This window comes from Rutidosis leptorrhynchoides, chromosome 2 (assembly GCF_046630445.1).
Source record: "Rutidosis leptorrhynchoides isolate AG116_Rl617_1_P2 chromosome 2, CSIRO_AGI_Rlap_v1, whole genome shotgun sequence".
Taxonomy (NCBI): domain Eukaryota; kingdom Viridiplantae; phylum Streptophyta; class Magnoliopsida; order Asterales; family Asteraceae; genus Rutidosis; species Rutidosis leptorrhynchoides.
The window spans coordinates 329,881,824-329,953,912 of NC_092334.1; the positions used below are offsets into that span (position 1 = coordinate 329,881,824).

Genomic DNA, 72,089 nt, shown 5'->3' on the forward strand with positions numbered 1-72,089 from the left:
TATGTTCTAACACTATTGTGATGGGGTTCTATGGAAGGAATGTTAAGCATTGATAATTGGGTGCTCGCGAACCAACTTTTGGAATGCAACTTTTGGATGATCAATTTATGGAAATACTAAATCTTGTGGTTCAAAATATAACTTTTATTAATACACCTATAATTTCACCAACGTTTTTCGTTGACAGTTTTCTATATGTTTCTCAGGTTCATACATGGCTATTTGATACATGCTTCCGCGTACTTTCATACTTGCTTGGGGTCAAGCATACATACATACTTACGCTATTTATAGCAACTGTGATTTTCAATTAATTATGTCGCAAGTTATTTCATTTATACATTACTATTTTGTAATCTTAAACTTGTTGTCGATCTTTTTGGTAAACTGAACTTTACGAGTCTTGTACTTTTCAAATGAATGCGACGTAATTTTGGTCAAACGAGTCTCATATAGGGACTACGACCACGTAACGGGACCTAAGTTAGCGGCGCCGTCAATGACGATTTTGTCGGGTCGCTACAGCTGGTATCAGAGCGTTGGTTGTAGGGAACTAGGATATGCATTAGTGTGTCTGACAGAGTCGTTAGGACGCATTAGTGAATCTAGACTACAACCGGATAGTTAGCCATTGCATTCTGACATACATTTGCTATAGATAGCACTTACTTGAATACTTGTGCATTATACTTGAATCATTCTTAGGCAAACTCTTTAATGGTACCCAACCTTCATCATACGAACTCGTATTCCGCCACTTTTTGGTAACACACGTGAATTCAAGGTTTATACGCGTACGGATGACCACTACTTCGTTAGTCACTCTAGTTCGGGAATTCTGACTCCTTGGTTGTTATCCACCCCGTCTCAGCTTACTATCCACAAGTGTTGTAAAGTTACCACCACCACTCTAGATGAGTATCGTCATCACTATTTATCACTACGGTTGCGTACTACTCGTTATCATGACTCGTTACTCTTTTCATACCTAAATACATTTTTGTCTGACTCGAACCGCATTGACGTGAACAATCATTTATACACTTCCCTCGGGGAACGCTTCCTTAGAGTTGCAGAAATTCTTTCGATTTAATAAGAGTCACGTTTGAGACGTCGTTACATTTTGTTCATTTTAGGTCTTCACGATGACACGAACTTGAATCTATGGAGTGATGTGGGAATGGAGGTATGAGTTAGCGTAATATAACGACACTCGATCAACGTGGTTATATTACGGTAAGACATACCAAAGTTCTAATGACTCGTGATGGTGATTGGACTATTTCAACCTAATCACCACCATGTGCCATGTACATGACTTCATCTATTCATGTTTGGACATCTGAAAACTCCGAAAGTACTGACAACAACCATACCGGGGACACACCTTCGAATATTGTCGAACCATATTTATGCTTCCGAATGAATGACGAATTCTTTCAACTTCAAACATACGTTATACATGAATACTATCTCGTCCTTGCACAGTCTTATTGATTAACTACAATTTACTCGTTATGCTTACATCGGGGCGGAAACTTCTCTTGCATCACCCTCATAATTCCGTTTCAGGAAATCTTTTATTCTAAACTCTCAATGGAGAGAGAGAGACTCTCCACGTTATACTAGTATTCGCCTCAAGGGTGAATAGTCCCGACGAACATTTTTGGAAAACGATAAATCTTCTGCGGCGCGAATTTCTTGAGAAACTTGTTCTATCTAACGTTTTCAAGTCCTAACAAACTTTTTCAAACATACCTTACAGAAATGTACCTCATTTCAGATCGAGATTCTTGTTTCACTTCTAGATTTCGGAGTGCCTTACAAAAAGTCTCGGGACCACGCTTAAACATGAGTACAACACATCAACCACAACCCGACGGACCGAGCAAACATATGGTTAAAACTTTGGAAACCATAACACGAGTTCGTGTTATCGACTTCAAATTTACTTGAGAAAAGTACTTGCCTTTAGTCAAATTCTCTTACTACAATAAAATTTCATTCGAGTATTAACGTCACACTTTTCGAGGACCCGAATAGCCGTGAATGTCATTTTCTTAAATTGTTGAACCGAAGTAGATGATAATCAAACCACCGAACCCGAGCTAATTCATGGAACAACCAAGAAACTTCTTTAACCTCAGAAAGGCTCGAGACGACCGTAGTCGCCAAAGGAGCTATGCCACAGTTAGACGTAAACTTTTCAAATTCCATGTGGAAAACCATGTAACGTTAAAAGTCGCACCTTGAAAAGGTGTAGTCCATTTCGGAAACGTAGAAAGCTAAATCCGCGATATTTTTAGTCCTTTTGAAATTTTGGGGTGTGTTGTGCCCGTTGCTTACCGCTTCGAACTTTCGACTCAAACAAATTCCGTTCATCCTACATTCTATGTATCAACTTAAAGACGTGTTTTGCGAAACAAGAACTTGTTATTCCTTTTCGATGAGCTTACTAACGACGATAAACCTCACTTCCAAGGAGGACCGGTTGAAACTATAAATCGTGGAACCAAACTTTAAACCAACGTAAAATCGCGACTGTCGAAGTTCGTTGAAATACCCGAAGGAGTACCTTCACTTATTCGTAGAACCGACAATGCAAGATCTCGAGGAAGAAACAACGACTACTACTTCCAACTAAATTTCGGGACGAAATTTCTTTTAAGGTGTAGGTAATGTAACATCCCGCGTTTTTTTCCGTTAAATTTATTTTTAACACTATTTTTTTTTATAATACCTTTCGTGATTTAAATTCGTGGTTTCCATTGACTAACGTTCATAATATTCCCGTTATTTAATTATAACATCACTCGTTTACTCGAGCGTTTTTAAAATATTCGTTTGGTTAATTCCCGCACCCGCTTTGAAACTTGAGGGACCAAAGTTGGCTAGTGGGCAAACTAGTTGACTAGGTCAACTAGTCAACCCACCACTACCACCACACATTCAATCCCACCTCTCTTTCTCTTTTTCTCTCTACTTCCATTATTGGAACTCAAACACCAAATTCACAAATTCATCATCCAAATTCGATCTAGGAAGCTTACAACAAAACAAATTACATATTTGGAATCCTCTCTTCATCCTCTACAATTTGATACCAACTTCATCTCGTTTGGGTAACATTTCTAAAACTCTAGATTTCTCTAAATTCGTGTTTTTGACTTGAAATGGTGTTAGTTAGTGTCTATGGCTCGTGTAAAACATGAATATATGTTTTGTTTGCTCGATTCGTTGTTTTGAGTAACTAGTTTGAACATTTGAAAATGGGTGTGCTTAATCCTTGATTTTGGATGAGTTAATGTTGTTAAATTGTTAGAGTTTATGTTTTAAAAGTGTTACTAGCATCTTTAGCATCAATTTGATGTGTAGGTTGATTTGGAACACATCATTAACATGATTATTGGTTTTGTGATTCTTGATTAAGGTTTGATGAACTCTAAAAGGAAATTTTGATGCTTTGAATGCCATGAAATGTTATTAGTTAGTGATTAGTTGTATTGTATGTTTCATTACCTTCAAAACGGCATATCATATGTGTGAATTGCATTCCCGAATCTTAAAATGCGTTTTGTAAACTTGAAACGATGGTTTTGAACATTTAATGACCACTTGACGAGATTTTTGGCTATTGTAAATGATGTTTTTGCTTGATGAAAAGTGGTTAGTTGTATTCGTTGTCAAAATACCTTTCCAACGATATAAGATACTTGTTTTGGATGTTTACGGTTTAGGATTTATGGGTATTTGAAGTTGGATTCGTGCCTGAGTGTGAAAACTGCCAGAATTCTCTGCACAGGTAATGGCGCGGCGCGCCATACACCCGCGCGGCGCGCCAAAGTGGGCTGTCCAATTTTGTCAATTTTCGAATAATGTTTGCTATGCTACGCACCCCCGATTCACATGAGACTTGTTCTAACATGCTTATACATGAATAAAAACCTCAGAAAAATAGTTCGGGACCGAACCCGAACGTGTTGACTTTTTCGTTGACTTTGACCGACCAAAGTTTGACTTTTTGTCAAACTTAACCAAATGATTATGCAATCTTTCTAACATGATTCTTTACTTGTATCTTGCATGAAACTTGATAATTTGATTCACATACTATATAATCGAGTCATAACGAGCCATAGGACTAATTGAACACATTTCACCCGACCTTGTGTCGTAACCGGTTAATTGATACAACTTATTTGTTTAGGTCAAGGCTAAACAACTATCATGCACACGTTTACTTTGTGAAGTACTTTTATACTCGTGCACTCGAGGTGAGATCATAGTCCCACCTTTTCAACAACTTTATATACTTTTAAATTGTGGGCTGAGAAATATATACTTTGTTACATTTTGTACTACTTACTTTTATACTTTGAACATAAGTACGATGAAACAAACATTCCACAGCGAGTTAGAACAAAAATCCTCAATTCGATTATCATTAGTTACACTTGCAGGGTGTAAGCGAGAACTTATATTGTGTGGCCATACGGGTTTGACAAACCCTCATTCAAACGGTTCGCTACCGTTTACGAATGGAATATATTTTCGAGAAACAGTGTATGTTCTAACACTATTGTGATGGGGTTCTATGGAAGGAATGTTAAGCATTGATAATTGGGTGCTCGCGAACTAACTTTTGGAATGCAACTTTTGGATGATCAATTTATGGAAATACTAAATCTTGTGGTTCAAAATATAACTTTTATTAATACACCTATGATTTCACCAACGTTTTTCGTTGACAGTTTTCTATATGTTTCTCAGGTTCATACATGGCTATTTGATACATGCTTCCGCGTACTTTCATACTTGCTTGGGGTCAAGCATACATACATACTTACGCTATTTATAGCAACTGTGATTTTCAATTAATTATGTCGCAAGTTATTTCATTTATACATTACTATTTTGTAATCTTAAACTTGTTGTCGATCCTTTTGGTAAACTGAACTTTGCGAGTCTTGTACTTTTCAAATGAATGCGACGTAATTTTGGTCAAACGAGTCTCATATAGGGACTACGACCACGTAACGGGACCTAAGTTAGCGGCGCCGTCAATGACGATTTTGTCGGGTCGCTACAAGATATAGTCCAGTTATACTTGTTTCCCTATTCTCTCACTCATCATGCTCAAACCTGGTTCGAAGGACTGAAAAAAAGATTTCATCACGTCATGGACGAAGATGGCTACTAAATTCCTAACTAAATAATTCCCTCCTTCTAAACAAACCAAACTAAAGAATGACATCATTAACTTTAAACAAAGTTATGATGAATCTCTTTACACTGCATGAGAGCGATTCAAAACCCTGCTGAAGAAACGCCCTAATCACCAGCTAGAACGGTCAGCCCAAATATGTACCTTCTACAATGGTCTTACGGTAAATCATAAGACGACGATCGATGCAGCAGCTCAAGGGAATCTGATGAACCAAACCGCAGACGAAGCATGGGAATTGCTCGAGAACATGACAATGCATCATCATGACTGGAACAGTGGTGAAACAACTTCATCATCTGCCCCACTCTCTGCACTTAACAATTAAACAGAAGCCATCAAATCCGTCACAGATATGATGAAATCTCTTGCTAAACAACTCAGAGAATTGAAGATGCAGCCGCAGCAGGTCAACCAAGCTATGGCTTGTGTTAATTGTACCAACCCGCAACCAACCGAAGAATATCAAGTTGAGTACGAAAACCCTGACGGTTCAGTCTATTACATTCAATACCCAGCTCGTCCACCAAATCCCGAATTCAATCAACAACCTAGGGTTAATCCGTTTCAGCGAAGCAATCAACCTTTTCGCTATCGCTATCCACCTTATCCAGCCCAACAATCTCAATTGACCTACGATCAACCACTTTCACTCACTGGTACACCAGTCTGGGAAAATTCCCCTACCACCCAGATTACAAAAGCAACTAACCCCACTCTCGGAGCTGATGATCAGTTGACTCAGTTCATTCAAGGACAACAACAGGTAAATCAGAGAACTGCAGCCAGGCAAGATCAGACGGAGATACTAATGAGAAATCAATTGGCTCTGCTCAAAAGTCTGGAGACGCAGCTCGGACAGTTATCACAACACCTTAAAACCCGACCACGGGGAAGGTTACCAAGTAATACTATCCAAAATCCCCACATAGAAGAAGCAAAGCAAATGGATTCCGTAATCCCAGAGGAAGAACCATGGAGAAGGTCAGCTAGGCTCAAGAACAAATCGACATATACTCAGAAGCTGACCCCTGAAACTCCAGTTCGTGTACCCTATCCTGGAAGGCTACAGGAAGAACCATCCAAGCTTGATTCCTTCAAACTTGATGGAAGATTCCTGGACACTATGTCCAAAGTTCCCAACCAGAAGAGATATATCCGAAGGCTTCTCTCTACAAAGGAAAGGATACCAGATTCTAACAAAATTCCACTGAGTGAAGAATGCTCTGCATTACTCAGGAACTCTCTACCACAGAAGCTAGGAGATACGGGCCGATTTGTTTTCCCAGGTTCAATCTACCAATCTGGAACCATTCATACGCTAGCAGATTTAGGAGCAAGTATCAACCTGATTCCCTACTCTCTCTACAAGAGATTAGAGTTAGGAGACTTTTCACCAACTAAAATGACAATCCAACTTGCCAATCACACAATTCAATATCCTAAGGGCATCGTTGAAAATGTCTTGGTGAAAGTCGAAAAATTCTTGTATCCTACGAATTTCGTAGTAATGGATATTAAGGAAGACCTACACACACCAGTAGTGTTAGGAAGACCTTTCATGAATACGGCTATGACTGTCATTGATATGTACAATCAAACCTTGATCTTATGATCACATGGGGAGAGCGTCACCTCCGAAGTTGACTGACCAACCGATCTTTCTGGACAGGCAGAGATGTTTGCTATTTCCACAAGACGGATCACTTTCAATGACGAGTCTTCACCACCAACCGATGATATCGAGATAAGTGTCGAATCACAGTTTGTAGATGACCCAGAAATGGAAGAAGAGGATCCCAGCGAAGAAATAAAGGAAGAGGAGGAATCTGAAGAGGAAGAGGAAATGGAAGACGTAAAAGAAACTGCGACAATACCCGCTCTAAGTACTAAGCATCGTGAAGAATTAATGAGGCTTGAGACATAAGATCACAGTTTAATCATTCGCTTCAAGAAGAAGACCGAAAAGGCTGAGGTTAAGGATATAGAAATTGATCCTGTAAGTATCAAAGTGGAGAACCAAAATACTGAAGAAATCTGTTCATCGGACGCATCCTCAGAAGAACAATATACCGATGATGACGAGGAAGAGCAACATGAAGACATTCTGAATAACTCACACTCTCCAACCGAACCAGATCAAGGGGAGCCAGACTCTTCTTCAGATCGAATTTTGGTCATATCTACACATGTAGTAAGTCTATCGAGCTTTGGATTCTGACTGAGGACTCTTTCGTAGTGAAACATCTTACTAGACCATTAGTACATTGTCGGTCCTAGCCCATGCTAGTGTAGTCACCAAGCATATAAACTTCGTACATGCACGCTGAAGCACAGCGGTTATTGTAAGCTGTACCTCTGCTAAGTAAGGCCATGGAACCCGGTCAGTGTTGATTATTACACTGCACGATAACGCGGTCTCAAGGATTGAACCGTTAGGATAACTGAACGTGTTCATGGAAGTCAGCTTGAATTAGCCATGGTGTTCTTTATGGTTGAACTCTTTTTAAGGGCTTAACTATCTTTTAAAACCAATCATTAACGAAAGTATTGAAACACATTACGTATCTTAGATATGGTAAACCATCTATTCTATTATGCTTAAGAAAGTTTAGACCATTGTGGAATGTTAATACGTCACCCAATCGAGTCGCTCAATTGGATGAGCCGTCTGAACGTGTATGCCTGTAGTTAGACTGCACAGGCATCGGGGGTAAGGGAGGTTGCTGTCTATTCAGAATCTTCTAGCCTAGTGCAGTACCCAGTGACATATCTTATGACAGGGGCGTTTAGGACAAGTGTAATGAATACAAGGCCTCTGCCTATTCATTAGCCAGCATTCCATAATCTAGGCACAATAACTTATGAAGTCATAGTATGCACTCACTTTAACATTATCTGAATTATGAATTTTATCACATTTACTTTTTCTGTCTTATAAATTAGAAAATCTCAAAATTAAGTAACCACTACTCCTTCCTAACTACCTTAGGCTTAAATATAGGTTCGATTCTACTGATATCTCAAAAATACGACTCTATGTCATACTTCCCTTACTCATACTAAGGAGTAGTACGATTTAGGCCCCGCTAAATATAAATTTAAAACAGTACCCACCCCCTTGGTGGTTGATTCTGATGTGATGCAGCCTGACGACGCCGCAGAAAACAAAACCGTCCGTTTCGGCCATATCACCTAGTACAAGACGGTTATGTCACGTAAGCCCTACCAATGGCAGTGCGCACACGTGTCATTAATGCTCCACGCAAGCCCAATGAATAAGGCTTAAAAGGCTTGGGCTCAACTACCAATGTTGGCCAGCCCAAAAATAAATGATACGTCATGATGGTCATACTCATGAACAACATTAACTCTAGTGTCTTGTAACACCCATTTTCTTAAAGTCACTTGGGAGGTCTCACGTAGTCCAAAGGTACGTATTTAATCTTTAAAATGCATCTACATAGTTACATATGACTTAAAATGGTTTAAGATTTGAGTTTGGGGTGCTTACTGGTAATCTGTCGCGTTTAGAAGAGGAGTATTGCGTTTTGGTGTGACGCGAAACACGACATGCATGCCTGAAATGCGACAACTTGAAAAACCCAATCCTTGATCAACCTATCACGTTTTGGTAGGGAGTATCGCATTTTCATTCTAGAGAGAGAGTTAGAGTTTTAGAGAGAGAGCTCATTTTGGGGAAGAAGGAGACCAAATCTTGCCCGAGTCCAAGTTTTAAAGTTGTTCCCTACATCTCTAGCTACGTTTTAGTGGTAGTGGTAAGTGTTAATTCCTAGTTTCAACTCTTAATTGATTTATGACTAGCGATTTGGTTATGGGTTTGGTGTAAGACCCATTTCTTTGTTAAATGGGTGAACTTGGGTAAAATTGTTGTTTGGAAACTCAAAGATTTATAAACAAGAGTTGATATTGTTAACCTAGGGTTTATGATGCGATCTTGTTGTAAAAATCACTAGCCCACTTGTGTTGTTAGTGAAAAAGTGTTATTGGGGTTCATGGTTGACTTGAAATGGGTCAAATGGGTAAGTTTGACCTAGTGGGATAAAATTGGGTATTAAAATACCCTAGACTTGTATTAGTGGAAGTCTTAGAACCTTAATCACTAGCTTTTAGTGATTTGATGTGGACTTTGACCTTGATTGAGTGATTCTAGTGCAAATGGGTCATAAATACCCTTTTGGGTCATAAATGCACTAGTGAGGTTAGTTGGTGAATATTCCAACTTGTTATGTGAATTAATTGGGCATTAATTGTATTAGGTGACTTGCTTTGAAGGTTACAAGTTGTTGTTGGAAATCTCACCAAAGACGATAAGGTGAGTGGAATATCTATGTATGTATGTATATGATTTATTTGCTCGTATTAATTGTGCACATAGTCGTGTTTATGCACATGGTTGTGAGTAATAGCCTTGTTTTACTCACACGTTAATTTAGTGTTATGATAGCCGTTTTTCGTACACTTGGGGGTGATACCATAGTCGTTTTTGGAACACCTCGGGGTTAGCAAACTATAGCCATTTTTGGGCGCTAACGGTTGTTGTGAACACCGATGACTCGTTCGCGAGGTCATTCCCTTGCGATTTTGGTTAACCATGTTTTATAATTGTTGATGTTTAGCATTTCATTATTATTATGATTATTATGCTAATGATGTTTCTAGTTGTACAATTTGACGATACTAGCTCTTGTTATGAAATGATATGCGATTATATGCGTTGTATGAGTCGTGGATGCGAGTAGGTAAATTGTATATGCATGTACATATTTATTTTACTCACTAAGCTTTAGCTTACCCTCTCGTTGTTGACATTTTTAGATGCGGGAGCGGATCGTGGTAAGGGTAAAGTTGTGGACTAGGCGTTTCCCCTTAGTTCCTAGTGGAATCCTTTTTGGAAGTTCGACCTAATGTTTGGGTAGTTTAACTCCAAACCCATGCTCTAGTGATGTTTGGAACTTATATTTTTTTGGGATTTCTAAAATGGGTCATCGAACCCGAATGGTTATGTAAACTTTTAACGATGTTGTATGCGCCTTTTGAACATGTAACAATTAAACATGTGTTATATTTTAAAAAAATATGTACGTTTTTCTTAATATATTGGGTTGGGTCGTTACAAGTGGTATCAGAGCATGGTCTAAGGGATTTAGGTGACTTGAGATAGGTGCCTAGACTTAGACTTTTGTGTTGCTATTTTATATGCAGGACTTGTAGGACTACAGGTCGGTACGGATTTTGTTTAGTGCCTTGGTGAATAGGTGGACTAACTCTGCTAATGTCATGATGTTACTAATTGTGCTTCATTGTTTTGAACACCGAGCAAGATGGTTGTGGTACGTTTGAGCGTGGCATGGCGTGCGAACGTAATAGTGATTCGCGACCACTGTTACGGTTGCAAGTCAAGTCAAGCAAGGACGTGCGACAAGTATTGACCTAGGTGTGATGTGCGTGCGGAGATATGTGTGTATATATATATATATATATATATATATATATATATATTTATTTATTTATTTATTGTTTTGTTGGTGGTGTCTAATCCTTTTCGATCTTTAGAATGAAGACGAGAAATGGAACGGAGACAGTCAACGGTCGTGGTCCTCAACATGAGGAAGTGGACTAAATGACCATCAAAATAGAGGCCGCTCTAGAAAACTACGTTTCGGTTTTCTCCAGAAAAGTTAAACAAATACTCGAAGAGTCGGTTTCGAAACACGTGGTTGATTTGATTCGAGAACAAATGGCCGATGTCGTGAAAGAAGAAGTTGAAAGGAGGTTTCCTAGACCTCAAAATGGGGGCGAGATGGTGTTTAGCTACAAAAATTTTATGGCGACTAAGCCTCCTCACTTTTTCGGGGATCCCGACCCCATGAAAAGTACGACTTGGATCTCCGACGTTGAAGGTTGTTTTCGCACTAGCGAATGCCACCCGAAAAAAAGACAAGGCTTGCCACTAGTTTGATGAGGGGCAATGCTAAAGATTGGCTTGATGGTAAAATTGACATGGTGGGTGAAGCGGCTTTTGTAGGGTTGTCTTGGGAGGAGTTTAAGAAGGAGTTTTTCCTTGAGTATCGTACGCAAGTGGATCTTTCTAAATTGCGTAACGAGTTAAGAAACATGCATCAAGGGTCTTTGGACCTAAACACTCTTAAAACCAACTTTCTCGCTAAAGCGCGTTTTTGCCCCAAGTATGTGGGGAATGACCAATTGTTGATGGAAGATTTTCATGCGACCCTAAGAGATGATTTGAGGGGTAAGATTAGTATTGGTCATGTTGAGACTTTTGCTAAGCTCGTGGCAGTTGCGAAAGGGTTTGAAGCGGCTCAGAGTCCAGTTGGTTATGTGTCGAGTAAAAGAAAATTTGAAGCATCTAGTTACTCCAACAAGAAAAGCAAAGGTGTGTCTGAAAGCGTCGAAAGTGTGAAAAAGGGTGGTTCGAGTAGTTTTTCACCTACGTGTTATAGTTGCGGGAAGAAGGGTCATTACTCCCGTGATTGTTTGAGTAAGACGGTCACGTACTTTAATTGTCAAAAAGCGGGACACCGGAAGTCGGAATGTCTCGAATTGTTAGGTGACCAAGTGAAGAAGCTTGAGAAGGCGGTGGCTACGGCTAGGGGAATAAACTACTTAATGACCAACGATGAAGCCAAACAATACAATGAAGTTGTCTCAGGTACTTTCATGGTTAATTCTAATCCAGTAAGGATACTATTTGATAGCGATGCTAATTTATCATTTGTGTCTCTACGATTTATGTCTAAGCTTAACAAACTGCTAGCTAAGTTAAGTCATCTGGTAGAAGTTGAAATAGTGGATGGTAAGACGGTGCTAAGGGTTGATGTGTGTAAAGATTGTAATGTTGTGTTTGGTGCCGAAACCTTTAAAATCGATCTTATCCCGATGACTTTGGGTGAGTTTGATATTGTTGTGGGTACGGATTGGCTCGATCGTTTATAGAGCCGATATTGCATGCCATGAGAAGTTTATTCGTGTAAAGGCCCCTAGTGGGGGAGAGTTAATTATTCATGGCGATAAGCGAAGGTGACTCGTACCATTATTCACTTATGCACGGGCGCGTCGTTTCCTTAATAGTGGTGGCATGGTTTTTCTTGCCCATGTAGTTGATACTCATGAAGAGCCACCATCCATTCGTGAAATTCCAGTGGTTAATGAATTTGAAGATGTGTTACCGGATGAGTTACCGGGTGTTCCGGCGGAAAGACAAGTTGAATTTCGCATTGAGTTAATTCAGGGAGCTAATCAAATTGCTAAGACGCCTTATCATTTAACACCAGCGGAAATGCAAGAATTGATGAACCAAACCCAAGAGTTTCTAGAAAAGGGTTTTATTCAACCGAGTGCTTCGCCATGGGGTCCTCCGGTTTTATTCGCAAAGAAGAAGGATGGTAGTATGCGGATGTGCATCGATTATCGGGAGTTGAACAAAGTGACGATCAAAAATCGTTATCCATTGCCTAGGATCGACAATTTGTTTGACCAACTCCAAGGCGTGACTTACTTTTCTAAATTTGACTTACGGTCCGGTTATCACCAAATGCGGGTCCGTGAAGAAGATATTGAGAAAACGGCCTTTCGAACTCATTACGGGCATTTTGAATTTGTAGTTATGCCCTTCGGTCTTATGAATGCACCTGCGGCATTCATGGATCTTATGAACCGAGTGTGCCAACCTATGTTGGACTAGTCGCTAATTGTGTACATTAACGAAATACTTGTCTATTCCAAGGGTATGAAGGAACATGAACACCATTTGCGCGAGGTGTTGAAGAGGTTGCGAAAGGAGAAGTTGTATGCTAAATTCTCCAAGTGTGAATTTTGGATAAGGGAAGTGCAATTCCTTGGCCATATTGTGAATAAAGAAGGTATTCAAGTAGATCCGGGGAAAATAGAGACGGTAAAGAATTGGGGACAACCGACTACACCTACGGAAATCCGAAGTTTTTTCGGATTGGCCGGTTATTATCGTCAGTCTATCCAAGGCTTTTCTAAGATTGCCTCTCCATTGATAAAGTTGACGAGGAAGAACGCGAGGTTTAATTGGGAAAATGAGCAAGAGATTGCTTTCCAATTGTTGAAAGAGAAATTGTGTCAAGCTCCGATTTTGGTGTTGTCGGAAGGTGTAGAAGATATGACGGTTTATTGTGATGCCTCATTAAATGGGATTGGGTGTGTTCTAATGCAACGGGGTAAAGTTATCACTTACGCCTCTAGGCAATTAAAGGAACACAAATATAATTACCCGGCGCATGATCTCGAATTAGCGGCGGTGGTTCATGCTTTAAAAATTTGGCGCCACTACTTGTATGGTGTCAAGTGTACGATTTGTTCGGATCACAAGAGTTTGAAACATCTTTTTGATCCACGAGATTTGAACTATCGTCAACGTAGATGGATGGATGTGGTAAAGGATTATGATTGTGAGATACTTTACCATCCGGGTAAGGCGAATGTGGTCGCGGATGCGTTGAGTCGAAAGAGTCAACATCTGGTGATACGAGTGGGATCGTTACGCATGACAATTACTAATGATTTCCTTGTAAAGCTTGGGGAGATTCAAATCGAAGCTTTCATTAATAACAAGCATGAGGAAAGAATCAAGGGACAAATGGATTCAATTCAATTAGGCCCACACGGGTTGTTGTTCTTTCAAAATAGAGTGTGGGTGCCAAAGATGGGGGATTACCAAAAGGTGCTTCTTGATGAAGCGCACAAGTCAAAGTATTCCATTCATCCGGGTGCAACGAAAATGTACCTTGATTTGAAGAAAGAGTATTGGTGGCCCGGAATGAAACGCGATGTGGTTAAGTATGTTGAACAATCCATTACGTGTTTGCAAGTAAAATCCGAACATCAAAAACCTTATGGTAAATTGCAACCATTAGAAATCCTGAAGTGGAAGTGGGAGCATATTACCATGGACTTTATTACAAAGTTGCCGAAGACGGCGAGGACCCAATATGATAATATTTGGGTGATTGTCGATCTATTGACGAAGAGTTCTTTATTCCTTCCGATTCGTGAATAGATTATGTCTGAGGCACTTTCAAAGTTGTTCCTTAGAGAAGTGGTAGCAAGACATGGAGTTCCTGTGTCTATTGTTTCAGATCGAGACACCCGTTTTATATCTCGATTTTGAAAATAGTTGCATGAGGACATGGGTACAAGGTTGAACATGAGCACGGCGTATCATCCTCAAACGAATGGTCAAACCGAACGTACTAATCAAATCTTGATAGACATGTTACGGGTGTGCGTGATTTATTTTGGGGGAAGTTGGGACGAACATTTACCCTTGGTGGAATTCTCGTACAATAATAGTTTTCATACTAGTATTGGAATGCCACCATGTGAGTGTAACACCCAAATATTTATGGTACATAGAGTTATAATGATGTACGTTTAGTGGGTGAAGCATAGTGTAAAAGTTAAAAGGTCAGAATCTGCCCATACATGGGTGCGCGCCGCGCACCATAAGGTGTGCGCGCCGCGCACATGCCCAGCGATAGAATTCTGTCTTTTTCTATTTTAAGTTTAATGAGGGGCTTTTTGGTCTTTTCACTTGAGGCCGGATCTCAGACCTTATCAGCTGGTTTGGATCTACTTTTGGATCATTTTCACATCCATTGATCACTCTCAAGTATCTTAGAGAGAGGGGGAGAATTCTAGTGAGAGAATTGGGGTTTTGGAGAGGAAAGAGCTTGAATTGATCAAAGTCTCGGGTTTTAAAGTTGTTCACCTCGTTCCTAGCTACGTTTTGGTTGTTGTGGTAAGTTCTAACTCCGAATTTCATTGTTTGATTTGATATTCAAAGTTAGGGTTTGAACTTGATTTGTAGAGAAACCCATTTAAAACTCTTGAAGTGAGTTTGTTGATGCTAGTAATCGGGTTTATTGTTATTGTTGGTGGATTTTGGGTTGGCGAACAAATTGGTCTTGTTTATGACTTGTAATTGGGTTTAATCACTAGGTTTAGTGATTATGGAAGTATTGGAACCCTTTTGGTGTGTTTGAAAGACTAATTTTGGAATTTAGTCAAAATTAGGGTTTTTGGGTGATTTTGAGATTGATAAGTGTTAAACACTTAAGTTTGGGTTCTTTTGGCTTATTAGGACCATTTTCACTTGTGATTAGTGATTAGTGGTTAGTTTGGACGCGGTTGGTGTTTGTAAGTGCAATTGGTCGAATTTGCACTAAGTGTCGAATTGAGTTGGTTTGTAAATCCACTCTAAGTGTGTTATTGTATTTGTGATAATAGATTAGGTACTTTCCATTGACGTGTTGCGGAATTACTCGGTTGCATTCATCAAGGCGAAAAGGTGAGTGTTAATATCCTATGTGCATATGTATGTGTAGGATGGGTGCGATCGGGTGAAGCGGTTCTCGGTTATAGAGATCACTTGACATATAGGTTCATGATGGCTCGGTTTTGCACGATCATCTTATTGTTAAGTTGTGAATTTCGGTTAGAGCGGATTCATGGTGACTCGGTTTATACGGTCATCTTATTGTTAAGGTTAAGTGTTTAGCCTTGGGTTGTAGGTTCGGGGATATTATATTATCTTATGTTTTGATATTGATGTGTTGTAGCTAGCCCTTAGGGTGTAGCTTAGTAGTGTTGTTCATAACGTTGTGAGTGAACTTACATTGATGTTGTAGCTAGCGGTATCGCAATTGTACGGTAAGCTTAGTTTTGCTTGCTATATGCTCGGATGATCCGGTATGTGTTATTTGATATTGTGTGGCGTGTCCATTTTATGCATATATATGTATGTAGTATATTCTCACTCACTAAGTGTTAGCTTACCCTCTCGTTGTTTTCATTTTTATAGATTTGCTTGGAGACGGTGGCTCGGGTAAGCGTGGGAACTAGTGGACTCGCATAGTTGCTTTAGAAGATCTTGCTTTTGGATTGATTAGGATTGGGTAGCGTATCCCCATTCGCCATGCTCGGTCTTTATTTTGTGCTAAAAATCATGTGGTCGAAAACTTGTAGTTTGTACGAAAGTCGTAAAACGGCCAATGTGGGCCCGATCTCGTAAAACTCATTTTATTATTGGAACGTATTAGTTTTAACTAATATAAATTGTTGTGAAGAGCGTTTGGTCTAAAAGTGTCGGGAAGCAAGAGATCTTTTTGCGAAAATTGGAAAAAGTGGACAGCAGCCTGTCAGGCCCTGTGCGCGCCGCGCACCCCATCTGGACAGCTCAGTTTTAAATTTTTTATGCTGCGTTTTTGGTCGGTTAACGGGTTGGGTTGTTACAAGTGGTATCAGAGCATGGTCTAAGGGATTTAGGTGACTTGAGATAGGTGCCTAGACTTAGACTTTTGTGTGTGCTTATTTGTTGCGGGACTTGTAGGATTACGGGTCGGAATGGGTTATAGTTAGTGCCTTGTTTGTAAGTGGACTAACGTTTATATTAGTAATGCGGATATTATTAATATATTATTGTGTTGTGATAATAATTCTCGCGTGTGTTGTTGTTGCGTGGAATTTGTTTGTGTTTGTTTATGACATCAAGCGAGGCGGTCGTTGTACTAACAAGTTGATACGGCGTGTAGGCGTAATAAGGACTTGCAAACCTTATTACAGGTGCAAATCATGTCTAACAAGTGATGTACGACGAGTGTTTAGCAAGATGGGACGGTGTTGTGCGTGTGGTTTATACGTTCGTGATCTAATCGTTTGCATTCCTTAGAATGAAAACAGAAGATGGATGCGGAACGAGTGAGCCTATTCATGAAGAGAAGGATGAGTTAACGTTAAAGATTGAGGCAGTGTTTGAACAATATGTCTCGGTTTTCACTGGTAAAGTTAGGGAAGTAACCAAGGAGTTGGTCGAAGGACAAATGACGGAAATGGTCCGAGACCAAGTGACTAATGTTGTAAAGGAAGAGTTTGAAAAGAGGTTTCCCAAACCTCGAGGTAGTGATGATGAAGATGTACTTGCAAGGTTAGGATTACATGGTGCTCATGGTAAGAGGGCACGAAGTACGCCTGAAGGCGTCGGGAATGTGAAGAAGAAGAGTAAGAAGGGTTACAAGCCCACGTGCTTTAAGTGTGGGGAACGTGGTCATTTGGCACAAGATTGTACGGTGGTGCCTTTAGGCTCAATCAGGTGTTTCATTTGCCAGATGGAGGGACACCGGAAGTCAGAGTGTTCCGAATCGCCTGACGATCGGGTTAGGAGGTTAGAGCGGAAATACATGATGGGTAGTGGTGCACGGAAGCCCAACAGCGCTACATCAGGTACCTTTAGTACGAAATTATATGTTGTTCGTTTGTAATAACATGCGGTATGTGCGTAAGTCTTAGCTAAACTTTATTCTCTGTTGGAGATAATTCGTAGCAAGCGGGCGGTTTACGTTTATGGTTTCGGTTTGCTCTCAGTAGAGTGTATAAGTGGTGTGTTGTGCCTTGATCCTATGGTGCGAATCCTTGGGTGCTTAAGCATTTTGGTTGGTATCGGGTCGTTAAGCTCGTTTGAGTGAGACCCTTAAAGTCTCAATGGTGTTGTGCATGTTATTGATATGGGTGACGTTCCTAATGGAAGTACCCTATGGTGACGTTTGATTGTCGGGCGAAGGGCGTAAGACTTGGTGCAACCAAGCATTCCTTAGTATTTGGAAAATGTTTCTACCAAACCATGGAAATGGGTTTTGGTGTTCGGTCGTTAAGTGCGTGTTCGCTTTCGTGTTGAAGTTGATGAACCATGAGGTTCGTCGGGTGGATTGAAACTCTTGAAATCGAGTGTTGATCTCGATGCATGTTGGTAAAGGAGTCTACGTGACGCGACATTAGGTGCCTTTTTATACCTACTAGCGTGGTGTTCGACTCCGATTGTGTTGCGGTTACATTGTACTTAGGGTACCGAAGTGAAACCCTAAGGTTCATGAGCGATCGGGTGAAATTCGACAAACTAAAGCAATTGGATGATTGCGAGTGTATAGTTCGTGTAATTTGTGGTACACTTTTTGTTCGAAGTGTTTAAGGATAGGTTAGGATCCTTGGTATGCTCAAAGTTGAAGCATGACGTGGTGATGGGCCGTGTGAACCCAATTATTGGTAAATTCTACCTTTGGTAGCATTGTGCGGGTGTACGAGATGCGGTTATGGAACGTAGTTCCAAGTGGGGGAGTTACACTCCCGCACGAGGAGGTTTTAGTGTGAGATTTCGGACAATGCTTTTGGTAGATCCGAAATTTGTGTCGAGACCTAGATTTGGTCGATTTGTGGTAGGGTACAATTTCGGTTAAATTGTACTTATGATTTTGGATTTGAAATATCACCAAGGTAGTAATGTGGTAAATCTCGTTGAGAGATAATGGACGGGTATGGTGAGCAAGGTAAAATCCCTCGGTTAAGCGATGTACGTATAGGATCCTCTTTTAGAGAATTATTGTTTTGTGCCTATGTTTGATATAGGCGGTTCTTGCTCGATTTTGTGAATGGGTAGTGGTATCCGTTAGGATTCACTATGGCGTAGCAGAGCGCGATGTTACGCTACTCGTTGTTCGAGGCCAAAAGGGATCGTTGACTGGTGAAGCATGACCTTCGGGGTCCTCTGACTTCATCATGAGATCATTGATTGGTGAAGCATGACCTTCGGGGTCCGCTGACTTCATCATGAGATCGTTGATTGGTGGAGCATGACCTTCAGGGTCCTCTGACTTCATCATGAGATCATTGATTGGTGAAGCATGACCTTCGGGGTCCGCTAACTTCATCATGGGATCGTTGATTGGTGGAGCATGACCTTCAGGGTCCTCTGACTTCATCATGAGATCATTGATTGGTGGAGCATGACCTTCGGGGTCCGCTGACTTCATCATGGGATCGTTGATTGGTGGAGCATGACCTTCGGGGTCCTCTGACTTCATCATGAGATCATTGATTGGTGAAGCATGACCTTCGGGGTCCGCTGACTTCATCATGGGATCGTTGATTGGTGGAGCATGACCTTCGGGGTCCTCTGACTTCATCATGAGATCATTGATTGGTGAAGCATGACCTTCGGGGTCCGCTAACTTCATCATGGGATCGTTGATTGGTGGAGCATGACCTTCAGGGTCCTCTGAATTCATCATGAGATCATTGATTGGTGAAGCATGACCTTCGGGGTCTGCTGACTTCATCATGGGATCGTGGATTGGTGGAGCATGACCTTCGAGGTCCTCTGACTTCATCATGAGATCATTGATTGGTGAAGCATGACCTTCGGGGTCCGCTGACTTCATCATGGGATCGTTGATTGGTGGAGCATGACCTTCGGGGTCCGCTGACTTCATCATGAGATCGTTGATTCGTGAAGCATGACCTTCGGGGTCCGCTGAATTCATCATGGGTGTAGTGTTATATCGGTGAAGCATGACCGTTGACGGGGTCCGCTGACTTCATTCGGTGTTGAGATTTGGGAAGTGGGTCGCGTGTAGTTTTTTGCCAGCCTTCTTGTTGTTGGATGTGTGATCTATTGGTTGTTTTATACGCCAATGGTGGGGTCGTAAGGGCCACGTTGTGTGAACTAACGGTGGTTTTATACGCCGATGGTGGGGTCGTGGGGACTATGTCATGGGATTAGTGAGGCGATAGCCGTGTTTTGCTTACATGTTGTTACGGGTGTAACACTAGTCGATTTTTGTGCACCTTGGGTTTAGCGTCGCGATAGTCGTTTTGGATGCTTTCGGTCTTAGCCATTGCTTATGATGTTAGGATAGTGGCGTATTGGTTGTATTGCGCGCTACAAAGGATGTTTAGTGGTAAGCGTATCCGTAAGGATTCGTTTTTGTTCGGTCTTCATCGTTTCGGGTTATTGACCTTAGGTTGAGACTTGGCTGCTTTTAGCATTGTACTCGGTAAGGGTACGCTAAGGGATTGATACCTCGGTAAGAGATTGGTTGAGTTTTTCCCGATATGAGGGATTGAGCAAGTTTTAGTGCTCGGATTTGAGGACTTGATAAATCGCGGATGATGATTTAGTGTTAAAGGCGGTTCATTGGGGAGGATTGCCTAGAGAGATTGGAAGGAAACATGATGTTTTTGCGAATGTTAAGCGATTGTGGTAGTTTTCGGATGTCGTGTGTATTGCATGTCTCGAAATGCGTGCACTTGTGTAATTGGTAAATGGTTTAATCTTCGAGTTTATGATAATTGTGGTAGGAGTCGGTTTGGAACGTATGTTTGAGGACCGTAGAGTGTGGGTCCGTTTGGTTTCGTGACGAGGATCACGAGGACGTGATCGATTCTAAGTGGGGGAGAGTTGTAACACCCAAATATTTATGGTACATAGAGTTATAATGATGTACGTTTAGTGGGTGAAGCATAGTGTAATAGTTAAAAGGTCAGAATCTGCCCAGACATGGGCGCGCGCCGCGCACGATAAGGTGTGCGCGCCGCGCACATGCCTAGCGACAGAATTCTGTCTTTTTCTATTTTAAGTTTAATGAGGGGCTTTTTGGTCTTTTCACTTGAGGCCGGATCTCAGGCCTTATCAGCTGGTTTGGATCCACTTTTGGATCATTTTCACATCCATTCATCACTCTCAAGTATCTTAGAGAGAGATGGAGAATTCTAGTGAGAGAATTGGGGTTTTGGAGAGGAAGGAGCTTGAATTGATCAAAGTCTCGGGTTTTAAAGCTGTTCACCTCGTTCCTAGCTACGTTTTGGTTGTTGTGGTAAGTTCTAACTCCGAATTTCATTGTTTGATTTGATATTCAAAGTTAGGGTTTGAACTTGATTTGTAGAGAAACCCATTTAAAACTCTTGAAGTGAGTTTGTTGATGCTAGTAATCGGGTTTATTGTTATTGTTGGTGGATTTTGGGTTGGCGAACAAATTGGTCTTGTTTATGACTTGTAATTGGGTTTAATCACTAGGTTTAGTGATTATGGAAGTATTGGAACCCTTTTGGTGTGTTTGAAAGACTAATTTTGGAATTTAGTCAAAATTAGGGTTTTTGGGTGATTTTGAGATTGATAAGTGTTAAACACTTAAGTTTGGGTTCTTTTGGCTTATTAGGACCATTTTCACTTGTGATTAGTGCTTAGTGGTTAGTTTGGACGCGGTTAGTGTTTGTAAGTGCAATTGGTCGAATTTGCACTAAGTGTCGAATTGAGTTGGTTTGTAAATCCACTCTAAGTGTGTTATTGTATTTGTGATAATGGATTAGGTACTTTCCATTGACGTGTTGCGGAATTACTCGGTTGCATTCATCAAGGCGAAAAGGTGAGTGTTAATATCCTATGTGCATATGTATGTGTAGGATGGGTGCGGGTCGGGTGAAGCGGTTCTCGGTTATAGAGATCACTTCACATATAGGTTCATGATGGCTCGGTTTGCACGATCATCTTATTGTTAAGTTGTGAATTTCGGTTAGAGCGGATTCATGGTGACTCGGTTTATACGGTCATCTTATTGTTAAGGTTAAGTGTTTAGCCTTGGGTTGTAGGTTCGGGGATATTATATTATCTTATGTTTTTATATTGATGTGTTGTAGCTAGCCCTTCGGGTGTAGCTTAGTAGTGTTGTTCATAACGTTGTGAGTGAACTTACATTGATGTTGTAGCTAGTGGTATCGCAATTGTACGGTAAGCTTAGTTTTGCTTGCTATATGCTCAGATGATCCGGTATGTGTTATTTGATATTGTGTGGCGTGTCCATTTTATGCATATATATGTATGTAGTATATTCTCACTCACTAAGCGTTAGCTTACCCTCTCGTTGTTTACATTTTTATAGATTTGCTTGGAGACGGTGGCTCGGGTAAGCGTGGGAACTAGTGGACTCGCATAGTTGCTTTAGAAGATCTTGCTTTTGGATTGATTAGGATTGGGTAGCGTATCCCCAATCGCCATGCTCGGTCTTTATTTTGTGCTAAAAATCATGTGGTCGAAAACTTGTAGTTTGTACGAAAGTCGTAAAACGGCCGATGTGGGCCCGATCTCGTAAAACTCATTTTATTATTGGAACGTATTAGTTTTAACTAATATAAATTGTTGTGAAGAGCGTTTGGTCTAAAAGTGTCGGGAAGCAAGATATCTTTTTGCGAAAATTGGAAAAAGTGGACAGCGGGCTGTCAGGCCCTGTGCGCGCCGCGCACAGGTGTGGGTGCGCGCCGCGCACCCCATCTGGACAGCTCAGTTTTAAATTTTTTATGCTGCGTTTTTGGTCGGTTAACGGGTTGGGTTGTTACAATGAGATGTTATATGGTAGAAGGTGTCGAACCCCGATTTTTTGGGGTGAAGTGGGTCAAAGGGAAGTCAGGAGCACCGACTTGGTATTAGAGACTAATAGTAAGATCGAAATGATTCGGGCTCATTTGAAAGCGGCGCAAGATAGACAAAAGTCATATGCGGATAAACGTAGGTGACCGATCGAATTCGAAGAAGGTGATATGGTGATGCTTAAGGTTTCGCCATGGAAAGGTATTATACGGTTCCGAAAATGAGGGAAACTTACTCCTCGGTTTATTGGACCTTTCCAAGTTTTAGCTCGAGTTGGTGGAGTGGCGTATCGGTTGGAGTTTCCCGAAGAACTTGCGGGGATCCATAACACATTTCATGTTTCCCATCTTCGTAAGTGTCTAGCGGACGACTCGGCGTAGGTTCCTTTAGATGAGATTGTGTTGAACAACAAGTTGGAGTATGTTGAAGAGTCGATTGCAATACTAGATGAGAAAGTGAAGATGTTGCGAAACAAAGAAGTTAGAACTTACAAAGTGCAATGGCGACATCGAAAGGGTTTTGAGTTTACGTGGGAACCCGAAGAGTTTGTTTTGGTATATCTTCCGGCTTGTCATGCGGCTTGGATCGCGAGGACGCTCTCCGATTCAAGTGGGGGAGAGTTGTAACACCCGTTTTCTGAAAGTCACTTGGGAGGTCTCACGTAGTCCAAAGGTACATAATTAATCTTTAAAACGCATCTACATAGTTACATATGACTTAAAATGGTTTAAGATTTGAGTTTGGGGTGCTTCCTGGTAATTTGCCGCATTTAGAAGAGGAGTATCGCGTTTTGGTATGTCGTGGAACGCGACATGCATGCCTGAAACGCGACAACTCAAAAACCTCAATCCCTGATCAACCTATCGCGTTTTGGTAGGGAGTATCGCATTTTGGTCATCGCAGATCGCGACATGGTGTCACGGAACGCGACATGTGCTCAGATCTGATATTTAATGCGTTTTTAATGAGCAATTTTGAGGGTGTTTAAGTCTTTTCACTTTGTGGACGGTTTGAGACCAAAAAAACTGATCCAAAGCTTATCCTTATCTCAGTTCTTACTCTTTCACCTACACACTTTCATTCTAGAGAGAGAGTTAGAGTTTTAGAGAGAGAGAGAGAGAGAGAGAGCTCATTTTTGGGGAAAAAGGAGACCAAATCTTGCCCAAGTCCAAGTTTTAAAGTTGTTCCCTACATCTCTAGCTATGTTTTGGTGGTAGTGGTAAGTGTTAATTCCGAGTTTCAACTCTTAATTGATTTATGACTAGTGATTTGGTTATGGGTTTGGTGTAAGACCCATTTCTTTGTTAAATGGGTGAACTTGGGTAAAATTGTTGTTTGGAAACTCAAAGATTTATAAACTTGAGTTGATATTGTTAACCTAGGGTTTATGATGCTATCTTGTTGTAAAAATCACTAGCTCAATTGTGTTGTTAGTGAAAAAGTGTTATTGGGGTTCATGGTTGACTTGAAATGGGTCAAATGGGTAAGTTTGACCTAGTGGGATAAAATTGGGTATGAAAATACCCTATACTTGTATTAGTGGAAGTCTTAGAACCTTAATCACTAGCTTTTAGTGATTTGTTGTGGACTTTGACCTTGATTGAATGATTCTAGTGCAAATGGGTCATAAATACCCTTTTGAGTCATAAATGAACTAGTGAGGTTAGTTGGTGAATAGTTCAACTTGTTATGTGAATTAATTGGGCATTAATTGTATTAGGTGACTTGCTTTGAAGGTTACAAGTTGTTATTGGAAATCTCACCAAAGACGAAAAGGTGAGTGGAATATCTATGTATGTATGTATATGATTTATTTGCCCGTATTAATTGTACACTTAGCCGTGTTTGTTCACATGGTTGTGATAGTAGCCGTGTTTTACTCACACGTTGATTAAGTGTTACGATAGCCGTTTTTCGTACACTTGGGGGTGATACCATAGTCGTTTTTGGGATGCGGGACCGGATCGTGGCAAGTGTAAAGTTGTGGACTAGGCGTTTCCCCTTATTGCCTAGTGGAATGCTTTTGGAAGTTCGACCTAATATTTGAGTAGTTTAACCCCAAATCCATGCTCTAGTGATGTTTGGAACTTAAACTAATTGGTCGAAACTTATATTTTTTTGGGATTTTTAAAATGGGTCATCGAACCCGAATGGTTATGTAAACTTTTAACGATATTGTATGCGCGTTTTGAACATGTAACAATTAAACATGATGTGATGGTTTGTTGAGTATGACGACATGTTATATTTTAAAAAAATATGTATGTTTTTCTTAATATAACGGGTTGGGTCGTTACATGTCTTCCTATACATATGCTAGTGTCAAACCCAAGAAAAACACTCTGCTACCACACTTGATATGTCATGTCACAATTATTAAATGAGAGCTGATACTTTTTTTCTGTAAGTATTCTCTCACTACTCTACTCACTAACTTAGTCACTCGGTCCATATCCGAGTCAAGAACATTCGGCTTGGTTGTGTGTTACCCCTTTGAAATCCTCATATCTAACTAGGTTATTCACGGTATTTGAATCGGAAAGCAAAAACCCAATCCCCAAACATTCACCCGAATAATTTCGCACTCTAGTATATAACCGGGATCCGTTCTCTTAATGGGTCAAGGAAATACATACGCTTGATCACTATGCAACTAAATAGATACGTGACTTTTGGTTCATTCAGATCTTTATGTACTTATTTCGGATAGAATTCTGAATCAACAAGTGTTTGTACAATAACCGGTGATTAGTATAGATATGGGGATATGCAAGTCACAGAGATTGAGATTGGGTGATTATGGTTTTGGTTATGTTCATTGGAGATTCCTCAAAGGTAACAATCAGAGGATTGTTTTACGCTACCGAATCAAATGATATAACATGATTGTGTTATTATGTGTGTATGTTTTGAATGTGGAATGTTTCCTGCATTCTATTCTATTTATAAGTGGGATGCAGCGGCTTCCTATACCAGCTCGCTAGTTCCTAATAATTTTGGATCACTAGTTGACTTTCCCTTTTGGTAAACCTGCAGAGGAAAGTGAGCTTTTCCCTTTCCTTTGTGGTACAGGGGTGCACCGAGCTAAGAATAGTTTCGCTAGCTTGACTTTGTAATTGACCGAGGTTTTATGGGCTCTAAGATCACTATTGTTGCTCTGATTCCAGGACCTCGTTCACTGTAGCTAATGTTTTCCTTCGTTCTATATATTGTGGCCAGATCCTCCGAAGCAAACTGCTAAGCTGGTAAACGGGCCGGAGGTGGGGTACACTATCAAGCCCCCCAGTTTAATTTTACGAAACGTTAATATCAACATATGAGCTTCGTTAAGTTAAACTTAGTAATAATTACTTTTGCTGCTGTGATTTGACAATTAACTGCACCGTTTAATACTCTTGTCCTCGAAATTACGTTTTTGCCCTTAATGAGAGACTCTTGTCTGTTTTGCAGTTGGGGGTACGATCGTCCAATGGTTTGCGGTTACCGAGGGTACCCTGCAGTTTGATTTAATGGTCACCCTTCTCTTTTCCTTAAGGTTTTAACCCCTCCTCTTCTTCTTCTTCTTCTCATTTGTGTTTATCTTCCATTCAAACTTTACTTTCTGGAAATCTTTCTTCTTCGCATACTAAGGTACTCTCAGTTTTCTTCTTACGTTTTTCTTTTTTGTTTATTTTTACCATGTCTAAACGTGGTATTAAGGCCTCTTTTAGCGATGTAAATCCCTCTTTGCTGTCGTATCTGATTGAAATGCTTGTTTTGAAATCTGGTGATATCGTTATTCCGGCTAGCGACGAACACATCTTGAATCCTCCTAAGGGTTACATTAACGTGTATACCCAATTGTTTACTGAGTGTAATGTTAGGGTTCCTGTTTCTTCTTTCTTTCTCAGTGTTTTAGACTACTTTAAAGTGAATATTTCTGTTTTTCATCCCTTGGCTGTGAAAAAGGTTATGGCTTTTGAGGTAATGTGTAGGGCTTATGGCGGTGAACCTTCTGTTGATCTATTCCGCCGCTTCTTTTGTACTGGTGATACCGGTGATTGGATTACTGTTCAAAAACAAAAGAGTAGGAGAGGTGCTCCTTCTCCTGTTTATTGCTTCGCTCCCCAATTTCTTGATGTTCATAATTGGAAGTGTTCTTTTGTCTTTTTGAAAAAATCCTTTTTGTTTCCAAAAAATTATCCTTTTGTTTCTGATCCTGAGAGGGCATTTGTTCCTAAAGAATACAAAAATCTTATCCCTTTCATTCCTGAAGATGATGCTTTGTTTAGAAGGATCTGTAACCATCCCATCATCCCTTCTACCTACCCAGATGCTATACTTTTTAAGTTAGGGATGGCACCTGATAGGGAAGAGGGTACTGCTACTCCTGTGTTCTTTTATGGGGAGCAGGGTATGTTTGGTTTTTGTTTTTATATACAACTGGTTACCTCTCTAACTACTTACACTTTTCTGTTGTGCCTTTGACAGATATGTCTTTGAGGAATGTTGTCAAGGCCCAAGGGCTGAAAGAATATACCGTTGCTGTCCAAGCTAGGTCGACTGTTGTTAAGGATCTTGGATCCCCTACATGTTCTGGTTTCATGGAGATATCTAGCAAGTCAAGGGCTGATAATGTTGAAGTAAGTTCGTCGAAGCAAAAGTCGAAGCAATGGAGGCTCCCATTGATCTGGATACTCATAATGATCAACCTCTTGCTTCTCTGGCAACAGGCGTTGGGGCCAGGGTAGCACAACGCTACAAAGCTAAGGGCGTGATGAAGCGAAAGGCCCATCCTGGTGTTTCTTCTGTAAAGAAGCAAAAATTCGGCCAGCTTCAAGACGAAGCGAGTGATGATGTCGTTGCTGCTAACCCTTTATTTGGTATATTTTGCTTCGTTCCTTGCTTTGTTGGTCATTTTTTATTTATTACTTATTCTTTGCTTGTCTGCAGATCTTTCTGTTTATTCTGACGTTCCTGCCCCGAGCAATTGCTTTGATCTCATTGATAGCCTCGTTTCTGATAACTGGGGGAATTCCTTCGCTGATGATATGAAGAGTTTTCATGATGCCTATTCTGTTATCAATTTTCAAGCTGCTTCCATGGGTCATATTGCTTCTTCCCTTTTACAGGAGCGTACTGCAAAGCTTGAATCTTTGAGGAAGCGTTATGTTTCTATGAGTGAGAGGGTTAAGAAGCTTGAGAAGGAGATATTAATGGCTCCTAGTTATGAAGAGGAATTGAAGGCTACTCGTGATGAGATAGCAGGTTTGCAAAGGCAGATGAAGGTAGGCGAGGTTTAAAAATTGGCCATTGCTGACGAGTTGAAAGATTACAAGAAGCGTTGTGAAGTGTTAAAGTCTGATTACTCCCAAATTGTTTCTCATGTTATTCCTCATGCTTGTCACCAATTACTAAAGAGTGCAGATTTTGGGCAACTTTTTGGTAATGTGGTGTTGGCTTAGAAGGTTCAGGCTAGGTGTGAAGTGATAGGGGGTTTGGTGTCGAAAAGGGTTGTGAAGCTTGCTGACTTTGCCGATTATACTGATCATGAAAGGCGATGGTTGACTTTGCTTTTGATGAGCTCGAGCAAGCTGATTTTGATTATGTCAAGGCTATTGCAGCCAAGGTGGATGCCAAGCCTAGTGAGCTTCTGAAGACGCTTGCCACTGTTGTTCCTGCGGTTCATGATGATGATGAAGAAACTCACCTGGAGGTTCCTGAAGCTATGGAAGAATCGGGAAAGGTTGGTGCCCCTGTTAATTAGCTGTCATTTGTAATCGTTTAAAAACAATTATCATCTTTTGTTTGGCTTAAGTGCCTGGGCTCTGTCGCCCCTTTTGTTTGAACAATGGTCATGTATGGTATAACTCTAGTTCGTTTAATTTTAGCATGCTTTTTGTATGTGTTACCATGGATTTTATCCTGCTTGGATGGGTAAAAACTCTCTACCTGCAGGATGGTGGTGCAGTGATCACTTTTAAGAAAAACTTGTTTCCTTACGTCGAGTATTTCGAAGCATAGTTTGCCTCGTTGCTTGGTATATTGTGGATTAAGGGTTATTTTTTGTGCCGACTGTCATTTTTCTCACATAATTTCTCATATGAAATTTTAATTTTGTCAAGACATTAGTTTATCAAAAGTAGTTGTGAGAAATTCATTAAGTTTTGCGTAGGAAGTTTATAGGCTTCAACTACCAATGTTGCATCTTTCAACTACATGTTACAAAATAAAAAGTACAAGACTTCTAATGATAAAACTTTTTGAGGTTGGTTGCATTCCATGCCCTTGGTATTGGTTTACTGGTTGTTGTTTCCAGCTTGTAGGAGCCTTTGCCCAGCACTTGTGCAATTACATAGGGGCCTTCCTAATTTGGTCCCAATTTTTCTTCGTATTCCACTTTGCTTGCACTGTTTAACCTTAGGACATATTCTCCTACTTTGAAGGTTGAGGGTTTCACTCTTTTGTTGTAATAGCCTTCAATCGCTCGTTTGTACGAGGCCTCCCGAAACACAGCTGCCTCTCTTCTTTCCTCGAGTAGATCCAAGTTAACTCGAAGATTTTCTTCGTTATTTTCATTGTTGGCTGTTCTCTCTGTTAGCAATTGTATCTCTGCGGGAAGAACGACTTTTGTTCCGTATGCAAGACTGTAGGGTGTTTCGCCATTGCTTCGCTTTGGTGTTGTCCTGTGTGCCCACAGCACCAAGGGAAGCTCATCAACCCATCCTTTTCTACACTTACCTAGGCGCTTCTCTATTCCTTTGATTATGTCTTGGTTTGTTACTTCCACCTGTCCATTACCTCGGGGATGATATACCTAGGTGAAGTTATGCTAGATTTTCAATTGCTTGCAAAATTTTGGGAATATTCCTTCTGCGAACTGTTTCCCATTGTCCGAAACTATTTCTTGTGGAACTCCGAACCTGCATACGATGTGTTCCCAGACAACTTTTCTATTTGCTTACCAGTGATTACTGCCAAGGGTTTTGCTTCGGCCCATTTTGTAAAGTAGTCAATTGCTACTAGTAAGAATCTTGGGCTCCCAGGCGTATCATTGATGGGTCCAACAATGTCTATTCCCCATTTTACGAATGGCCACGCAGATGTTGAAATGTCCCGTTCATATTGATTATAAACGTTCCATATTATTTGATTTCTTCGCGAGGTTTTGACCTCTATATGAGACGTTTTTCAAAGACTGCATTCCTTTTTAAAACAACCATAACCTTTATTTTATCGATAAAGGTTTAAAAAGCATTACGTAGATTATCAAATAATGATAATCTAAAATACCGTTTACACACGACCATTACATAATGGTTTACAATAAGAATATATTACATCAAAAATAAGTTTCTTGAATGCAGTTTTTACATAATATCATACAAGCATGGACTCCAAATCTTGTCCTTATTTTAGTATGCAACAGCGGAAGCTCTTAATAATCACCTGAGAATAAACATGCTTAAAACGTCAACAAAAATGTTGGTGAGTTATAGGTTTAACCTATATATTATCAAATCATAATAATAGACCACAAGATTTCATATTTCAATACATCCCATACATAGAGATAAAAATCATTCATATGGTGAACACCTGGTAACCGACAATAACAAGATGCATATAGAATATCCCCATCATTCCGGGACACCCATCGAACATGATAATTTCGAAGTACTAAAGCATTCCAAATTCCAGAATGCGGCTTGTTGGGCCCGATAGATCTATCTTTAGGATTCGCGTCAATTTGGGGGTCTGTTCCCAAATTCTTAGGCTACCAAGCTAAAAGGGGCATATTCGGCTTCGATCATTCACCCATATAATGTAGTTCCATTTACTTGTATCTATTTCGTAAAACATTTATAAAGTTGCATGTATTCTCATCCCAAAATATTAGATTTTAAAAGTGGGACTATAACTCACTTTCACAGATTTTTACATTGTCGGGAAGTAAGACTTGGCCACTGGTCGATTCACGAACCTATAACAAATATGTACATATATATCAAAGTATTTTCAAAATATATTTACAACATTTTTAATACGTTTTACTGTTTTAAGTTTATTAAGTCAGATGTCCTCATTAGTAACCTACATCTAGTTGTCCATAGTTAGATGTACAGAAATAAATCAATATATATTATCTTGGATCAATCCACGACCCAGTGTATACACGTCTCAGGCTAGATCACAACTCAAAGCATATATATTTTTGGAATCAACCTCAACCTTGTATAGCTAACTCCAACATTACTGCATATAGAGTGTATATGGTTGTTCCAAATAATATATATACATGGGTCGATATGATATGTCAAAACATTTGCATACGTGTTTATGGTATCCCAAGATTACATAATATATTAGAATACATGTATAATACAATATAAGTTATCTAGGATATGATTTGTATAGAATTGTTACAATATTTCCCGTAGCTACAACAATCAAAAAATATCCAATCTTGTTTTACCTATAACTTCTTCGTTTTAAATCCGTTTTGAGTGAATCAAATTGCTATGGTTTCATATTAAACTCTATTTTATGAATCTAAACAGAAAAATTATAGGTTTATAGTCGAAAATATAAGTTACAAGTTGTTTTTTAAGAGGTACTCATTTCAGTCGAAAGAACGACGTCTTGATGACCATTTTGAAACACATACTTCCACTTTGAGTTTAACCATGATTTTTGGATATAGTTTCATGTTCATAAGAAAAATCATTTTTCTAGAAGAACAACTTTTAAATCAAAGTTTATCATAGTTTTTAATTATCAAACCCAAAACAGCCCGCGGTGTTACTACGACGGCGTATGTCCGGTTTTACGGTGTTTTTCGTGTTTTACGGTTTTAAATCATTAAGTTAGCATATCATATAGATATAGAACATGTGTTTAGTTTATTTTAAAAGTCAAGTTAGAAGGATTAACTTTTGTTTGTGAACAAGTTTAGAATTAACTAAACTATGTTCTAATGATTACGAGTTTAAACCTTCGAATAAGATAGTTTTATATATATGAATCGAATAATGTTATGAATATCATGACTACCTCAAGTTTAGTAGGTAAACCTACTGGAAGTGATAAGAAATGATCTAGCTTCAAAGGAGCTTGGATGGCTTGAATGTTCTTGAAGTAGGATCATGACACAAAACAAGTTCAAGTAAGATTTTTACTCGAATTAAGATAGTTTATAGTTATAGAAATTGAATCAAAGTTTGAATATGAATATTTCCTTGAATAAGAAAGATAAACTACTATAAATGACAAAGGTTTCTTGATCTTAGATGATTACTTGGAATTGATTAGAAAGCTTGGAAGTAAACTAGTAAACTTGAAAGGATTTTCGAAGTGTTCTTGAAGTGTTCTTCCTAAGATGATTATAGCTTGATTCTTGAAGTAATTTTTGATGAAGATGATGATTAGCTACTGGAATAATTCATTCATAAGTGTGTGTGTGTGTGTGTGTGTGTGTGTGTTGAGAGAGAATTAGAAAGAGAATTGGAAGTGAAATGGAGTGAATGATGAGTGGTAAGTGGTGAGTGGTGAGTGGGGTTAAAAGGAGTTCTAGTTAGTTGACTAGTTCATGGTAGAAGTTAAAATTGATTAGTCATGCATGACATAATCAAGAGTGGAATCCCATGCTAGTTCCTATTGGTATATACCCATAGTAAGTACGTCTAGTAGCTGTGTATAATACGGGTATGAACACGACTAGAATTCTTGATGAAAAAAGAATGGGAATGTAACTATAACCATTTTTGTTAAGTATGAGTGTTTTGATATATGTCTTGAAGTCTTCCAAAAGTATATTAATACATCTAAATACACTACATGTATATACATTTTAACTGAGTCGTTAAATCATCGTTAGTCGTTACATGTAAGTGTTATTTTGAAACCTTTAAGTTAACGAACTCATTTAATGTTGTTAACCCATTGTGTATTATATCTAATGAGATGTTAAATTATAATATTATCATGATATTATGATATATTAATATATCTTAATATGATATATATACATTTAAATGTCGTTACAACGATAATCATTACATATATGCCTCGTTCGAAATCCTTAAGTTAGTAGTCTTGTTTTTACATATGTTGTTCATTGTTAATATACTTAATGATATGTTTACTTATCATAATACCATTTTAACTATATATATATATATATATCCATATATATGACATCATATAGTTTTTACAAGTTTTAACGTTCGTGAATCACCGGTCAACTTGGGTGGTCAATTGTCTACATGAAACTCATTTCAAATAATCAAGTCTTAACAAGTTTGATTGCTTAACATGTTGGAAACATTTAATCATGCAAATATAGTTTTCATTTAATATATAATCATGGAATAATCATGGAAAAGTTCGGGTCACTACAGATGTGACAGAGATTAGTTCTTGTTTTGGTAGCCTTGGGACATTTGAGTGGATTTGACAAGACTCACAAGTTTGCATCACCGTCGTGGTGTCATGATGCATTGTAGGCCAATAGTACCCTAGTCTCATGATTTTTGCGACTACTGACCTTGGACCCGCGTGTAGACCACATATCCCTTCGTGCATCTCTTGAATTATGACAGTTGCTTGCTTTGGCCCTATACATCGGAGCCATGGAGTGAGAAAGGATCTTCTGTATAGCTCTCCGTTCATCATTTTGTATGAAGGTGCCTTTATCCTTATCTTCCTTGCTTCATTTTTATCATCTGGTAACTTTCTTGTTTCAAGGTATACTTGCAGTGGAGTCATCCATGTTACTTCATCTTCTTGCATGAGGTCATTGACTTCTTCTTCTAAGATCGATTTCTTTTCTAGTACCTCCACCAAGACTTCCTTTGTAAGATGCTCAAATGTCAGTGAAGCAAGTTTGCTTAGTGCGCCTGCCTTCTTATTTTGACTTCTTCGGAGATGTTCGATTTCAAAACTTTTGAAGCTTTCAATTAGTTCTTTTGACTTTGACAAGTACTGTTGGATGGTGGGTTGCTTTTCTTCGAAAGTGCCTTTGATCTGGTTAGACACTAGTTGTGAGTCGACGAAGGCTCGGAGATGAAGGATTTTTAATTCCTTCGCCATTCTCAATCCTGCTAGTAAAGCTTCGTACTCTACTTCGTTGTTGGTTGTTGCGAATTCGAAACGAAGTGCATAAGTGAACTCTTTTCCTTCGGGATTTACTAACATTAGACCAGCACCTGATCCATTAGAGCTTGACGCACCATCGGTGTACAACTTCCATTCTTCATTTTCGATCATTGGGGTAATAACTTGGGTTGAGTTCTCCGTGTCTTCTTCATTAACACTATCTGTTTCGGCAATGAAATCCGCTAGAACTTGTCCTTTGATTGCATGTCTGACCCGGAACTCGATGTCATGCTCCCCTAACTCAATGGCTCATTTGGCCATTCTCCCCGATTTTTCAGGTTTCGAGAGTACTTGCCTGATTGGTTTGTTGGTAAGTACCACTATCTGATGTGCTTGGAAGTATCTTCGGAGTTTCTTAGCTGTATGGACGAGTGCTAGAGTGAGTTTCTCAAGTTCTGGATAATTCAGCTCTGCTCCTTGGAGTACTCGACTAACGAAGTATATTGGTACTTGTGTTCTCTCTCGTTCGGTAACCAATACTGTGCTAATACATTCTTTCGAAGCAGCCAAGTATATGAAGAGTGTTTCTCCTTCTTCGGGTGAGGTTAAGGTAGGGCGTTTGGCGATGTACTCCTTCATTTCGACGAATGCTCTCTCCGCTTCTTCGTTCCAGACAATTTTCTTTTTTCTCAAGCATCCCTTCAGGGTTCTGAAGAAGGGTAGTTGTTTCTCTGCTCCCTTTGATATGAATCTGCTAAGTGATGCTAGTTTCCCATTCAGGCTCTGCATGTCTTTTATGGTTGCGGGGGTTTGGAGTTGTTTTAGCCTGTCCACCTTTTCCGGATTTGCCTGGATCCCCTTTCTGGTGATATAATACCCAAGAAATTTTCCTTCTTCAACTCCAAAGGAATATTTCTTCGGATTCAGCTTCATGTTTTTTGCCCGAAGCCTGTCGAAAGTTTCCTGGATGTCCTCTATCAAATTTTCTTCCTTCCGACTTTTGATTACCATGTCATCTACATAGGCTTTCAGATTTCTTCCCAGCTGATTGTGAAAGGCTTTTCGACTAGTCTTTGATAAGTTGCCCCTGCGTTTTTTAGACCGAAGGGCATCTTTTGATAACAATAAATTCTCTTGCTGGTGAAGAAGGATGTTTTTTCCTCGTCCTCCTTAGCCATTTTGATCTGATGGTACCCTTTGTAAGCGTCCAGGAAGCTTTTGTATCGGTACCCGTTTAGGGATTCGACTTTCCAATCGATTTCGGGTAGGGGTAACAATATTTGGGACAGGATTTGTTGATGTTGGTGAAATCGACACACATACTCCATCCTCCGTCTGATTTTTTTTTACCATCACTAGATTAGCGACCCACGAAGGATATTTTGCTTCGCGAATTATTCCTGCTTTTAGCAGACCTTCTACTTCCTTACAGGCCGCTTCATCCATTTTCGGTGCCAAGTTCCGTTGTTTCTGATGTATTGGTTTAAGGTGCTTGTGCTCATTGAGTCGATGCTCCGTTATGAAGGGTGACCCTTGTATATTGATGGTTCGTGGTATCCCGGTCATATCGCTGTTTTCCCAAGCGAATACATCCACATTTGCTTGTAGTAACTTTCAGAGCTTTTGTTTGGTGGATGCTGGCTAGTTCTTTCCTATGCTGATCTCCTGATCCTGGAACATCGGATTTACTGATATCTTTTCTACTTGGGGATCCTCCTCCGAAGCTTCTAGGATGCATTCGGTCGGTTCTTTCATTGTTTCTTTTATAGCCAAGATCACCTTATTCCTGTCATATGTTGATGCGAGGGCTCCATTCCCTCCTTGGGCATGGAATTTGACCATTTGATGCACCGTGGATACGATTATACCCATCTTTTTCATAGCTACTCTCCCAAGCAGAATGTTATGTGGGGAGTTTGCTCGGACCACCACGAAATCAGTAGTTTCTGTTCTTGCTAATGGTGGTTCCCCTATTGTTAAGTCAAGGTCAATTTCTCCGATGGGCCAACACCTTTCTCCGGAGAATCCAACTAAGGGTGCTCTTGGGGTACCTAACCGTGCTCTGATAGCGGGACTTAGCCGTTCGAAGCAGTGTTCGTACATCACGTCACAAGCACTTCCACTGTCGAGGTATATCCTTCGTACCTCTCTGTTGAAAATCTTTCCATTTATGGTGACCGGTAGGTCCGAAGGACATATGGTATTGAGGGCTGGGAATGACACTTCACTCCATTCTCTGACGATAAGGCATCTTTCTCTTTTCTTATAAGGCTGGTGTGAATCTATTGCCAGGATTACATTTTCTGCTTCTTGCCTCGTATCCTCCATTTTCTTTTCCTGTACCCTCTCTTTCTTTGGTTCCCGAATTCCCTTTATGAGATGGGACAGTTTTCCCGACTTAACAGCCTCCTCAATGGCTGTTTTGAGGTTGAAACATTCATCCGTATCGTGCCCAAAATCGTTGTAAAAGTCACAAAACTTGGTCACGTCTCTATTTCTTCCTCTGTTAGACATCTTTCCCGGGGCTTTGAACTTGTTGGCTGCTTTTTCTGTTGCTAGGATTTCCTTGGGGGTTTTTATTAACGCCCCCAGGATCCCATCTCCGGTTTCTCTTCGATAAGGGTGGAATTTCCCTTTATCCTCTTTCCTACTATGTTTTTCGTCCCTTCTTTCTGATTTCTCCTTTCGTCTATTCATGGGGGCATCGTCTAGGACGAAGTTACCTGCTGTTTCCTTAGCATCTAACCATATATATGACTTTTCTAACAAAGCTTCGTAAGTGCTTGGTAGGTCTCGGCTAAGGTGTTCAATGAGAGGCCTGACCCTAGATCCGTAAAGCAACCCGGATATTCTTTGGGATTCTGGTAGGTTGAGAATTTGTTGAGTTTCGTTGGTGTACCTAGTGAGGAAGGCTCTAGAACCTTCGCTATCCTTCTACTTTATCCCATGAGCGGCCACATGATTTCTCTTGTGTCGCTTTTGCTGACTAAACTTAGACCTAAATTGTCTTTTTTGGTCATCGAAGCTAGCTACGGAGTCTTTTGGTAGGGAGTCAAATCAGACCCTGGCATCCCCCTTTAACATGTAAGCGAATGCGTGACATGCGACGGGTATGTCCCATTTAGCCATTCGTGCTGCACCCTCGAATATACTAAGGAAATCATCCTGGTCGTCCTTTCCTTCGTAGTAAATTAGGTGTGAGGGTATTTTCATTCCGTCGGGGAATGCACAGTTTTGGATGTAGGGCACAAACGGGGTTTTTTGGTTTATCCAGAAGTTGCTATTGGCTACGATCGGGGGTATTATTTAATGACCTTGGGCGCAACACATTCCCCCTTGGTTAGGAGGATATATCCAGGTGGTGGTCATTTGTTGTGGTGGGTGGTTTCAATTTTGGAAGTATGCGTGGTTGGTTACTGGTGGTACGAAGCGTTTGGTTGATTGCTTACATGGGTTGCTTCCACACATGGTATGTTGGGGGTGACATGGGAGTTTCCTTGGGCTCATACATATTGGTTTGGTTGCCCGAAGCTACCCCATCTCGGGTGAGGAGGTGGTACATGCCTATTTGACGCTTGGGATGCTATGGACACGGTCAGAGCTGTCGTATTACAAGTGTAGAGGGGTGCAGTAGGTATAGTTAGGGTTACCTGAGATGTGCTGGGAGTTTCCCCTGCTCAAGTCATAGTTTCTGCTGACGAGTTCGCTAGTGGGTTCCTAGGCTGTGAATTTTGATTCGAAGGTTCCATTTCCATCTCCTCGTCGTAATCCTCGCTTTCGTACGTTAGCATCCTTATACTTTGCAAGACCCCCGTGTCCCTTAAACTTTTTATCACCGACCTGATGTGATCGTAATTATTCAAAACGAAGGTCTTATCTATCAACGGTGGTGGTTCTGCGAAATGCGAGCCATGGGGGTTCGTTGAGACGAATATAGCCGGAGTGACAGGTGACCTAGTCAAGGTTCCCACAGTTGAGAACTCTAGCTGTGTTGAATCTGAGGTTTGTGTGATTCTGGGTGGTGTGAAACCCGTAGGTATGTGACTGGAGTCCGCCATAGCGTCGGTTCTTGCACAACAAAATGAATAAGATGTGAGTCCCACGGATGGCGCCAATTGTTTGTACAATAACTGGCGATTAGTATAGATATGGGGATACGCAAGTCACAGAGATTGAGATTGGGTGATTATGATTTTGGTTATGTTCGTTGACGATTCCCCGAAGGTAACAATCAGAGGATTGTTTTACGCCACCGAAGCAAATGATATAACATGATTGTGTTATTATGTGTGTATCTTTTGAATGTGGAATATTTCCTGCATTCTATTATATTTATAAGTGGAATGGAGCGGCTTTCTATACCCGTTCGCTAGTTCCCAATGATTTTGGATCACTAGTTGACTTTCCCTTTTGGTAAACCTGCAAAGGAAAGTGAGCTTGTCCCTTTCCTTTGTGGTACAGGCGTGCACCGAGCTAGGAATAGTTTCGCTAGCTTGACTTTGTAATTGACCGAGGTTTTATGGGCTCTAAGATCACTATTGTTGCTCTGATTCCAGGACCTCGTTCACTGTAGCTAACGTTTTCCTTCATTCTATATATTGTGGTCAGATCCTCCGAACCAAACTGCGAAGCTAATAAACGGGCCGGAGGTGAGGTACACTATCAACAAGAAATCGACTTCTTGAGAGATTTAGTGGAAAATCAACACCTAAATTACATAGACAAAATTGCCCATTTCATCCATGTGTTTTCCGCTTTTTGCTCGTTTCATCCTTATATTTTATTTTCTGCATTTTTCATCCTTAAAAGCATTTTAAAGTCTCAATTTTATCCCTCACTCTAATGAACGTTAAATGAGTCCGTTAACACTATTCACAGGAACTATTCACGTAATCATTAACTAATTAAATTACAAAAATCAATTCATTATCATAAACGAGTTTTTTTTTTTTTTTTTTTACAACAGTGCTTACAAACATCCATTTTTTAGCTACCTGCAACTTCTTTCACAATATATACTCCGTAATTATCATCAAAAAACTCTAATCTAATCCTAAAATAAAACTAAACATACCTTCAAATTGCTAACACACTAATCTCACCCACGTCTTCTCTAATTACCTCTCCACCTTCAGCAACAACAAAACTAGAAAAATCATATTTGCTGTTTCTGTGAAGACAAAATTAACAATCTCGAATTCACTCTCGTCTATACAAGCAGAATAACACCGCCGCCGACCGATCACCACCGCCGCCATACGATCACCAACGTCGTTGGCCGATTACCAACGCCACTGGCCGATTACCGCCGTCAATGAAGACAAAATTCACAATCTAAACACTTCACCCCAAAAATTTCACACTTCTGATTTGTTAATCACAATCAATTTATTTCAATGTAAACCTAATTTCTACTGTGCAACACCCAAGATATGAAAAAAGAGAGAATAAAATGTTAACAAATTGTAAAATTGAAAGATGATTATGGGGAATGAATGACGTTAAATTGAAGAAAAAAATTGAATTTAATAATTGTTAACAATGTTGAGCTGAGCTTGTGGATGTTAGATACAAAGTGAGAAACGGAGTTCGTCGATGATACACAGATAGTTGTGACTTGTGTCTATGTCTCAACCAAATACTAATTACATATGGATTGTTATCGGTTAATCTTTAGCTAGAGCGAGAGATGAAATTGAGACTTTAAAATACTCTTAAGGACAGGAACGAAATAGACAATTTTGTCAATTACACATGTAGGTGAATTTTGGCACTTTAATAATCATGTTATTTTGGTAACATGTTGGTTGGGGGAATGAGGATAAAGCCAAAAAGGGGACCCAAATAGTTCACGGGAGTGCTATGTTGGCCACAATAGCATCAAGGTGTCAGGCTAAAGGTTGGATACGGGTTAATGGTCATGGCTATCCTATAAACATTCTTGGATAACAGAACCATCCAGTTAACTATTATCTCGACATGTGTCAATTCAACATGAATACATGATACTGTATTAAATAACAAATATTGCCTGATAAGGCCGAGAGAGCACGATGACAAAGGAATTGTTGATAGGTGTTTATGCAAGTTTGCTATTGATCTTTTGTGGTTAGGCGTTTAGTAGTTAACTATAGAAAATATAGCAGTATTATAGTTAGATCGACCCGCTATATTGTGCTGAGGTGGTCAAAAGAAACGACTGAATTTATCTGTATCAAGGCGTTTCTTTAAGGAATTTCTTGTTTTGCGTTCAATTCCAACACCAAAAGAAACGTGTGTTTATCCGTATCAAGGCGTTTCTTTAAGGAATTTCTTGTTTTGCGTTCAATTCCAACATCAAAAGAAACGTGCGTTTCTTGTTTTTTTTCTTTTTTATTAATTTAAAAATATTATTTTAATTCCATTTTAATACTTAACTCAATTAAATTTTTAACACATCATTACAATACTGCTAACCAACACCGAAAATCAACACCATCAATACTCCATCTAAAAAAAACATGTCACAGTCATTAAAAAGTGCAAAAAGCAAGATACACGAGTAAGAAACGTCTATCACCATTAGAAATGGTGTTATAGCATGAGCAATGGAGACTAGTGAATCACAAAATAATATGGAGCGTATCAAAGTACCACCTCTTGAGTACTGTGATTGCAACGGATGAAACCAAATGAAACCAAAGCAAACATTAATAACCTATGAACATACTCATATGAAAATATTTAATAACAATGACATTATTTTTCTTGATGACCAATAATGGTATATATATATATATATATATATATATATATATATATATATATATATAATAACAATGACATTATTTTTCTTGATGACCAATAATGGTATGTATATATATATATATGATCAAGAGGGAAGTAACCATTCGGGGGAAGCGGGGAGAAGCAAAAACTTTTTTTTTTCGTTTTTTGAAAAAACTTTGTTCACGAACATTATAGATGAGATGAAAATATGAACATTTAGTAGAGACACTTTGTGATAAATGTTTTTATTTTGGCGGAAAAACGCCCGAAGAAGTAATTTATAACAATTATCGTATTTTTCGAGCGTATTTTGAGGTTTTAGCTATTGGGGTTTAGATATTAGGGTTTAGATATTAGGGTTTAGAAATTTAGGATTTAGGGTTTAGGGTTTAGATTTAGGGTTTAGATTTAGTATTTAGATTGAGTTTTTAACACGAACGGTTTAGAGTTTAGGGTTTAGGGTAAAGCGCACGGCTTTTTCTTGGCGACCACACACGAGAAGCACTTTCCCAGGAGGTCACCCATCCTGGTAGTGCTCTCGCCCGAGCACGCTTAACTGCAGCGTACTCACACATCTGCTCTGCCTGTGATCCCAAAACGCGTTGTGTCATTTAAGCGTGAGTATTACCTTATAATCCCATGATCACTCATGTTTGTGGGCGATGTGGGATTTGCCTAGGGTGTTACATTCACCCCCCTAAGGGACTCATCGTCCTCGATGAGGTTTGCCCCACCACCCCCAACGGCACATGAGTGGCTCTGATACCATTCAGTAACACCTCAGCTTAACATGACCACAATATTGTCCGCTTTGCCCGCAGGCGCACGGGTTCCATAAACCCAAAACACCAAACCCTAAACCCTAAACCCTAAACTCTAAATCGGGCTAAATTTTACTTCACAAAACATGAAGAAAAAAAACGTTCATATTCTTCACGAACAATATTATCTTGAATGTTATTTTTTTCGATCGTTTTCCCGCCTAAATAATAACATTCATCACGAAGTGTCTCTTCTAAATGTTCATATTTTCGTGTGATCTTGATGCCAGAAAAAAAAATTCAAAAAAAACAAAAAAAAAAAATTTGCTTCCCCCCGCTTCTTCCCGATTGGTTACTTCCCCATTGATCCTTATATATATATATATATATATATATATATATATATATATATATATATATATATATATATATATATATATTCATTTAGTAAATATAGGAGCCTACTACTGTTCATACTTGAAATTGAGTCATTTCTTTTCCTTTAAATCTTTTTTCATAATTCTTTACCCTTATCTATTTTTTTTTTCTTCATAATTCTTCCTTCAAATTTTTGTTACAATTTCTTTCTGTCATTTCTGTAAAAATTCTTTTCTATTTCTTTTTCCACATTGTTAATTAAGAAAAACATCATTTGTAATTTTAGTGCTTTTATTATTATATAAATTATATTAAATGGGTTTACCTTTTTGAAATGAATTGTTGTTTTCTTAATTATGTTACGCTCAATAACGATAAAATTATATGAATTAAAAGTATACAAGTATCTATAAAAAAAATATGCACACTCACAGCGAAGCGCAGTTTACGTTTTTCTTGTTAAAAATATATTACATAAATGTCTAAATTGAATGTTTTGAACAATTAGTGTTAAGTTTTTAAACTTAATTTGTATGTTGTGAATGTTTGATATTTATTTAACGCTTTAGACTTTTTGTTGATGTTATTTTGTTGTTAACATTATGACTGTAAAAATGTGAACAAGTTTTGTTTTCGAGCGATGAAAGCCTAGAATTTTCGGTCGGGCATAAACGGGAGCCTCTGAAAAAACAATTTATACTTTAGCAGCGCTATGGGCACCGCAAAGGGTCTGCAAAATTCTTATATAAATAAATAGATAAATAATTAATATACTATCTAAAAGACAAAAAACCCTGTAGCACTATTCATCAATAGTAACCAGGAGTATTTTTGTTATTTCACCTTTTTTTTTGTCTCCAACGATAAAAGAAGCAACTTTCGTAAAAGAAGCAACCCTTCAATGTTACCAAAAAATATTTTTTACAAAAAAATCAACTACCTTCTTTTTTTTCTTCTTCCTCAACAATAAAAGATGCAACTTTCATAAAAGGAACAGCCCTTCAATGCTACCAAAAGATGTCGAAAAATATTCTTTTTTACAAAATAGATCAACTAACTTTAAAAAAAAATGCTAAAAGAAACAACTTTCACAAAAGGAACAACCCTTCAATGTTAGATGTCGAAAATAATTCTTTTTTACAAAATAGATCAAGATTTTTTTTTTTAACTCGTATTCAAAACGGAGCCTCCTACGCGAAGCGAGGACTCCACAACTAGTTATTATCAAATTGTGGCATTTTTTCCACTAAAAGGGTGTCACATAATAATTTTTTTAACTAATAATTAATTACGAAAAATCAAGTGGCGCTAGTTGCGTCACACAAAGGGCATGTTTGGCAAAAGTAGCTGGTAGCTGGTAGCTGGAGCTGGAAGCTGAAAGCTGTTAGCTTAAAGCTGGTAGCTGAAGCTTTTTAAATATATTTAGATGTTTGTTAAAGTAGCTGGAGCTGTTAAAAAAATGATAAAATTACAAAAATGGACATGAGGGGAAAAAAAATACTTAAATTAATTTACACTAACAATTACGTTTACAAAATCGGTTGGATGCTATATATATATATATATATATATATATACATTAAAAAATACATCATTTATATTTATTTTTAATTTTTTTTTTAAAACAAGCAATTTATTAGTGTATTTATTTATGTTTAAAAGATATACAACATGTACATATAACATACTAGTGAAATGACCCGTGGAATCACGGGTTTGTTTAAAGGAAACAGTTTAATGATATGTTTTTGATATTAATTGAACGTAAATGCTAAAGTTATTTAGTTTAATGACCCGTGGAACCACAAAGTCCGACTAAGAAACTCGTCAGCTGAACATTTCATGAAACACCTAAAATGTATATTAAATAATCCACATCCAATCATAAGAGATAATATTGGTTGTCATTTTATTTTAAAAGTGTAAATTAAAATATAAATTTAGAATTGGTTTTCTTCTACATAGCTTTTATAGCTTCTCGTATTTAATTCAAAATAGTTAATTAAAATAATTCAAAATTATTTAATTTTAATAATTAAAATAATTATTAATAAGATTTAATAATAATAATTAATTAATAAGATTTAATAATAATAATAATTAATAAGATTAAATTTTAATTCAAAATTATTTAAATTAATGACATCACCCATCATGCTTAGATTTTTTATTTTTTTTTTATTTTTTTTAACAAATGAATTAGTCTAATTATGACATCATTATTGTAGAATTTTAATATTAACTATAGATTGCATATAGCTGCATGGAGCCAAGTAAACTCATACTATACATACAGGCTCATGCATTACTGGATCACAATCACGATCACGATTAATATATATTTATTATATTATATGTATATATTAAAAAGTTGATTTATCTTTATACTTAGGGCCTGTTTATTTTTTTTCTCATAAAGTTCAATATGGATATATATGGCAGAGTGGATATGTATGGCAGAATGGGTTAAGCTGTTAAAAATATATAGTTGTTTACTTTCTTGCTGAATGAAGTATCTTAATAATAGAAAATTACCATTTTAACCTTATTATATAATACATGATACAAATACAAAAACAATACTAAATATTAATTACTATTAATATAAAAACTTTTAACTTACAAAATGAATACTGTCATCTAATCGAACAATTTAAAAAACAATTACTAAAATAATATCATTAGTTAACACTAAATCTCTTCAAACAACAGAATAAAAATAATCTATCTAATCTCCCATTGCGGTACGAATCTGCCAGTTTTGTTCAAAGCTGCCACTTCCGGTTAAATTCCGGTATGAACCCGCAACTTCCGATCAAAAATAAAGGTTGATCTGAGAAGATATCAAAAAAAAAATAAAAATCATAGATATAAAAGAAAAGCGAAGAAATTGAAAAAAAAAAACATCATAGATATGTGAAGATATCAAAAAATAAAGGTGGATCCGTGGAGAAATTGAATCACGTGACGTTGACAATGGTGAACTTACGGTGGCAGCAAGGGTGTAGAAATGACAACGAATATGTTTAAGGTATGAAGAAAAGAGGGCGAAAGTGATGCAAGGCAGCAAGGAATATATAATAATGAAGGTAGGAAGAAACGGTGGTGTAGGGATGAAGTAGTGGTGGGTAGTTTAGGGAAAATAATGGAATTAAATTGTCTATATGGGGATGACACCACTTTTTTGGGTGTCTCATAAATCCCTTTATTTGGATATAGTGTCTGAAAAAGTCGTAAGTAAACAAGCAATAAATTTGACCGAATAATCTCTTCAAAATATTAAGCCCATTAAGTCAAAAGTAAACAGGCCCTTACTACGTATAAAAATGGATGTGCCAATATCACTTGGATTTACCTAGAATATTTCTATTACAGAGTATATTTTAAAAGGGTATTTAAGGAATCCAAATTCCAAAAGATCTTATCTTTTCTTAAACGCTTGTTTCAATAGCGTTTCATCCTTGGAGCTAGTTGGATATTCTTGTATATCAAAAAAGCTTTAAGCTTTACTCACCAAACCAAACTTTTTAATTGACGGGAGCTTTTTCATAAAAGCTCCAAAAAGCTTCAAAAAACTTCAAAAAGCTCCTTGCCAAACATACTCAAAATCGTCGCTAAATAATGATTTATTTCTTTACACTTTTAATAATAAAATTGTGGATTTCACTTTAACACTGCTAAAAAAAGCCGCAAAATATTAAAAGATGTGAGGATTAAGCAACGGAAAAAGTGCCACAAAATCTCCAAAAAAGGCTTTTGTGGTGTTGTTTGTGGCCGAAAACATTAATAAGAGATGAATACAAGGATATGAAAAATGTTTGATGATAAATAATTTTTTTAGCTTAAGACCAATGATGTTATTTATTATATAAAAGCCTAAAATTATAAACTCCAAAAATATATATCAGTTCACTTTTTCAATATGTACAAGCTTCCTAAAATTAAGAATAAAAAAAGGAAGTTATTATAATGATAAATTTCAATAAAAAACAATAGCTATTCTTAAAGTATAAAGTACTACGTTTTAGGCCGAGGAGCATCACTATTTCTAGTATATGGTCATGCCACATGATACACTACAAGAAAAACTTTTCTTGAGGACACTTTTGTCAACGACTGACTCACGTAGGGATGACAAAAAAATCAGTACCCGATAGGGAAACCTGAAACCCAATATATTTGGGTCGGGTTCGGGTCGGGTAAATGAGTCTCGGGCTGGATATTGGAATGGTTTTTAATTTTTTCGCGCTTCCGGGTCTGTGGATGGTTTTAGACAAAAACCCGATTACCCGGCCCGTATACTCGAAGAAATACTTGAGTCCATATACCCGCTTACTCGACCCGTATATCCGATTACTCTGCCCGTATATCGATTATCCGGCCCGTATACGCGATTAAGACTCGTATACCCGTGAGAAAAACCTGTTTACCCCGATAGTATGTTAGTAAATGGGGACTCAGATACTCGTGGGAAAACCCGTTTACCCGCTAGTTAGTAAATAAATGGGGACCCGACGGGTCCGGGTCCGGGTTTGAGACGGGTTTTATTAATCGGGGTCGGGTATGAGATTACCTAATCCCGGCCCAAACCCGAACCGATGCCATCCCTAGACTCACGTAGTTGGGAGTTGGGGTAAACCTCACAAACGTCGTTATTTTCTTTTTTTTATCGAAACTTTGTCGACTACTTGTAATCGGCGAGTTGTCGGCAATACTTTATTAGTTCCTTTTTTTATTATTTGTTTTTGCGTCAAACCGAAAAAAAAATTCCGCTAATGTTAATTGTTGATACCTATTTCCTTATGAGGTAAGGCTTAGTGTATCAGCACTGTAGTGACCCGAACTTTTCCATGTTTATATATATATTAAATGAAATTGTTATTTACATGATTAAGTGTTTCCAACATGTTAAGCAATCAAACTTGTTAAGACTTGATTAATTGAAATAGGTTTCATATAGACAATTGACCACCCAAGTTGACCGGTGATTCACGAACGTTAAAACTTGTAAAAACTATACGATGACATATATATGGTTATATATATATAGTTAACATGATTTTATTATAAGTATGTATCTCATTAGGTACTTTAACAATGAGTTATATACATAAAAATGAGACTATTAATTTAAGAAACTCGAAAACGAATTATATAACGATTATCGTTATAACAACGTCTTACTAGGTACATATGAATCATATTAAGATATTGATACACTTGGTTAATTATGTTAAATGATAAGTAAATATATTATTAAGTGTATTAACAATGAAATACATATGTAAAAATAAGACTACTAACTTAATGATTTCGAAACGAGACATATATGTAACGATTATCGTTGTAACGACATTTAACTGTATATACATCATACTAAGATATATTATATATCATAATATCATGATAATATAACAATTTAACATCTCATTTGTTATAATAAACAATGGGTTAACAACATTCAACAAGATCGTTAACCTAAAGGTTTCAAAACAACATTTACATGTAACGACTAACGATGACTTAACGACTCAGTTAAAATGTATATACATGTAGTGTTTTAATATGTACTCATACACTTTTGAAAGACTTCAAGACACTTATCAAAATACTTCTACTTAACAAAAATGCTTACAATTACATCCTCGTTCAGTTTCATCAACAATTCTACTCGCATGCACCCGTATTCGTACTCGTACAATACACAGCTTTAGATGTATGTACTATTGGTATATACACTCCAATGATCAGCTCTTAGCAGCCCATGTGAGTCACCTAACACATGTGGGAACCATCATTTGGCAACTAGCATGAGATATCTCATAAAATTACAAAAATATGAGTAATCATTCATGACTTATTTACATGAAAACAAAATTACATATCCTTTATATCTAATCCATACACCAACGACCAAAAACACCTACAAACACTTTCATTCTTCAATTTTCTTCATCTAATTGATCTCTCTCAAGTTCTATCTTCAAGTTCTAAGTGTTCTTCATAAATTCCAAAAGTTCTAGTTTCATAAAATCAAGAATACTTCCAAGATTGCAAGTTTACTTCCAAGTTTTCTAAATCCATTCCAAGTAATCATCCAAGATCAAGAAACCTTTGTTACTTACAGTTGGTTATCTTTCTAATACAAGGTAATAATCATATTCAAACTTTAATTCAATTTCTATAACTATAACAATCTTATTTCGAGTGAAAATCTTACTTGAAATTGTTTTCGTGTCATGATTCTGCTTCAAGAACTTTCAAGCCATCCAAGGATCCTTTGAAGCTAGATCTATTTTTCTCATTTTCAGTAGGTTTATCCAAGGAACTTGAGGTAGTAATGATGTTCATAACATCATTTGTGTGACGATCGCTCCAAATCCATATGGACGAACACGTCATTCATCGATTTCATTGCGAGGTATTTGACCTCTATATGATACGTTTTATAAACATTGCATTCTTTTGAAAAGGCAAACCATATATGAATATTTAAATCAAAGGTTTTCGACATCTGATGATTTCAACATATAGACAATCACCGTAAATAATAGTTTACAACAGTACTTTCGTTGACAATGCAGTCAAAATAAGATACATGGTGATGATTTGGTGAATGCAACGTTTTCTTGAAAAATATGCCATTTAAGACTCCATGCACATAGCTTGTCTATTATATTATCAAACAGCGGAAGACTTCTAGGGAACCTGAGAATAAACATGCTAACAAGTGTCAACACAAAGGTTGGTGAGTTCATAGTTTTAATGTTGCGCATAATCTGTATATAAAGGTAGATCACAAGATTTCAGTTGTTTCATCCAGAAACGTTTATCAAAATATTCTACGAAATTGAGCACCCTGGTAACTAAACTTAACGTATATATAATTTGTACCCTTTGTCAAATCATCTTAATAATACACGCAAACCAACGTGTACGCTTCTCAAATAGCATACGTCTGTTAAAAGGCTAGTGCTCTAGCTCGGATGGGGATATCAAGCCCTATGGATCCATATACTACTACTCGCGCCCACCAGTTCTTATAACTGGCAGTTAACAGTTACCAAAGCTAAGGGATTTTCGGTTCAAACTCAGTGTAGAATTTAGTATGTACTTGTATCCATTGCGTTTAAAATAAAGTGCATGTATTCTCAGCCCAAAAATATATATTGCAAAAGCAATTAAAAAGGGATCAATGAAACTCACCTTAGCAGCACATAAAGTTGTTCACCGAAATGTGATCAAAACTCGGAATACTAAATAATCGTAAATCTCAACGTATCAATATTGAGATTCAATATTGTAGGACAGTACGTAGACGTAACGGAGATGATAAACACTAGGTTTGACTTGCGAACAATATCCATGAATATTTCCCATAGCCTCCATAGCTATAACTTATAATTTCCTTAGCTCTATCCCGCTCGAAAAATCCATTTTGAAAACATTTGGACATAACCTCGTCTTAGTATTTTATGTATAATACTAATAATTATTATACTATTGATAATAATAATAAGATTAATAATAATAATAATAATAATAATAATAATAATAATAATAATAATAATAATAATAATAATAATAATAATAATAATAATAAATATAAGAGTGTGAGAGAGAGATGGATGGAATGCATCAAAAATCAGAAACGGTCGAGCTTTTATACATGTTTGTTGAATCTGATGCCCATGCAATCGCATGGGCTTTCAGTGCAAATGCCATGCGATCGCATGGCCTGTCTGGACACCTCACTTTAGTTTGTTTTCTTACTTGTCGACATATTATTTAATTATATATATAATATATTTAATTTATATAATTAATTATATATTATATTAAATTCACATGTATAGTTGACTTGTAATTTTTGTTCCGATAAGTCGTACATCATCACTCGACTTATGTCCCGGTTCCGATTTTTCGAACGTCCTTTCGTACGCTGAGAAAACTTGTACATTACGTTTCGCGACTCGTACCTTTGTCAAAATATAGTCTTAAATTGTTCATAAACTATACCACTCAAAGTATATCTTAAACTTTTTAGTATTTTGGTCATTTACTTCTATAAATCATCGTCTCGCTATTTGTTAATATATATATACTTACAATTCGTTTTTATGACCAAGTTAATATTATATTTTATCGTATTGTTAAATATATATTTTCAATATTAATAAACACGTTTTAAAATACATATCGCAAGTTATTCATATATCTAATTCCAACAGTTAATATTCCTTATTATTGTATGTCTCCAAATTACGTTAGTTAAACAAACACTTTACCATTTATTCCGAATACCATTAAAAAGGAATAATTTCTCAAATAAGTGTGGACCTCACAACAGAGACCCGTAACAATATCATAATCATTAAGAGACCTAATAAATATCTTTTAGTTCAATCGTTTGGCATAATATTTTAACTTCGTAGTTGAATATATCAATCAGATAATCAAACCAATAAGTTTAATGCACAGTATCATTTACTTAACACTTTGTTACGTTTTCAAGTTATAGTATATGTATCTATTTACATATAATTGTTCGCGAATCGTTGAGAACAATCGAAGGGTAACTGAATAGTTCAAGAATTTTAGGATTTGACTTCATAGACTTTGCTTATCGTGTCGGAAACGTTAAAGATTAAGTTTAAATTTGGTCAGAAATTTCCGGGTCATCACAATACCTCCCCGTTAAAGAAATTTCGTCCTGAAATTTGAGTGAGGTCGTCATGGCTAACAATAAAAATGTTTTCATGATGAATATGAGTTGATAAATGGAATTTTTATCACCGTTGAATAATATGGATAAAACAATTCGATTAGTGGAAGCGTATGAGGGAAGTTATCATAAAATAGTGAATTGAAGGAATATAGATTCGCCTTAACTGTTGACGTAGTAACGATTGATTTCCGGAATTTAAGGAATAGAAAATCTTCATTATCTAAATAAGATTTGATTCTTCGGAATTTGCGGAAATTAGGATTTTCTTTGATTAAATTCGTAATTTGCCTCGATTGCTATGTCTGATATTTCGCTATAAATTGACCTCTTCCGTTTTATTTATTTTCACCACTCCTATAATCTTTTTCCTTATTTAATACTTCTTAATAGATTGTGAAAATGCTTCATCCAGTTCTGATTCTTGATATACTCCTAACTTTCATATCTATCATTCTTCTTTTTCATCTGCCACCAGAGGAGGTTATTTTCTTCTACTATTACCTTGGGGTTATATTGTTTTTCATTCTCCCGTGCCTTTATATTGCTATACGCATTGATATACACGGTTTGTAATTTCAGGGTTGTTTTCGGGCTTTATATTTTCCATTATATTTCGGAGCTTCATGCTTTCATTTTCTTTTCCCGACTTTAAGTCAAGCGAATAATGGTCCAGAATTCGTAGGTATGAATTTTGGAATGAATATAATTAATATTCTAAGAAAGAAACGGTAATGGCACAATCTGACTTGTCAAATTACCAGAATACCTCGAAAAAAACCGAATCATTAAGAAAAATATTTTCTTGATATGTTTTAGAGGTTAAATAGATTGAAAGAGTTATGTAACATGGTTCATGATGAGGGTATGATCTGTGAACCTTTATCACGTTCCATTAGAAACTCAGCATGACTTACTGTAATATAATCACATTGATCAAGTGTCATTATATTATACTAACTCATGCTTCAGCTCCCAACACCACTTCAAAAATATTCATATTTTAAACTCGAAGGTTTCAGAATTTAGAAACTAAAGTAGTTTCTTTTATGGTGTTACACAGATATCGCAAGGAGAAAATTGATTTCCGATAAGAATGATTAAGGAATTATCTCCAGAAATATGGAGGATATTTATAATGAAAGATACGATGATATCTTAGAATTTCTAATATTAAAGGATGATGAAGAATATTGTCCGCAAGGGTTTAGATTTGGAAGCAAGGTATTCGTTAATGGCTTCAGCAGATACTGAATAATTTAGATTCTTTGAAGGCAGGTTTAGTCATTGTGATTTATCCACAGCCTCCTTCATACTTTGCTCAATCCGTTTTTCAGTTCCAAACCTTCTCTTTTTCTGAGCTTAGCCAACACACTATTCTTTATCATCAAACTTTTGGCTGTTAAGGTCGTTTACAGTTTTTACTGCTTCTTCAGCATTCAAAGTTATCATAACCGAATCGTTGGTTATCAATCCGAGGTGTTTTCAAAAGTTTGAAGGGTTTGCATGAAGATTGTAATTGTCAAGATACATATGATGTTCTAGAATTTTGAACGATACAATTTTTTTTTCTGGGTTTATGAATAGAAGTGATGTTCTAGCACAGTTTTGAAGTCAAAGTATAGCATTTGAAAGATGTAAGAATCTAAGAGTGATGTTTTCTGTTAAATCTTGGCTTGGATTCTGATTTTTCAAAATCAGAATATGTAATTGAATTTGTATGGAAACGATTGTATATCGCTGTGAGCATAGTTAATAATTTTTGAATCAAAGTTGAAGAATGTACAGTATAACATATTAATTGTGAACTTATATATTTCCTGAGTATTACCTACCCGTTAAAGATTTCACAATTAATACTTTGTACAAAATAATTTTTTTTTATTACCGTCTTTATGAAAATATATGTATGTAAATTTTCTTCAGATGTAATACAGATTTGATGAGTTAATATCATATTAAGCTCATTTGATTTTTGAATTGAATGAATAATCTCTAAAACATTAAGGATTACATAATCTTCGCGGAGTATTTCACTAATGAAATCAATACTTCATTATTTATTCTTATTCCTCGGTGAAGGATGTTGATGCTCGTGGAATTCTTATGAACTTCATAAGATATAAATGATGTTTTCTAGAAAGTTTCGAGTACATCGAAGATAAAAGTGTAAAATCAAACATGTAATTGATTAATACACTAAGTTCATTATGAAATGGAATTCACTGAGTTGAAACGGATATTTGTAGTTAACGATGGTTAAGTTGTTAACGAAGGATGTACATCATAGCATATTAGTAATATGAATTAACCGAGTAGTATCTACCCCTTAAAATTCACACGTAATAGCTTAGTACGAAAAGATTCATGATGGTTTTAAAATTTATATATATAAGATATACATATAAATTCTTTAGATGAATTGAGTTATTACTTCATAACTCATTGATACAATATACTCATTGTTGACTCGTAATGATGTCCACGGTGCTTTCTTGAACTGACGGAGCTTGTGATGTTAGAGGTGCTGCTGATTTTGACGATGTTGACAGCACTGACTGTGCTGGTGAGGGTAAGGGTACTGTTGATGTTATTGGTAAAACAAGTCTAGCTTGTATCTTACACCATTCGGATAAGGGTTTCTACTCTATCTGATTTAGGGTTAAGGCTAGAATAGATAATCTCTAAACTTTAGAAATTACATAATCACCGTAGAATATTTCTCCGATGAAGTTATGAATCCATACTTCATCGTTTGTCGTTGCTGGTACTTCTTGGTACCTATGGTGCGTATAATGTTGATATTCGAGGTACAGATTATGATGTTGAGGCGTGTGATGCGGATGTGGTTGTTGGTGGTGGTAATGATCCTGTTGGTGTGGATGATGGTGGTACCGGTTATGTTGCGGGTGCTGCTGCTGGTATTCGTAACCCTTGCACCATATTCTCCAAAGCCACTACCCGAGCACGAAGCTCGTTGACTTCTTCTATTATACCGGGATGATTGGTGGTTCGGACGATCGGATAAATAAGATTTATAATATGGGATAGTATATAATAATGATGAGATACTCTGGAAATGAATGAGAAAATAGTATTACGAATAGGTTCGCCGGTAAGTGCTTCAGGTTCTTCGCCAAGAGGTGAATGTGGTGGATGGAAGGGATCACCTTCTTCTTGTCTCTAATGATTAAGTAGGCTACGAATCCATCCCCAATTCATCCAGAATAGGTGATGGCTGATTGGTTGATCCATTCCGGTTACACTTTCTTCAGAGTTCAGGTGAATATCCATATCGGAATAGCTGTCGAAATTTAAGAAATTTGAACTATATACGGGATCCATCTTGTATAATTAGAGAGATGATTTTTGATATGAAATAGATTATAGAATTTAGATTGGTACTCTTCAATACATAATTTATATATGTATATATAATACCAAAATTCCATAAATCACGGAGGAATTTTCGGAAGATGCCAGGAAAAGTTTACAGTAACAGATACGCTAAGACATGAATTTTTGTCTATACACTATTTATGCAATAAATGCAGGAAAACGTGTCTAGACTTAAGAATGATAAGCATGTAATTTCCGACAAGAAATGATAAGCAAAACTTTTGACATGTAGACACAGTCGAAGTCCAGACTTACGAATGCATCCTAACAACTATCAGTTAGACACACTTATGCAAGACCTGGTTCACTAGGACCAACGCTCTGATACCAACTGTGACGATCGCTCCAAATCCATATGGACGAACACGTCATTCATCGATATCATTGCGAGGTATTTGACCTCTATATGATACGTTTTATAAACATTGCATTCTTTTGAAAAGGCAAACCATATATGAATATTTAAATCAAAGGTTTTCGACATCTGATGATTTCTACATATAGACAATCACCGTAAATAATAGTTTACAACAGTACTTTTGTTGACAATGCAGTCAAAATAAGATACATGGTGATGATTTGGTGAATGCAACGTTTTCTTGAAAAATATGCCATGTAAGACTCCATGCACATAGCTTGTCTTGTAGCGACCCCGACAAATCGTCAAGTGACGGCCTCGGCTACGTGGGTCCCATTACCTGATTATAAGTCTTTAAGATAACGTTTGACCAAAATATGTCGCCTTCATTTCAAAATAAGGATTGTTTCAAAGTTTACAAGAATTGTTCAACCAAAAGTTAAGTTACAACGTTATAAGTACGATTGAAATCTAGGCGACACGGTTTAAAGTAAAGTCAAAAGACGCTCCATGAAATGCATGTATACTCGACATCGGATGCAAGTATCAAATAGTGAGCGGAAGCATGTATCACATATCGTGCAAGACCTGAGAAAAACATAGAAATCTGTCAACGAAAACGTTGGTGAAATCATAGGTTTAGTAAGTATTAAACGTTGTTTTTGAACCACAAGATTTTGTATTTCCATAACGTAGATTATCCAAATCATTTGCATTCCAAAAGTGTTGTTATACGCGAGCACTCAATTATCAAAACTTAACCAACGTTACCCCATCACACAGTGCTAGAACCCACACTAAAACACAAAAATATATTTCATCCGCATAACGGTAGCGAACCGTCCGAATGAGGGTTTGTTAAACCCGTATGGCCACACAATATAAGTTCTCGCTTACACCCTGCAAGTGTAACTAATGATAATCGAATTGAGGCATTTTTGTTCTAACTCGCACGTGGAATGTTTGTTTTCACACTTGTGTTCAAAACATAAAAGTAAGTAGTACAAGATGTAAACAAGTATATGTTTTCTCAGCCCACGATTTAAAAGTATAAAAGTTGTTGAAAAGGTGGGACTATGATCTCACCTTGAGCGCGAGAGTTAATAAAGTACTTCAACAAGTAGACGCGTGCAAAGACAAAGCTAGTCTTGACCTAAACATATAGGTTGTATTAATAACGGTAAACACAAACGGTCAAAGATGTTCAATTAGTCCTATGGCTCGTTACGACTCGATTATGTAGCATGTGAATCAATTAGTCAAGTTTCATGCACGATACAAGTAACTAAGCATGTTAGAACGATCGTATAATTGTTTGGTTAAGTTTGACTAAAAGTCAAACTTGGTCAAAGTCAAGGTCAACGGGGTCGGGTCGGGTATCCGACAATTTTCCCATGATGAGAAATCATTTATGAGCAGAATGGCCAAGTTTCATGTTAATCGGAGTTACGGTTAAGCGGGAAACATTTTGTGAAAGGAAAAATAAAAACAAAAATGAGCTGGGCATATGTGCGGCGCGCAATGGGTTGCGCGGCGCGCACCCAAGTGTAAATCCTGGTCAGAACTTAACCACGAAGGCAAACATCTGGGATTTCTAATTCTGCGCGGCGCGCGGGTATATGCGCGGCGCGCAATACCTGGGAAACATGCAGTTTGTAGAAAAATGGTCCAAGTCACGAACCAAAACTCAAATTAACATATTTTATGAACCGAAAACATCCAAAATGCATACTATATATCGTTGGAAAGGTAATTTGACAAGGAAAACAACTAAACACGTTTCATCAAACAAAAACATCAATTTCAATAACCGATTTTCCGTCAAGTGATCATTAAGAATCCATTTTCAAAGTTTCAAGTTCGTAAAACGTATTTTATGATTCGGGAATCCAATTTACACATACGATATGCCGTTTCGAAGGTAATTAAGCATACATTGCATCTAAACACTTACTAACAACATTAACAAGCATTCAACGCATCAAAAGTTCATTTCAAAGTCTAACAAACCCTAACCAAAATTCACAAAAATCAATAATCGGGTTTTTGAAGTTTTCTTAATCAACCTACGCATCAAAACGAAGCTAGTGATACTAGTAACACAATTAAAACATGAACTTTAACAATCAAACAACATTTAATCTTCCAAAATGCAAGATTAAGCAAACCCATTTCAAATGTTCAAACTAGTTACTCAAAACAACAAATCGAGCAAGTAAATCATATATTCATGCTAGACACGAGCCATAGACACTAACTAACACCATTTCAAATCAAAAACACGAATTTAAAGAAATCTAGAGTTTTAGAAATGTTACCCAAACGAGATGAAGTTGGTATCAAATTGTAGAGGATGAAGAGAGGATTCCAAATATGTAATTTGTTTTGTTGTAAGCCTCCTAGATCGAATTTAGATGGTGAATGATTGAATTGGGTGTTTGTGTGTGTGTTCTTGCTAGAGAGAAAGAGAGAGAGATGGAGGTGATTGAATGGTGGTGATTGGGGTGGACTAGTTGACCTAGTCAACTAGTTTGCCCCGTGTCAATTTTAGTCCCTCGAGTTTAGAAGCGGGTGCGGGATTTAACCGATCGAATATTTTTAAAACGCAAGTTAACGAGAGGTGTTATAATTAAATGACGGAATTATTATGAACGTTAGTCAATGGAAACTACGAATTTAAATAACGAAAGGTATTATTTAAAAAAAAAAAAGACGGGCGTTAAAATAATTTAACGGAAAATGCGGGATGTTACATTATCCACACCTGAAAAGAAATTTCGTCCCGAAATTTAGTTGGAAATAATAATAATCGATACCTCTCACTCGAGACCGGAGATGTCAATGCTATGAATAAGTGAAGGTACGTCCTTGAGTGTTCTCATGAATTTGGATTTTTACGATCCCCGGTTTCAACTGGTTTTCCTATGATGAGAAGTTTGTCATCAATAGCTGGTGCATCTAGAAGGATTGCAAGTTCCTGTTCCGCAGGACACGTTTCTAAGTTTGTTACACGAAATGTAAGGTAAACGGAAACTTAATTGAGTCGGCAGTTCTAAATGGTAGGAAGCGGCTCCAATACGCCCCAAGGTTTCAAAAGGTTCAATATTGCGGATATAACCTTCCTCGATTTCCCGAAATGAATTACACCTTTCCAAAGTGCGGTTTCTCAATACTACGCGGTCACACACTGGGTTTGGTGGGGTTTTCATCTAAGTTCGGCATAACTCTTCTGGCGACAATGGGTTGTCTCGAGCCCTTCTCGGACTTGAACGATCTCAATTGTTGTTTCTTGATGGAGTTCAGATTTCGGTGGTTGATGCTTTGGTTAAATGAACAGGGGTATGACATTAGCGGTCATATAGGGTTTCGGAAAGTGCGTGTGAACACACGAGTGGTAACTACTGTTGTAAGAGGGATCTACTAAAAGCGACCATGCAAGTTTGAAATATGTCTTTCGAAGACGTAAATCGTTCGTTTGTTCGGTTCGTCTGTTTGTGGGTGGTACGCGGTACTCATGTCTAAGCGGGTTCCCAAGGTTCCTTGTAAAACTAGAAGTGAAACGAGTATTTCAATACGGAATAATTGACAAAGATACACCGTGTTGGAATAGAATCTCTTAAGATACGTTTGAACAAGTTAGTTAGGGTTCGAAAAAAAAAAATGTTCATTAGGACTATTCACCCTCGTGGCGAATACTTATGTAATATGAGGAGTTTCTCTATCCATGGAGAAATGTTACAAGGAGTTTCTTTAAACGGAAATGCGAACGGTAAAGATAGTAGTGAAATGAGGACTTAGAATAGGATGAGTTTACATCTCGAGGTTGCCATAACGTGCCTCTAGTTGTCAAAAGTTGAAGTCTGAAAGAGAAACGAGGTAGTACACGTAGTTGTATAGTTCGGGGTTGAATAATAGTTGACCGATTATCAGAAACACAAGGGCGTTAAGTCAAAGAAGAGTGAAGTATCGTTGGATTGTGTGCTATCTTAAATTCCAGTAATATCAGACGGTGACGGTGAAATAACAGAGGTATGTAGTGTGGTACGTGATGACGAGAAGATTGATCGGATCCACAATTTAGTATTCGAATTCTTCGTGTAAAATAACGAATTTTAGTTATGTTGATTTTTGAGTCGAGAGAGTATGCCTTTCGGCGTTCAAATAGAAATATTTCCATGTTCGAGTTCCATCTGTTGCTATACGATTTTAACTAGAAATGTTGGTGTGAAGAATCACGCTCAAGGTTCGAACACGGAGAGGTTTAGAGTTTTCCTTAGTGAGTTAACGAGTTTAAAAGTCGTGTGACACCGTGTGATACCATTCTGTAACACCCCAGCTTAACATGACCACAATATTGTCCGCTTTGCCCGCAGGCGCACGGCTTTTTCTTGGCGATAACACACGAGAAAAGTCAGAAATGAATCTTCGGTAACAACCGGTGAGATCTAATATTTTTACGAATACAAGTCTGAGTTGGGAGAGTTTCCTGATTACATGTGGCTTGATTTCGAGATTGATTGTAATTCCTTGACCATTAACTTCATGGTCTAGAAAATTGGACTTCGTTCAACAGAAATTCTCACTCGGAGAATTTGGTATAAAGTTGCTCTTTTCTCAAAAGTTCGAGCGTAAGATGGTGATGTTGTTCGTTTGCCTTCTTTACTTGAATAAGTTAAGATGTCATCTATAAATATGATAACAGATTTGTCTAGATAAGTTGCATACGTGGTTTAGGAGGTTCATGAATACGGACGGAGTCCTAAATAAATCAAACGGTACTAAGAGGGATTTACAACTAACGTTGCGAGCTCGGAAAATGGGTTAGGAGACATCGTCTCCCTTAACCCCCAATTGATGATAACCAGAACGGAGGTCGATTTGGAATACACGGGATCCACGCAAATAATCATGAGGTAATGGATACGAGGAAGAGAGTATTGGTTTCCAACCGAAAGTTACTTAGTTCACAATAATCTATACATAAATGTAGGGCAACAATTTCTCCTTAATGAATAGGTTTTGAGTTCCTTAGTTCTATAGGTGTCGAGTCCAATTTCTTAACGCATATCCTCCGATAAAAATTTATAGGCACACAATATATTCCGTCGGTCACTTAAATCGTCTAAGTAGTATCTGGGGGAAAGAGGTGGAATATAAAGAGCACGAGTCAAATCCTTGGTTATAAAACGTCTAACGGTACTCGAATCGAATAAGTATGAAATATACGGTTTGTTGTGAAGAAACGTACCCGTGACTAGTCCATCATCGTCTCGGGCATCCTAGGTGTCGATGTTGTAAGTTCAACGGCGCGCGTTGGTTTTTGCTTTATTCTTTGGGCATTCATTCCTAAAATGACCCGATTGGCCACATTTGTAGCAAATACTCGGCTTTGGTGCGTCGGGCCCCTTTTGAGTGACGGGGGCAGTACTTCCACAATACTTGGCAATATGACCACTACCTTGGCACCGATGGCAAATTAGCTTGCCACATTCACCAAAATGATGCTTGTGGCATTTGTTGCAAAAAGGTCGTGTCCCGGCATAACTTTTCTTGCCGACGGGGGTGAGAGGTTCCTTGGAAAAGTTGTTGTTGTAGTTACTCGATTGGGGGGCTTCCCATTTTCTTTTGTTGTCACCCGACTCATCCTCGGCTTTAGGTGCCGGCACTTCAATCTCGTCTACCGTTTCGATCAATTGACGGGCCATATTCAGGGCCTCTTGGTGATTACTGGGTTTGGATGACATTACTCCTTGTTTGATGCTCTTGGGAAGACCATCCATGTAAAGTTCAACCCTTAGAGGTTCGGGGGTCACGAGGTTTGGGCACATCAAGGATAGCTCAGAAAATCGTTGATTATATGCCTTTAGGTCATTCCCGACCGCTTTTAAAGTTCTTAGTTCGTTTTCGAGCTTACGGGTCTCTTCGCGCGGGAAGTATTCGGTGATCATCTTTTTCTTTAAGTCGGCCCATGAGAGAGCGTGAGCTTCATCGATACCCACCGACAGCACATACGTATTCCACCATGTGAGGGCGATACCGGCAAAAGTGTGGGTGGAATATTTGACTTTGTCTTGGTCCCGACAACCGCTTATGCTAAAAACGGCTTCTGTTTGCTCAAACCATCGGGTGAGCACAACCGGTCCTCCGGTCCCATCGAAGGTGTGAGGTTTGCACCCCATGAAAGTTTTGTAGGAGCAACCCTCATTTGAATTACCGGCTCCATGGTTGTTGTGGTTGTGGTTGTTATTGATGTCGGAGGAGATACTAGCCATAGCCGCACCTATGGCGGTGGCTATCATGCGTTGAAAAGCTTGTTCGGAAGTTTCATTACGTGGTCCGCGACGGGGAAGCATTGTTCCTTCAAGACACAAGAATATCGTTGATTAGTATTCTCAATAATACTAATCATGATAGGGAATGATGATGTAGAGAAAATTTTCCTTGACTCGCCTTAAATTCTTTATGTCATAATGTCGGAACGTCCATGTGAATCACCGTAATATAATCCCGGAAATTATATTACCCTGATTCTCATGTGCATTTAACATTACTTCATAAAGTCAAGGTGGCGCATCAACAAAATTTATCAACTTAAGATTAAGATCGAATACGAGTTAGATATGATAGAAGAGTTCGAGTATAAATGCACAATTAGTCAAGTAATCCCTACTTCAGTCTATATGCCGGTTGTAGTCTAGATTCACCTATGTACCCTATGACTCAGGGTGGACACAAATGAACTCTAAATCCCTACAACCAAGGCTCTGATACCACTTGTAGCGACCTCGACAAATCGTCAAGTGACGGCGTCGGCTACGTGGGTCCCATTACCTGATTATAAGTCTTTAAGATAACGTTTGACCAAAATATGTCGCCTTCATTTCAAAATAAGGATTGTTTCAAAGTTTACAAGAATTGTTCAACCAAAAGTTAAGTTACAACGTTATAAGTACGATTGAAATCTAGGCGACACGGTTTAAAGTAAAGTCAAAAGACGCTCCATGAAATGCATGTATACTCGACATCGGATGCAAGTATCAAATAGTGAGCGGAAGCATGTATCACATATCGTGCAAGACCTGAGAAAAACATAGAAATCTGTCAACGAAAACGTTGGTGAAATCATAGGTTTAGTAAGTATTAAACGTTGTTTTTGAACCACAAGATTTTGTATTTCCATAACGTAGATTATCCAAATCATTTGCATTCCAAAAGTGTTGTTATACGCGAGCACTCAATTATCAAAACTTAACCAACGTTACCCCATCACACAGTGCTAGAACCCACACTAAAACACAAAAATATATTTCATCCGCATAACGGTAGCGAACCGTCCGAATGAGGGTTTGTTAAACCCGTATGGCCACACAATATAAGTTCTCGCTTACACCCTGCAAGTGTAACTAATGATAATCGAATTGAGGCATTTTTGTTCTAACTCGCACGTGGAATGTTTGTTTTCACACTTGTGTTCAAAACATAAAAGTAAGTAGTACAAGATGTAAACAAGTATATGTTTTCTCAGCCCACGATTTAAAAGTATAAAAGTTGTTGAAAAGGTGGGACTATGATCTCACCTTGAGCGCGAGAGTTAATAAAGTACTTCAACAAGTAGACGCGTGCAAAGACAAAGCTAGTCTTGACCTAAACATATAGGTTGTATTAATAACGGTAAACACAAACGGTCAAAGATGTTCAATTAGTCCTATGGCTCGTTACGACTCGATTATGTAGCATGTGAATCAATTAGTCAAGTTTCATGCACGATACAAGTAACTAAGCATGTTAGAACGATCGTATAATTGTTTGGTTAAGTTTGACTAAAAGTCAAACTTGGTCAAAGTCAAGGTCAACGGGGTCGGGTCGGGTATCCGACAATTTTCCCATGATGAGAAATCATTTATGAGCAGAATGGCCAAGTTTCATGTTAATCGGAGTTACGGTTAAGCGGGAAACATTTTGTGAAAGGAAAAATAAAAACAAAAATGAGCTGGGCATATGCGCGGCGCGCAATGGGTTGCGCGGCGCGCACCCAAGTGTAAATCCTGGTCAGAACTTAACCACGAAGGCAAACATCTGGGATTTCTAATTCTGCGCGGCACGCGGGTATATGCGCGGCGCGCAATACCTGGGAAACATGCAGTTTTTAGAAAAATGGTCCAAGTCACGAACCAAAACTCAAATTAACATATTTTATGAACCGAAAACATCCAAAATGCATACTATATATCGTTGGAAAGGTAATTTGACAAGGAAAACAACTAAACACGTTTCATCAAACAAAAACATCAATTTCAATAACCGATTTTCCGTCAAGTGATCATTAAGAATCCATTTTCAAAGTTTCAAGTTCGTAAAACGTATTTTATGATTCGGGAATCCAATTTACACATACGATATGCCGTTTCGAAGGTAATTAAGCATACATTGCATCTAAACACTTACTAACAACATTAACAAGCATTAAACGCATCAAAAGTTCATTTCAAAGTCTAACAAACCCTAACCAAAATTCACAAAAATCAATAATCGGGTTTTTGAAGTTTTCTTAATCAACCTACGCATCAAAACGAAGCTAGTGATACTAGTAACACAATTAAAACATGAACTTTAACAATCAAACAACATTTAATCTTCCAAAATGCAAGATTAAGCAAACCCATTTCAAATGTTCAAACTAGTTACTCAAAACAACAAATCGAGCAAGTAAATCATATATTCATGCTAGACACGAGCCATAGACACTAACTAACACCATTTCAAATCAAAAACACGAATTTAGAGAAATCTAGAGTTTTAGAAATGTTACCCAAACGAGATGAAGTTGGTATCAAATTGTAGAGGATGAAGAGAGGATTCCAAATATGTAATTTGTTTTGTTGTAAGCCTCCTAGATCGAATTTAGATGGTGAATGATTGAATTGGGTGTTTGTGTGTGTGTTATTGCTAGAGAGAAAGAGAGAGAGATGGAGGTGATTGAATGGTGGTGATTGGGGTGGACTAGTTGACCTAGTCAACTAGTTTGCCCCGTGTCAATTTTAGTCCCTCGAGTTTAGAAGCGGGTGCGGGATTTAACCGATCGAATATTTTTAAAACGCAAGTTAACGAGAGGTGTTATAATTAAATGACGGAATTATTATGAACGTTAGTCAATGGAAACTACGAATTTAAATAACGAAAGGTATTATTTAAAAAAAAAAAGACGGGCGTTAAAATAATTTAACGGAAAATGCGGGATGTTACATGTCTATCATATAAGCAAACAGCGGAAGACTTCTAGGGAACCTGAGAATAAACATGCTAACAAGTGTCAAGACAAAGGTTGGTGAGTTCATAGTTTTAATGTTGCGCATAATCTGTATATAAAGGTAGATCACAAGATTTCAGTTGTTTCATCCAGAAACGTTTATCAAAATATTCTACGAAATTGAGCACCCTGGTAACTAAACTTAAGGTATATATAATTTGTACCATTTGTATAATCATCTTAATAATACACGCAAACCAACGTGTACGCTTCTCAAATAGCATACGTCCGTTAAAAGGCTAGTGCTCTAGCTCGGACGGGGATATCAAGCCCTATGGATCCATATACTACTACTCGCGCCCACCAGTTCTTATAACTGGCAGTTAACAGTTACCAAAGCTAAGGGATTTTCGGTTCAAACTCAGTGTAGAATTTAGTATGTACTTGTATCCATTGCGTTTAAAATAAAGTGCATGTATTCTCAGCCCAAAAATATATATTGCAAAAGCAATTAAAAAGGGATCAATGAAACTCACCTTAGCAGCACATAAAGTTGTTCACCGAAATGTGATCAAAACTCGGAATACCAAATAATCGTAGATCTCAACGTATCAATATTGAGATTCAATATTGTAGGACAGTACGTAGACGTAACGGAGATGATAAACACTAGGTTTGACTTGTGAACAATACCCATGAATATTTCCCATAACCTCCATAGCTATAACTCATAATTTCCTTAGCTCTATCCCGCTCGAAAAATCCATTTTGAAAACATTTGGCCATAACCTCGTCGTAGTATTTTATGTATAATACTAATAATTATTATACTATTGATAATAATAATAAGATTAATAATAATATTAATCTTAATAATAATAATAATAAAAATAATAATAATAATAATAATAATAATAATAATAATAATAATAATAATAATAATAATAATAATAAATATAAATATAAGAGTGTGAGAGAGATGGATGGAATGCATCAAAAATCAGAAACGGTCGAGCTTTTATACATGTTTGCTGAATCTGATGCCCATGCAATCGCATGGGCTTTCAGTGCAAATGCCAGGCGATCGCATGGCCTGTCTGGACAGCTCACTTTCGTTTGTTTTCTTGCTTGTCGATATATTATTTAATTATATATATAATATATTTAATTTATATAATTAATTATATATTATATTAAATTCACATGCATAGTTGACTTGTAATTTTTGTTCCGATAAGTCGTACATCATCACTCGACTTATGTCCCGATTCCGGTTTTTCGAACATCCTTTCGTACGCTGAGAAAACTTGTACATTACATTTCGCGACTCGTACCTTTGTTAAAATATAGTCTTAAATTGTTCATAAACTATACCACTCAAAGTATATATCTTAAACTTTCGAGTATTTTGGTCATTTACTTCTATAAATCATCGTCTCGCTATTTGTTAATATATATATACTAACAATTCGTTTTTATGACCAAGTTAATATTATATTTTATCGTATTGTTAAATATATATTTTCAATATAAATAAACACGTTTTAAAATACATATCGCAAGTTATTCATATATCTAATTCCAACAGTTAATATTCCTTTTTATTGTATGTCTCTAAATTACGTTATTTAAACAAACACTTTACCATTTATTCCGAATACCATTAAAAAGGAATAATTTCTCAAATAAGTGTGGACCTCACAACAGAGACCCGTAACAATATCATAATCATTAAGAGACCTAATAAATATCTTTTAATTCAATCGTTTGGCATAATATTTTAACTTCGTAGTTGAATATATCAATCAGATAATCAAACCAATAAGTTTAATGCAAAGTATCATTTACTTAACACTTTGTTACGTTTTCAAGTTATAGTATATGTATCTATTTACATATAATTGTTCTCGAATCGTTGAGAACAATCGAAGGGTAACTGACTAGTTCAAGAATTTTAGGATTCAACTTCATAGACTTTGCTTATCGTGTCGGAAACGTTAAAGATTAAGTTTAAATTTGGTCAAAAATTTTCGGGTCATCACAATTCGATTCATACATATAAAGCAATCTTATTCGAAGGTTTAAACTTGTAATCACTAGAACATAGTTTAGTTAATTCTAAACTTGTTCGCAAATTAAAGTTAATCCTTCTAACTTGACTTTTAAAATCAACTAAACACATGTTCTATATCTATATGATATGCTAACTTAATGATTTAAAACCTGGAAACACGAAAAACACCGTAAAACCGGATTTACGTCGTCGTAGTAACACCGCGGGCTGTTTTGGGTTAGTTAATTAAAAACTATGATAAACTTTGATTTAAAAGTTGTTATTCTGGGAAAATGATTTTTATTATGAACATGAAACTATATCCAAAAATTATGGTTAAACTCAAAGTGGAAGTATGTTTTCTAAAATGGTCATCTAGACGTCGTTCTTTCGACTGAAATGACTACCTTTACAAAAACGACTTGTAACTTATTTTTCCGACTATAAACCTATAATTTTTCTGTTTAGATTCATAAAATAGAGTTCAATATGAAACCATGGCAATTTGATTCACTCAAAACGGATTTAAAATGAAGAAGTTATGGGTAAAACAAGATTGGATAATTTTTCTCATTTTAGCTACGTGAAAATTGGTAACAAATCTATTCCAACCATAACTTAATCAACTTGTATTGTATATTATGTAATCTTCAGATACCATAGACACGTATACAATGTTTCGACCTATCATGTCGACACATCTATATATATTTCAGAACAACCATAGACACTCTATATGTGAATGTTGGAGTTAGCTATACAGGGTTGAGGTTGATTCAAAAATATATATATAGTTTGAGTTGTGATCAATACTGAGATACGTATACACTGGGTCATGGATTGATTCAAGATAATATTTATTGATTTATTTCTGTACATCTAACTGTGGACAACTAGTTGTAGGTTACTAACGAGGACAGCTGACTTAATAAACTTAAAACATCAAAATATATTAAAAGTGTTGTAAATATATTTTGAACATACTTTGATATATATGTATATATTGTTATAGGTTCATGAATCAACCAGTGGCCAAGTCTTACTTCCCGACGAAGTAAAAATCTGTGAAAGTGAGTTATAGTCCCACTTTTAAAATCTAATATTTTTGGGATGAGAATACATGCAGGTTTTATAAATGATTTACAAAATAGACACAAGTACGTGAAACTACATTCTATGATTGAATTATCGAAATCGAATATGCCCCTTTTTATTAAGTCTGGTAATCTAAGAATTAGGGAACAGACACCCTAATTGACGCGAATCCTAAAGATAGATCTATTGGGCCTAACAAACCCCATCCAAAGTACCGGATGCTTTAGTACTTCGAAATTTATATCATGTCCGAAGGAGGATCCCGGAATGATGGGGATATTCTTATATATGCATCTTGTTAATGTCGGTTACCAGGTGTTCACCATATGAATGATTTTTATCTCTATGTATGGGATGTGTATTAATGAAATCTTGTGGTCTATTGTTACGATTTGATATATATAGGTTAAACCTATAACTCACCAACATTTTTGTTGACGTTTAAAGCATGTTTATTCTCAGGTGAATACTAAGAGCTTCCGCTGTTGCATACTAAAATAAGGACAAGATTTGGAGTCCATGTTTGTATGATATTGTGTAAAAACAGCATTCAAGAAACTGATTTCGATGTAACATATTTGTATTGTAAACCATTATGTAATGGTCGTGTGTAAACAGGATATTTTAGATTATCATTATTTGATAATCTACGTAAAGCTTTTTAAACCTTTATTTATGAAATAAAGGTTATGGTTTGTTTTAAAAATGAATGCAGTCTTTGAAAAAACGTCTCATATAGAGGTCAAAACCTCGCAACGAAATCAATTAATATGGAACGTTTTTAATCAATAAGAACGAGACATTTCAAGCACAATACTAGAAGTATCTAGCTAAGAATGGGGGAGTGTTGCCGATTGATGTTTACCCTCGGGAAATAATCCCTGCAGACCCGGTTCACAAGTATAGAAACTTGTGGGGTGGCTTAATCAATCTTTTGTCCATTTAGCGTTAAGCAGTTAGCCGGATGACTTCTAGTGAGAGAAAGTACTATATGAGAGAGAAATGTGAAATCTCTACTCACAAGTTATCAGAATGTCTGAATGTGTAAAATGACGACCCAAGGGGTCTATTTATAGTGATAGATCCGCCGGATTATTCGGGGACACGTGTCAGATGATGATACGTTCTGTTATTCGTGATCCGAAATATGCGCTGGATGTGACGTTCTCCGATCAGGGCTTAAGCGCTAGGCGGCCTTCAGGGCTTATGCATGACGGAAGCAGCCTGCATAGCGGAGAACGCTGGTCGGATAGTTTCACAAAACTATTATTCTCAGTGTTCCTGATGCTAATTTCATGCAATCATTATGCCTTTATGCGTGTATACGATAGGATACACCATTAAGTCCTTCCAGTTTAATGACTTCAACATTTGAAAAATGGTTAAGTTATTAAACTTAAAATTTGAATTTCAAAGTAGGTCGATTCTTGGGTTTCCCGGGAGTAATAGGCGCGTTTATCGAAGGAATTCTGTCCATACACGTGTGTGGATGAAAAGTGGATGAAAATAAAACACCCAAAATTACCATCGGTCACAGCTGTCACATCTTCCTTTCTTTTTAACTACCAAATAACCCTAATCGATGTTTCACTTTTACAGCTTTTTTCTTACCAATCTTCACCCTTTACCATCAATATCTGCTTCCTCTCATGTTTTATTAAAACCTTAAATGGCGACAACAAAGGATGTCACAAAGATTCACAGCTGAGTAAATTACAAGTACTTAGCAATACTGTTGCGACATTTTCCAAGATTAGCTGGTGCTGAGCCAATAATTCCTACAATTAATGCTAGAGCGTGTGCACCACCTCCTGGTAAGATTGCTGTCTATGGTTATTCATTTCTCAGCTATTGTTTACGATTGCCTTTCACGTCATTCTTCTTAGAAGTTTTCCAATTTTACGGAGTCGCCGTTGGTCAATTCGAACTAGCAGCTATTCGAAAAATTCTCATATTTGAGATGTATTGTCATGCGAGCAAAATAGTGCCATCTGTGCGGATATTTTGTTCTTTGGTGCGTATAGCATCTTATGAAAAAAGGTTGGTTCACATTTAGCAAAGTTTATGGATTTTTGAGACCTGCACTTGATCATCCCTGCCATGATTGGCACGATTCATTTATTTTCTTAAATGAGGACGCAATTGCTAATAAGTACTCATCTGTTCGTTTTTGGCGTAAAAACATTCATCCCATATCAATTACATTTTCAAGACTAAATAGCAAAGAGAACACTTTACTTAAAAAGTTAAAGGTGAACAAATCAACGATGTCAAATATGGGGAACATATGCTATCATTGACATCTGTAAGCCAAGATTGGGATATTACGCAAGGCTATGCCTGTGTTCTTCTTGGGAGAAAAAGTAAGTGCTTATTTTTGCCATGTATGTTAATAAAATGCTTCTTTTTGTTTGTCCAGCTAACCACTGTGATTTTTTGAACTTTGCAGAAATTAGTCCGCTTACCGCCATGCGGTCATCGTCTTATTCACAACTTAATTTCACCACACAGAAAATTATTGACGACACTCCCATTCCTGAAAAGGATGCTGCAAGGGAGGAGGAAGAAAAAGAAGAAGAAGAAATGGACATAGGTATGAACCGAATTGCTTCTAGCACTACTACACAAATAAGAATGCAAACCCCCAAACGAAACCGGTTTTTAAAGAAATCCGTAAAAACAGGTTTGTAAAGTGAATTGGAACTGGTTTTAAAAAACAAGGAAAACGGGAACCGGTTTTTTACAAAAAACCGGTCTCTATTCTTAACTTTCGAAACCGGTTCCTTTTAAAAACCGGTTTAAACTTTGGAAACCCATTTTTTAAAAAAAACCGGTCCCCTTGATGTGAGTGGGATCTAAAAAAAAAATAGAACATATGGCCAGCTGTTTCCTATCTCATTGTACACCACTCATTTTCACCTTTCCCATTTCATATTCCAATCTCATTCAACATACCCACCAACTCATTTTCTTCATCTCTCTTTCACATTCATCATCTCTTTCGTAGATCGATGGAACACATACGACAACAAAATCAGCAGGTCGATGGCAATGGATTTAGTGACTCATACGGTAATTTTATTTTTCTTTTCATTAAAAATATATATACAAGTGTTAAGATTTATTTTATTTTGCTTATTTGTTAATACATGTTGAAGATTAGCTGTAAACAGGTTGAAGATAAGTGTAAACAACTTCGATTCGTGTAAACAACTTATTTAATTTGTAATCTGCAGGTTCGATTCGTGTATTTTGATTTGAGTTCGGTTCGAAGGATGAAGATTAGCTGTTCGATTCATGGTGTTGTTTGTATGTTGCTTATTAGAAAACTGCTGGTTCGAATCATGAAGATTAATTAGCGAGGATGAAGATTAATTATGAACATTAGCTGTATAATTTTTTTTTTTTAAAAAAAATTTAGAATGCAAACCGGTTTTTATTAAAAAACCGGTTCCGGAAGTCGAGTTTCCAAACCGGTTGCAAAACCGGTCTTCACTTTCTAAACCCCTATCCATGCAAACCGGTTTTAAAACCGGTTTCAAAACCCCAAAAAACTGGTTTTGATGATCTATTTCTGTAGTAGTGTAGAGAAAATCGTGCCTCGGGTAATGAGAATGATAACACAGAAAGTTGCAAAGACAAAAGCATTGTAAATGTTGGAACTATTAGAAGAATAGAATCAGAAAAACTTTAGGTTTACTGCACCTATGAGTAGAATTTGTTCGCTTACACTATCAAAAAATTCCATTTCAATAAGAAACCGCGTCTTCAGTCGCCTGCTTGACTCATGCTCACCGTCTGACTTTTGGTGCAATGTTACACATCCTTGGTAAATGTCTTCCATGCAATCATAAATATTAAATATTAAATATTAAATATAATACTAATAATAAAATAATAGTAGATAAAATTAAATTGGTCACAAAGCAACATGGAATGAATCTCTACAGTGTTTAAGGTATTTCAATGAAACCATTTACTTTTTAGCTTTTCTCCTTCTCCAATCTACAGTAACCAATTAAAGTTTTACCTTATTATGACCAACGAACTCTATAAAGAGAAAAGTTGGTAGCCTTTCATATAGACCCTGTAGCGAATAGGTTGTGAAATATGGTAGCAATTTCGACCCACTTACATATAAATAATTCAATGTTTTCTCTCATATGATACAAGTAATAGAAATCACCTAAGGTTAGAACAGGTTCAGTGGGTCGAAACTCTAGCAGGTCATTGCATATAACATCCTCATTTGTATTAATTAGTAAAATTAAACTTATCATTATAATAATTATGTTTTTGTAATCATCATCATCCCATTAATTATATGGGTAAGGGATTGACCTGTGAAACGGGTCACGACCAATCTTTTTGCGCCGAAGTGAGCTTATACATGAGTACGGGTCATGAAGAAAAGAGTGTTTTTGGAATTAATTATAATATATTTTGCGCCGGTGGTCCCTTGTTTTTAATGAAGAAAAGAGTAAAAAGACGATTATACCCTTACATGCATTGCACATGACATGGGTTAACGGACCTTTTTAACCGAAACTTGACGGAGGGACGCCAATTACAAAATCAAAATAACTCAGGGACACTAATGAAATGTCCCGTTATTATTGATTAAAAACGTTCCATATTAATTGATTTCGTTGCGAGGTTTTGACCTCTATATGAGACGTTTTTTCAAAGACTGCATTTATTTTTAAAACAAACCATAACCTTTATTTCATAAATAAAGGTTTAAAAAGCTTTACGTAGATTATCAAATAATGATAATCTAAAATATCCTGTTTACACACGACCATTACATAATGGTTTACAATACAAATATGCTACATCGAAATCAGTTTCTTGAATGCTGTTTTTAAACAATATAATACAAACATGGACTCCAAATCTTGTCCTTATTTTAGTATGCAACAGCGGAAGCTCTTAGTATTCACCTGAGAATAAACATGCTTTAAACGTCAACAAAAATGTTGGTGAGTTATAGGTTTAACCTATATATATCAAATCGTAACAATAGACCACAAGATTTCATTAATACACATCCCATACATAGAGATAAAAATCATTCATATGGTGAACACCTGGTAACCGACATTAACAAGATGCATATATAAGAATATCCCCATCATTCCGGGACACCCTCCGGATATAATATAAATTTCAAAGTACTAAAGCATCCGGTACTTTGGATGGGTTTGTTAGGCCCAATAGATCTATATTTAGGATTCGCGTCAATTAGGGTGTCTGTTCCCTAATTCTTAGATTACCAGACTTAATAAAAAGGGGCATATTCGATTTCGATAATTCAACCATAGAATGTAGTTTCACGTACTTGTGTCTATTTTGTAAATCATTTATAAAACCTGCATGTATTCTCATCCCAAAAATATTAGATTTTAAAAGTGGGACTATAACTCACCTTCACAGATTTTAACTTCGTCGGAAAGTAAGACTTGGCCACTGGTCGATTCACGAACCTATAACAAATATGTACATATATATCAAAGTATATTCAAAATATATTTACAACACTTTTAATACATTTTGATGTTTTAAGTTTATTAAGTCAGCTGTCCTCGTTAGTAACCTACAACTTGTTGTCCAACGTTAGATGTACAGAAAAAAATGATAAATATTATCTTGAATCAATCCACGACCCAGTGTATACGTATCTCAGTATTGATCACAACTCAAACTATATATATTTTGGAATCAACCTCAACCCTGTATAGCTAACTC

The 72,089-nt window shown here is 37.3% G+C and overlaps 1 protein-coding gene across 1 annotated transcript; it reads right to left on the bottom strand.

Annotated features, from left to right (window-relative positions):
- Positions 1 to 35,198: 35,198 nt before the first annotated feature.
- On the bottom strand, positions 35,199 to 36,254 carry LOC139888822 (uncharacterized). Its single transcript, XM_071871808.1, has one exon. It carries the CDS (start codon positions 36,252 to 36,254, stop codon positions 35,199 to 35,201), a length of 1,056 nt encoding a protein of 351 aa, XP_071727909.1.
- Positions 36,255 to 72,089: the final 35,835 nt, after the last annotated feature.

What these genes read in the sequence shown, in the direction of transcription:
- LOC139888822 (XM_071871808.1), bottom strand. Translation starts at nt 36,254, where the DNA reads ATGAATAGACGAAAGGAGAAATCAGAAAGAAGGGACGAAAAACATAGT.